We start from the raw sequence: 72,089 nt of genomic DNA, 5'->3' as shown, positions 1-72,089 counted from the left end.
CATATTTGGAACTTGCATAAGTTACACACCATCCCATCCCAAGGTTAGTAGATGTGGGTTGAAAAAATGAAAGGTCTATCGTTAGACGAGGCTCAAAGTGGTTTATCAAAAAAAGGATTATATATTTAAAGGGTGAGAGATAATATGATATGGTTACAAGGGGTGCCTCAAATCATTGGTATACCTTGTGCTTAATTCGACCTTGATTTTTTTTTTTTTTTTTTTTTTTTTTTTTTACAATGCAATGATCATATGCAAGAAATTAAAATGCTCATTTTATTAAAAGGAAAAAAGTAAATGAAAGTCCTACAAAGTAAAAACTAGGAGAAAATGAAAGGTGCTTATGCTAGAAAAAAAAATAGAAAAAAGAGGTCACGAAATCTTGTCGTTGAAGCTCGCCTCTTGTCTTGTGCTTTATCATCACTCGGTCTTCTTGCCGACTGGAGGTATAGGAAGCTTGTTATTGTCAATCAAATATTGGATGGCCTCCTTTAGCTTCCAACAGCTCTCAGTAGTATGACCCCTGCCCTGGTGATACTTGCAATATGCATTGGGATTCCAGCTAGTCGTCCTCCTTTCGACAGGTGGATCCCCAAACGGTCCAATTGGAGTTATAAGACCTTTTGCATGTAAGCGATCAAATGCGGTGTCATAACTTATACCAATAGGTGTGATGTTTCTCATTTGTCCTCGTTTGTTCATGGCAAGGATCTCATCCAAATCAAATGTGCTAACGTTATTTGAATGGGTAGTTTTGGAAGAAGAAGGATTGTCGTTCTTCTTTCCTTTCCAGCCACTGTTATTATTGGTACTATTTTTGGCCGTCCTGTTGCTAAGAGGAGTATGAATGTGATTTGAATTAATGAGGTTTTCCATGGTCCGTTTTTCCCGTGGCTTAGGAGCATTGAATTCTTCGTTGAATCCTTGGTGAGAATTTTGTTCGATAACCATTATCCGACTTGCTAATCCTTCTACCACATTCAAGAGCATGGCAGTGGTCTCTTGTAGTTTTCGAACGTCTTCTTTTAGACTTGACAAATTTTCCTCGATATTATCTAGGAAAGACCCTTTGTCTTCCTCAATCATGGCTACTTCATCAATAGAAGTTATACAAGTCATATCGATCATGGGCTCACCTACAGGTGTGATAAGGAGTGAAGGATTGAAGGATGTTTGATCTTCTGTGATGGCTAGAATCTCGAAAGTTTTATTTTCATCAATCAGGTCCTGAATAGCTTCTTTGAGTTTCCAACACTCCTCAGTGTCGTGACCCCTTCCTTGATGATATTTACAGTGTTTACTAGGATTCCACTTAGGTGGCCTAGCTTCGGGAACTGGGTCTTTGATAGGTCCTATAGGCATGACCAGTCCTTTGTGGTGTAGTTTTTCGAAAGCTGTTTCATAACTCATACCGAGTGGAGTGAACACTCTTTTTGACCTTTGGATTCGCTGCTTAGAGGTGTTCATAGCATGTACTTCATTAATGGGAGAGGAAGAAGAGGGATGGTCGTTCTTCTTTCCTCTTGCACTATTATCTTTCAAAAGGTCATATTCAATGTCAATACCTATATTATACACAGCCTGGAAAGTATTCAAGTTGTGTTGGTATTTTAAGTGCTTTGCATATTTTTCTTGAAGGTTCTTGATGAACATCTTGACAGACTTTTTTTCACTAGGTACTTCAACCATTTTTGCAGTGGTTTCCTTCCATTTATTAAAGAAGGAAGTGAAACTTTCATTCTCTTTTTGCTTTAGAATTTCAAGCTCTCTATGATCAGTTTCAATTTGAACATTGCATTTATATCTTTCAATGAAAGCACTTACAATAGACTCCCAACTAGAGGTCTTTTCTTTATCAAGTGAAAAGTACCACTGTTGACATACAGCTTCTAAAGATAATGAAAATACAGAGTGAAATGCTTTTCTATCTATCCCCTTAATGTTCATTATAGTTTCAAAAGCTCTTAAATGAAAATAAGGGTTATCCATAGCCTTAAATTTAGGGATGTCATTGGAATTGAACTTCTGTGGGAGAAGGTCCTTATCCACCGAGACCCCTTGTGAGCTAATCTCTTGGAATCTAAAGTCATTGGACAGCTTGCCCAAGCTTTCCTGGATTAGGTCCATTTGTTTCTGTTTTTCGGGATTATTTATTTGCAGCGATAAGTTTTGTAACATCTCAGTCAAGTTGGCTACCTGTCCCTTGACCTCATTAAGTTCTTCTTGACTAGACATTGCCTTCTTAGCTTTCCTTTTCCTACCGATTGGTTTGTCAAAAAGTAAAACTTGAACAAAGGTGTTGTCCTTGATTAAACGCCCTTCTCTCCTTGACCAAGTACTGTAGAAAGGGAAATTAGGGATAAGTTTCATACCAATTATTTTGACTCAAGCTTTATTCAACATGCAATATATGGGAAAAGATTATGGAAGAGTGAGAGGTATGATATGCATGGGGAAAGAATGTAGTGAGTGGGAAAATGATGGAGATGGAGAAATATTGAAGAATTAGGAATAGAATGAACCCCCCAATTCAAATGACGGAAAAACGACTCATGCATGAACCTAAGACATGGTCATGGTGACATATACAAAGTGTGTGCTAAGACTAATGAGTTTAGGTGACATGTTAAGACTTGCGTCATGACCATGTGGCTAGACAATGTGACTAGACTTAAGCAAAGACTAAATTAAGACTTCACGTATGTGCATTAAACTGGACAGGCTGTAGTATTTTAGTCATAACTTTTAATCTGTGACTCTGATTGGGACGAAACCAACGCCAAATTAAAGATAAAACTCGGGGCTGCAGATCCATAGGTTATACGACTCGTGGTTCCTCCTAGAACTCCGGCTATAACCAAAACAAGTTGACGCATGTGCAGTATACGGGAATAAAAATCCGGGTTGACTTAAAGGAACTATGACTCGACTTTAGGCTTATTTATTAGTTCAAATTAATTAATTAATTAATTAAACAAAGTCCTTTAGTCATTGGTTAGTTTATTTAGTCTTAACCACAAGTCAAACAAACGGTTAACACATATATAATACATACAAACAAGAGTGCACAAGTAGTTCACATAGTCACAATATGATGAGTTTGCAACCTAACCATGACTCTAGTTCTCTAAAGTTCGAGGATATGGGTTAAGTCAAAAAGGTCCATGGTTAAGAATCCATATACATTGCACACAAGCCTACCGGTAGGGTTGGAGCGAATGGACAGGATTCTGCGAGTGCGAGATGAAATCGGACTCGACTCCATGGTTTGGTGGATTCACAAACATTACACGTACCCAAATCTGAACTTTGCACATGATAGTGGGATATTCCATTGGGCAGGTGAAGCAGGAACCCCCAGAGGGTTATTTCCATATGTAGAACACATATGGGTTCAGAAAAGTGAGAAAATGACTCAATCAATAAGCAAAATCGAGCCAACAACACTAGAAATGGTCAAAGCAAGAAGGCAGACCCCTGGCTCGGTATTGGAAGAACTTGGCGCCAGACTATAGGGACTGTCGCCGCAAAAAAGCTTCTGTCGCCAGGCGACAGAAACTTTTTACGGGCGACAAGCCCTGTTTTCTAGACGCTAGTTCCTACATGCCTTGGCAAGTTTCTGTGTTCTTCGAATTTTCCAAATTTCGCATCATCTTTTCGATTCTAGTCATGAAAGATATTTCTCAAATTTCCTACGTGTAAAATTCCTATGGATTGACTCATGGGGTACTCCCATGAGGACCTTTTAATGCATATGACAATAATGTTAATCAAATCACGCACATGAAATACTTAGAATTTTTCGAGTCTCATCCGCTCATTCTAAATAATTGCCAAAATTAAATAAATTTCAGGAATATAAATAGAAATCCTCCCCAGTGGAGTCGCCAAAAACTGTAGGGAATATTTCAAGCATTACGATAACCCCAAACTTGAACCCCACTGTGATCATACACTAAAGTACGGTGGCGTTCCAAAGGGAAAGACAAAGAGCAAAAAGAGTCGCCAACAAGTTTTAGGAACTTGTAAACCCAAAAGACAATCCAAAAGGACCATCAACTACTCCATAAGGTCTTGAACCAAACAGGGTCCGGGGATGAGGGTACGAATCCAATCTACAAAAGAAAGGACCCGCCCTATAAAATAGGCCTCTACTTTGTTCTGCTCGTATTCATGTGCGCTTTTCGAATAACATACAAACATTATATTAAACCTACCCTGTTTATCTATGTTGGTTGAATATTAATGCACAAATAAAACTATTATTGGCGATCACTTGAGTTAAAATCACATTAGCCTAAACCAAATTGATAATTATCTTATTAAGCGTGATTTCAAGTACAAATTCCCTTTAACAATCATAAAAGGTGTGATCAAGCAATAACAAAATATAATCAAGCAACATAAATAATATATAATAATGATGATAATAGCATGATAAGGCATAATAAAGCTTAAATATAATAGCAAGATTCTAGGCATGATACTAACAAGATTAATAACAAATCCTAGCATGTCACTAAACAATAAAGATCAAAGCTTTAAACCTAACATGGTACTAATATGATATTAGAAAGAGTAAAGGCATCCTAAACATGATTCTAGAAAGCATTAAAAACATCCTAACATGATACTAGAAAGCATTAAAAGCATCCTAACATGATACTAGGAAGCATTAAAAGCATCCTAACATGATACTAGGAATCGTAAACAATAATAAGCATGCAATCTACATTGTGAAAGAAATAGGGAGTAAGCTAATCTACTTACTTTGAAACCTCGTACCTCTTTCTAATAACAAAATACACAAGTTAGTAAACTTCAATGAAAATAAACAATAATTAAAGAATCAAATTGAAATCAAATTAAATAAAGTTTTGACTAGTTTTGGACCAAACCCTCAGAAATTATCAACCTTGCACGTCTAGGGCGAAGGCAACTTCGAACTTGGCTAAGAGACTCAAGATCTTGTGAATGCGGAATATTTTATTTGAAAAAAGGTTGTTTAGAAAGAGAGAGAAAGAAAAGAATTAAGTAATTCTTGATGAGAGAATAGAGAATAGAGAGAATTGAGGATGAGAGTTGACAGAGAGAATTGATTGTGAAAGTTGATTTTTTGATGATTTTGAAAACAGGGATTCGGACGCTATTTATAATGAAAATAATCCGGAAAATCATAGAATTTGATAAGGAATAAAACTCCACGCTGTCGCCAGGAATTAACTCTGTCGCGCGGCGACAGGGTCTGTCGCGCGGCGACAGGGTCTGTCGCGCGGCGACAGGGTCTGTCGTGCGGCGACATACTTGTCGTTTGGCGACAGCCTGTATTAGCGCGTTTTTCTTCACGCGGAATCCGATCTTTAATCAACTTGATCTACGGAATCCGTACAGAAGATAAAATATATTTTTAAGATGATAAAACCATATTTTATTCCAAATAAAAATCTTTTAAAGATAATTAATTATTAAATCTAACAATATTAGAATTAAAAGGAACTTTCTAGAAACTTCTAGAAAACTATAATTAATCCTAATAATTTTAGGAATAATAATTAATATCGGGCCCTCCTCTAGATCATTGGGCCGTATTAAAATAAATAACCGGGCCCAGTTTAGTATTCTGGCCATAACTTCCTCAATATTCATCGAAATCGGGCCTATAATATATCGTTGGAAAGGTCTTTTAAAGCCCCATCCATCTACACCATTATTGGATCCTTATTATGGACCAAAATAAACTAAAATGGACGCTTTCAAATAAATAAGGTCATTTTCAAAAACAGAGAGAAAAGAATTTAATTAAAACTAAACCGCAACACTTGACTTTCGAACCACTTTCACCTAATTTGATAATAACACAACGCGCAAGGCATTCATCACTGGGTTTGGTTTTGGGGAGACATAATTTGGTGTCTACAGTTATATAATTTAATCAATGCCTCTATTGGAATGGGAGACTTCTTCTTACATGCTTTGTGTACCTGTTGACGGTTGACTGTTACATCATACCACTTGAACAAAATCTGATCCTTAAACCTGTTTGATTGAAACACTTATCATAATCTACTACAACACATGAAGGTACACAGATAAGAATTATGGCAAAAGTTGTTACTAACCTAGTGTAGTTTGACTTTCTGTCACAGATCGCCGTGATGCTGCGTTGCTGGTGATCAAAAATCTGGGGCAAGCCCTCATTGTCATCAACGTCGCTCAGGTAATCGCTGTCCCCTTCCACATCTAGCTCATCATCACCCCCGCCTTCCCCACCAACATCTGCATTCTTTTCATTTTGGTCATCATCACCCCCGCCTTCCCCACCGTCATCTTCCACCATTTTATCTCCCTCACCATCATTTCCCCCATGACCAGTCTTTCCAGTATCAGGCCCACCCACATCTCCTTTCCCAGATTTGGGGTTTGTGTCCTCTATATCAGACTCATCATCATCTTCACCATTATTTCCTGGGTGTCCTTCACTCCCATCATCACTGGCAGTTTCTTCATCATCCTCATCATCCTCCATTTTCCTATCCTTCTCCTCATCATCGTCATCATCTTTGTCATCCTCACTGCTGCTCTCACTGCTTAAATCATCCTCACTTGATTCCTTCTTACCTTTTGTCCTTTTCTTTTTTGAGATAACATCCCTTTCTTTTGTTCTGCCACCTTTCCCAGTGGTGCTTGTTTCCCCTTGTTTCAATTGTACATGTGAAACCAATATCATGCATTTATGAATAATAAGATACTGTAATATGTAAAATGATCCTAATAATTATATACTTATAGGCATGAAATGCTACACTTTTTCAAACACAATGTCATAAACTTTATATGCAAGTAATTTACACTTTTATCCCCTTCAACAGGTGTGTTCCTTTGTAGCAACCTGCTTCTTGATCTTGTAACCCGTCCAGGGGTTAAAGCAGGTGGAACTACACGAAGTTCCTGAAAGATATTTACAATAAATAGGAATTAGTCAACATTAATTAACAAACAGAGCAACCAAAGTTAAGACCACAACTTGTACCTGATTCGTTGTCTTTTTTCTGTTACTCCTCTGAGTACGTCCCGAAGTGGCCTCTTCCTCAGGTCCTTTGCTTGTCTTTAAGAAAAGTTGGACTAATCAGTAATCTGGTAAGTAATTTAGTCTATGAACTTAGTCACACTCGGTTTAAAACTACCTCTTCTTCTCCGGAAGAACTAAGGTGTTGAATGTCTTTGTAGTCTTTCAAGTCCCTGACCTGTGCTCTGCATTTCCGTCTCTTTCTTTGCCTTTCCACGACGGTAACTTTAGGATTCACAGGAGGCGGACTCGTCATCCACATAGGAAGGTCCTTCCGGGGACCTATAGGGTATTCTTTCCCATACACGACATCCCTAACCACCTGAAAAAAAATTTAAACAGATCAAAAGCATGTCCCTAACCTCTTGTAGGAAACGCTCAACTTGTATTTGTATACAAAAAAACAATAATTACCTCTGCTGCACCATACGACCCATCAGCAGCAGTGTCTGCACGAATCGTCTCATCAATATCAGCCTGCTGCCACATTCCAAGCCTTGGTCTATCGGTATGCCACCGATGCCCTTTATCGCCTAATTTCAATCTGTCAAGGTATGCAATCTGTACAGGACAACATTAGTACATGACAATCAAATATGACTAGGCTAGTAAAGTAAAAGATGACTTTCCATTAGCACGATGGGGGATCCCTTGACGCTACCCTTCTCTGCATCCAGTTCTCTGTGCTACTTGATCATCCAGTCAAGCACATACTTTGAATAATTCCAATTATGTGCATCTTCCAAGTACCGCGACTTCAAAATCCAGCATAAATGTGGACTAATCCAATTGTTCAGAGTTGTACATATTAAGTTGCCAAATACATACAAAACATAAGACTGCAAGAACCTCTCCCTGTTGTTCAGATTCGCAGTCATATCAGCATGAAGAATGCCATAACCTATACCCCCTCTGTTGGAATAGGAAGTCTTCAGCTTCTTGTACTCTTTGTCCTCTGCATTTTGTGCACACCATTAGAGACAAATCTGTTCAAATTTCACCTTATACGATCTATACAATGGGAGGTTTTATAAAGTGTATTCATTATTTATATTTGTTTCAAAAGCTATAAAATCTTATCCTATTACCTTTAACTCTTTCTTCAATAGTGAATGTATAATCACTGAACGGCAGCCCATATATCCACCCCACCACTTCATCAGTGATCTTGATCTCATAATCATCCCTAATGCGTAGTATCTGGGTTTCAGGATCCCACCGACCCATTAACCACGACAGAAAAAACCGGTCAACTTCTTCAAACTTCACATCCAAAAATGTGGAAAACCCAGCCTCCCTAATCCATTCCTTTTGCACAGTGCCTGCTGGTACCGCGTCAACAACTCTCTCTGGGTAAATCCTCATAACAGGATACTGCATCATATAATATATTGTCATTTTAACGAGTACATTGTAATCAGGTATAGTAATTTATACCATCACCATTGTCAAATTTATATGTAATGTAAGATATAACACGTACAGGTTTGTTTTTTTTTGTGATCGGGAAGGCATGGCCTTCCACACTTTTTCTTCTTTATTGGTTCAGTTTCTTCTTCTTCTTCACCTTCCGTAATGACAATTGGAACGACATTGTCAACTGCTTTTTCTTTTCCAGGACGCCGCTTTCTTTTTCTTCTGCTGCTTTCTGCTGCTTGCGGTGCCTAGTAACGCACAAAGCAACTCAGTCAATTATACTAAATCTTACAAGATCTACATTTTGATAATTGGATCTATTATCAAACAATCAAAGAGAAATTAGGTAACAACTTACCTCTTCCTGTATGTTCTTATCCCCTAACTCATTTCCACCATGCTCTGGGTTCTCATCCCCAACTCCCTGTCCACTTTGAGCATGAGACTTATCCCCACCTTGTGCTCCAGCTTCCTGTCCTACTGGTGAAGCCTATTTACATAAAACAGAATTGTCAGATTCATTCCCAATCTTATACAATACAATAACTTAAATTTCTTGAATCATTTTTGTACTAAGAGAGTCACGGTAAACTTACTGCAGCTGCACTTGATTCCTTTCCCAAAACTGCATCTTCATCCTCATCAGTGGCATTTGTCTCACCCTCTCCACCATTCCCTTCAGCTTGAAGTTATTTGTACACATAATAACAAAATATCCCAAAATTCACATAACATAATTATTTAAATATGTATTATTTTTGTATGAATAGAGTAATGGTGAACGTACTGAATATGCATTTGATTCCTGTCTCACAACAGCATCTTGACACTGAACAGCTGCCTTAGACGCATTGTCTCCACCATTCCCTTCCGTTGGAGGCTTTTCACATCCAAAACAACAAAATAATTAGTGATAATTGTAACATTGACTACAGAGACAAACTTAAAAAGGGACCATATAAACACTTTAAAAGATTAAACGTCTCACTTCTTGATCTGATGTCAAGTTAGGTGTTGCTCTAGTTTGTGTGCTTGACTGGGTAACAAACCAATCAACAGTACTATGATCCATGATAGTTCCCTTCTGTGACCCTGCCTCCCCTGAACCAATTGTCTGCACAAAATGTGACAAAATACAATTACTTACTTCATTAGATCTTCAATATGGGAGATAACACTTATTATTGTTGCTAGAGTGTTACATAAAATGTATCATTTTCTGGTTTATTAGTATCATTTGACTGATTATAATTGCCTCTTATCCAAAAGGAACTAATCAATTTTGCAAAAATTCGAAGTAAATTGTAACTATAGACACGCAGTACTTTGGTGGAACACAGGACTTACATCACTTTGAGGATTAGGGTCAGCACTATGTTCATCTTCTGTAACTCGGCTGTGTTCAGGACCAGCAATATTTGGCGCTTCATTCTGATGTTGTAAAGTAGACAAATTACTGAAATTATTCCAAATAGAACATCGCTTCTAAGGACATTAACATATGAGACGCTATTACTGTTGCTGTAGTAGTGACATCTACCCAATTATTCAACGCAGGATCGTCGTTTAGAACATCCTTTGGATTGCTTCAAACCCACATGAAAGTAACATGAAAACATCTGTTATTTAATATACTAAAAGGGTAGTTTTTTTATAAATTTTCACTGTTAATTAACACAAAATACCAATATAATTAGCGAAGCGTGAAGCATTCATAGTGGACAATCCTGTTAGGGTATTAAGGCAGTTTATGTAATTCACAATTCTAAGTTTTTTCCACACGAACAACAGCAGTCGGAACAACATGAAATAGGAACGCCAATTGCACAAATTGAATTATGTAAATCGCTCATCAATAAACCAATGTAAAATTAACTGCATTCTTAGAAAACCTTTTTAGTTTGCAAATTGAATCATAATTTCAGTTCCACACAAAGCTTGCAATTTCCAGAATCAAAGTTCTACTACAATCGGGGAACAATTTAATTGCATGAAATTATGTGTACAAAACGATTAAGACACTTACGATTCTCTAGACGCATCCATGGTGTGTTGAATCGTTGAAGTAGTCAGTTAGTTTGAAGTTTTAGAATTAAAGAAATAGTTTGAAGTGATTAAAGAGGAGAATTGAGGAGCAAATTTGAAGAAAAGTTTGAATTTTAAGTGAAAATGGAGAAACTGAAAAGTTAGGCGGGCAGAATATCTTTCTTCTTGAATTATGTCTCTAACCGCTTTACATGGTAATTAATATCCATTTTATTTTTAGGACAGTTAATTAATATTAAATCATTAAAATAATCCACCATTTATTCTGATTAGGCATTATTATACATTATTTAATATAATTAGGAAATAGTGTTTTCTTTATAATATAATTGGTTAGTTTTTTTTTTATTGAGTAACGTGTTGTATTAATTAAAGTATATTTTGCTTCTTTCAAAAAAAAAAATTAAAGTATATTTTGCTTTGAAAGAAAACTATTGTTTAGAAAATAAATTAAATACCTCCTTCGTATATCTATATTAAAAGTTGATTTAATAAAATAAAGTGCTAAGTAAGTAAAAACATAATCTCACCTCGCAAAGAACAAAAAAATCAAAAAAAAAAATAGAATTGACTAAAAATTAATGATTAAATAATTAAATAATATATAATTAAGCTAATGACACCAGAAAATCTAGAGAATCTAAAGGTATTAATTGTAAGACGCCTAAATCAACGTGTAAGCATAATTATATTTTAAAAAAAAAAAAAAAAGCAAAGCACAATATATTTTGCATGAAAAACTCTGACTTGTCAAATCAAAAGTATAGGCAGTAGGTGTATAGGGTTGTCGGTTTGTGATTTTTGAGAGCTCCAATTGTTGCATTTTTTTAAATCTTTTAATTTTTACATTAAGCATAGACGTTCTTGATTACTATTTACATGTTATGATACATTCATTTTATTACGTATTTGTACTAATTATTTGACACCATTTTTTTAAGACTCGTAAATTTTTAATTAAAGTTAATGATGGAAGTAAATTAACATTAGTACTAGTAACAATAAAATTCATACATAATTATTGGTAAAAAACTTTGGACCTATAACGTTTATCGACGGAGGTGTATATGAACCGAGCCGACAAATAAACAACTCTAGTTCAATATCGGTTTAAGTTTGTTCATGTTCGTTAATGTAATAAACCACTATGGGTAAAGGTCGGTTAAATGTTGAAAGAATTAATTTTTCCGATATGGCCCTTCTCCATTTTCAAATTCACAATTTCAATTTTTGAAGTCAAAATTACTTTCTTTTTATTCAATTAAAAAAAAAACTGCCAGGTTTCCCCTCCCAACTTAAAATTTTTTTTTTAAAAAAAAAAGAACTCCCAACCTTGTATTATGAAAAACTACCATCATGCCCTCAAAAAAAAAAAAAAAAAAAAAAAAAAAAAAAAAAAAAAAAAAAAAAAAACTACCATCATAATATTAATTTTTTTTTTAAAAAAAAAAAAAAACTAGTAGCCCACTATTTGTTTTTTTATTAATTTAAAATATTATTAACTTGGTGAATGATACAAAAATCCGGTAGCTTGAGATAATACTGATATTGTACAAGCACACATCATTTGCGTCTCTTAGATACTAAACCTAATTGTTCATATTATTTCATGAACAGCTGGTATATCTATGTTCATTACACATATATACCTTAAGCTTGTTCATGAAACGCTCAGTTAACAATCGAGTCGTTCATAAACTACTCGCAAACATATAAGAAATTAAAATAGGTAACCTTGTACAGATGCTTAGGCTTCCTTCAAAGCCCGGAATCGCGTTCGGACTCACCTAATAAGTTGACAAAACTTGAACATGGACAACTTAGTACTAATCTAATTAGTGGGTAGTACTCATATAGGCTCGGTTTAGCTCCAACCCTAATTATGTAAGGTTGTAATGATAGTACTCATCTAAGCTCGGCTTATCTCCAACCCTAATTGTTTAAGGTTAATGGTTTAGTGTTTAAGGCTCGGTTTTGGCTATACGGTAGACTTATCATTTCATCTACATATGCTATTGTAATCTTAAGATCCCGGTAGACACTACTAACACATGGAAATGACTTGCCTAATTATTTATAGATTTATTAGGATATATATTCTACCAAAACGGGTTAAATGACCGTAAGCGTATTCAATTACACTGACGCGGTATAACGCATCATCATTGCCTACCCGTCAACCATGTATTGTTATAATTATTGACAAAGCTAGAATCGAGATAGACGCAAACGGTGTTGAGACTCTATACGCCTAATTTTGTAAGAACTCGCATTTTGAAAGCATCTGAATTCCCGAGACGGTTAAAACCTTCAAACAATTATGTGGTATTGAAAATGTATAATCACAAACTACAAAATAATCGTAGAATCGACACGGCTTGATTCAATACACACTCATATGGCATTGAGATTGTATACTCGCAATTTGTAATCTTTCGTTCAATCGACAGGGCTTAAATGATGTCACGATCATATGGTGGGAAGATTGTATGCTAACGTTGTCTAATTAAAGGTATTATTAACACGACTTAAAACCTAATACCCTCAAACGGTATTGAGATTGTATAATTTTCGGATTCAATCATAATACACTCAACTCATCTCATGTTAATGCGATAAATGATATTCAACTTTTTATCAATCTCGTCCATCCATGATTGACTACCCAATAAACAACACATGTGACTCCATCTCTAGAATCAATTGTATTTAAAAACTTTATAATTTCCTTTTTTTTCAATCCAAAATTTTAATATTACATACATATTGTCATAAGATTTTCAAGACATAAACTCTTTTTTTTTTGTTTTTTTAAAAAGGACAATTATATTTAAATTTTTTTACATAATTTACAAAAAGTTAATCAGTCGAAAAATAAAAAAATAAACCCACTACTCTAAACTCGGAAGTTATTTCATCACTAACTTAAAAAACTACCCACTAATTTCACCCATACGTCTTTACAAAGGAAGTTATAAACCATCATTTTCTATTTCTGAATTCCATTTACCAAAAAAAAAATAGAAACAAAAATAAACTATCAAACCGTAATCCACTCCAACAAAAACTCAAACATTTATTTCCTTCAACATGGTTAAAATCACAGAATTTTCAGATGTAGATGACAAATCCATCGCTGAGGGGGTAAGTTTATGTTTCTTTTAATGTCTTCCCTTAATTCTGTTCATCATGTGTAGATATGGTGGTGCCATATATTGTTAACTTATTTTTGGTGTCCTAAAAATGAATTTAGGCACTTAATCAACAAGAACCAAAGAACAACGGCGACGAAAATGTAATCGAAGAGGTTTAGTGCAATTCTTTGTAATGTGGTTGTTTTTTAGTAAATAGAGTATTATTATGAACAAATATTTTAAACAAAATTCCGAATTTCTCTTATTTATTTTTTGGGTAATTAAGTTGATGTGACCGTTTACTGTTCATCATTTCACTCATACTTGGTGTGGTAGGATGTTGATCGTAAAGGGAAGCGTCCCTTAGAGAGCGATGAAAACGATGGATCATCATCATCTATATCAAAGCGTCAAAAGGTGATTCTTTGTCTTAAGTCTACATAGTGCGAAAATAGAAACAACCTGTGACAAATAATTTCGTTATACTTATATGATTCAAATTTACTGTTTATGTCCTTTATTTTTTTTTACACTTAACTTGTATTTTTTTATTGGAATTGGGTGAATTTTAAAAAAATAAAAGGTTAAATGATTATTTTAATCAGTATTCACTTTACTCACAAAGATATATTATTTAATCAATTTATCCCCTAAATCTATTAATTTATTGTATTCATTTTTTAAATTTTAATAAAATTTCAGAATGACGACATCAATGAGGAGCAAAACGGGACCCAGGCTCTTCTTGAATGGAGGAAATCGGTATAAATATTGATTTCTTTATCTTTTCCCAATATTGACTTTACTTAATGACTTAAAATTGTACTTCTATTAAAACTTTAAAATAGGTCTGGATACTAGAAATTATTTGTTACACTAAATTGTTGTAATTTTGTTCATATCCCCGTAATTAAGTTAAATGTGTGTACTGTGTCTTTCCATTATAGAGCATTTGATTAATTCCCAATTTTCAGACTTGGTACAGGATGGAATTCGAAAGGGAACAATTTAAAAAGGAATTGATGGAAAGTTCATACCCTCATTCTGAAACTACACAATGCTCTTATGTGAAGTGGGTTTTGGAGCTGGCCATTGACCCTAAGTGGAGGAGACAGTTGCCTAGAGGTTTATACTTTCAATTGTGCAATTCTCATGTTATTGAACCTCTTGATCCGGCAGACGTTTGCTTATGGAAGAATCAAGACTTAATAGAAAAAATTTGGGGATTTATGTCTGAGAGAACCCTATCCAAAGTCATGTTGACTTGTAAGGAATGGGGTAGACTTATTCCATTCTTTGTGCACGACACACCCTACAGGGGTAATTGGGAATGGAAGCACATGGATGAACCTAACTTCATATATGAACGAGGACCTCAACGTGGGATTAGGCGTCCATACCCTAATATCTACAAAGAGTACTTCGGACAAATCGGTTTTTATTATAGTTCTAGATGATTTTCGTGCACTAATACAACTTATTTGTGTCCAAAATACGGTATTAGACTATTAGTTTGTTTGTAGTGTTTTATCTATTTACCTTATCATTAATATGCGTTTTTTTATTATGTTTTCGTTATTTTGTGGTACATGTAATATAAATTTATATTAACTATTAAATTAGAAGTGTTTAAAATTTGTATAAATTTGTTCAAGTACTAGCAAACTTCATGCATCATATGATATCAAATATTAGAATAACCTAAACTTGTTCAGTTCCCAATGAGGATAAATTTAAAAAATAGTTTAAAATTTACTTTTCTGAAGGGACTTGCATATATATTTATAACCATGTTACTATAACACCCTAGAGTTTATTACGTTTGAAACATATTTACGTATTCTTACATACAAATGGAGAGTATAGAGTTGGCCAAAGAAGATTCAAATTCATCTACAAAATTTGGGGCTTGGGAGACGATTTTTGAGGCTCATATTTTCCCCCATATGACCAACATATCTGATTTAATGAGAATTCAGATGATCAGCAAATATTGGCAACAACAAGCTGGCTTGCAAATCAAAGCAAATCATAATGTAAATTGGAGTGAATTGGAGAAGATTTATTGTAAGAGCGACAGTTCATGCACTGTAGTCCACAACAACGTTGAGGACTTAATGGATTGTAAAGATTATGCTTGGTTTGGAATATGGAGGAAAAACATGTTTAAGAAGGCAAAGTATTGTTACACTAAACACCATGGTGTGTTGATTCGTCACGATGAGGATAATGCTAGGCCATGGATGAAGATGCTAAACACTAAGCATAACAAGAACACGACTGTAGACCCTCTTACTAAAGTAGATGATAATTAAATGTTAATTTTGTTATGTGACAGTTATAGAAATTTTTATTGAGATTGTTATGGGAATTTTTAATTTTATGCATAAGAATTGATAATTAGAAGCTTGTTTAACTATGTTTTTTTTCTGATTGATTAAACTTGTAGCTCTGGTTCGTGTATCAATCACAAAATTAGTCCTTATGCACAATTAATGTAATGCAATCAAGTTTAAAATACAAAATTATGTAACCAAAAAAAATTACAAAAAATTAATATTTCTTACAAGCAAATGAAAACAATTGGTCAACCAATGTCAGCCTACACTCCCATCAAAAGTCGCACATAATGATGACCTTTATCTCAAGATTGAACAAAATCTTGCAGCCCACTCTATTATGCGAAGTAATTCTTATTCGTACTATAGCAATTTTTCTAATGCAAGATGGCAAATCTTAAAGGGTACCATAATTTGAAATTATATATCATCATGTAATGTTTATCAAACTAAGTTTGTGATAAAAGGTACTATTAAATAATTAGACAGTAAAGTATCTTATAAGGTCGTTATTAATCCTCATGAATGGTTTTTTAAGAAAAACTAAAAAAATATTATATCAGTTAAACACACCACATAATTTTTTAAAGGTCAATATTAATCATATTATCTAAACAACAATTCACATTACATTATGTTATTCTTGAAAAATTGCGATGCACAAACTAACCATTTTATTTGTACATTAAACTTCATCTAAACAGTTGTATTATAGACCTTTATTATAATGTTAATTATTTAACTTTAGTCACATAAGTATATACCTTTTTTTATTTGGAATTACACTTTACCTAAATTTAGTAATTCAAATATATCTAAAAAGTAAAATTATTTAATTGTAAAGTAGATGCATAACCATTGGGGAACCAATGTATGGATATTGTTACCTCGATTATAACATAACTTACTAAGCTTTGTAGTCAGACTTTCTTTCTTTCGTACTATTTATTATATTTTGATTTTTTGCCTTTTTTGGTTTTTTTTTTCTTTTTTAAAATTTTTTTTGAGGAAAGACTTCCTTTACACTTTATTATGACGTATTTTATTTATAGCTCATTAATAAAATGCATTTGTAATATATATTGTCTCAATAATTACAATTACATATCAGACTAAAATTCAACAGCAAATAGATTGAACGTTTATAAGTTATTTAGTGACTATACCCTACACCCTAAACCCTTAACCCTTAACCCTTAACCCTAAACCCTTAACCATAAACCCTAAACCCTAGATCTCTCAAAACTAGATGGACCAATGAATAGGTGTTAGGGGTGTACATTCGTCGATATGGATTTGGTCTAAATCCCATCCATTCCGATTGATGATTCGGTTTTCAATTGAAAATCAGAAGCGATCAAAATTTCTCTCACAATCAAACCCGATCGTATCCTAATTAAATTGTTATTAGTAGGATCCGAAGTTAGCTAGAGTTTATGGAACAAAGAGATACATATTTATTACAAAGTCTCCCAGACGTAAGTTATGGAGTATTGAGTAATTAATTTAAAGTTTGGATCCGACCCGAATACATAATTCAGTTTGGATTGGTTCGGATTTCGTATATAACTGAAATAATAAACACCTGTAATAGGCATTCTAGTCACAACAATACTTATTATTACACAGTACCACATAAACCGTTGTAACGTGAATTAGTTGAGTTTTGTTCATAATAATTGATTTAAATAATGGATGCACGTCTAGAATTAGGTAGACATGTCATGACTTTAAACGTTCACAATTATTGTGGAGCCTACTTAAATCAAAATAAGTTCAATGCTAACTTTAAAATTATGATTGAGATATGATCGAACTCATAGGTAGCCGATGATTCAACTGTTTAGAGCATCTCATTACGATTCCACAAAAATAAACGTCGGTAATCCGAATATCCAAACCGACCCCATTGAATGTTGGAAACTGGTCCGAATAGAGAACTTAGTTTGGAATGGATAGAATTTCTATTCATATCCAAAAGACGGGAACCCTTACCGTTTTTATGTAAACAACTCATTTCAGCTACAATGAGCTATGTTCAATTCATTTCATTTTTAAACATTCAAGTTATAGCCAGTCTAGTTCGTTTACACTCATTTTCATTGTACGTGAATACGCCATATCATATGTTCTCCCTATTTTAATTCTGGACATATCAAATTTTTAAGTATATTTATACACGTTTAACTACAACTGAAGATACGATAACACACACATTATAAATTAATTAAGTAAATACGCCTTCTAAATTTTAAAATAAATCGTAACGCCTTTCCCAAATAAATAAAAGTTATTTGCAAATACCCACTTATACATTTTTATTAACTAATAATTCAAAATTGAATGGGGACAAAATACCACTGTTCTGCACCGTTGGATTGTCCAATCACAAGTGGCCACGAGTACTCTCAAATATATTTTTTTTCCCAAAAAAAAAAATAAAGTTCATGATTCCATAATATCATATTTGATGCTATATAATCGTTTACGACACTTTTTCAATATTAAGTAAGTTTTTGTACCAAAAATCAAGTGAAAAAGACTTTCTAATATAAACAACCCCGCCAAATTAGAATTTATATTACTTACTTGTGGCGGGAATTAAAATCTCTATAAATGCAACATTAGTGTACCAATTATCTATATCGAAAGAGCACTAAACCTCTAATACAACACACTACAACTTGTTACTCCAGATTAATTTTTACATTGTATTTCACGATTACATAAAAATGTCTAAGCGGAATAGATGCACAGGTAACTAATCGATTTATTGTAGTCGAAAATGTTTCTTTAGTTTAATTAACATTGTTGTTCTATTTATATTGATGTTTTCATGAACGTATTGATTTTTGCCAGCACCCACAGAGCTAGAACAAAGTCAGATTCAAAGAGTGAAAGATCAACACAGCTTTTGACTATTCATGCGAAATGTCTTATACCACATAGGACCTTTGGATACGGGGAAGTTAGTAAGTGTTGGTGGGCATGACCCATTTATTGAGAAAATGTTTCAAGAGGAGCGCTTTAACTACATGATTCACAAAGGCGTTGCTGGGGCTATACCAATTAACAACAAAGGGATACAGCTAATCACACTTGCTTATGTTGATGACCGAATTGTGAAGGTTGAACCAGTAGATCTTGATGAAGAGACGTCCCCCAAGCGCATCAAGAGAATTGATTTTATTGATCTGTCTACCGAAGAGTAATTTGTGGGGTGTTTGTATAATTTTTAAATTAGGATTTTATCCATTACTGTACTCCAATTTATGCATCAGAGAGTTGTATCCTGTTATGCACTCTTTTTAGGATATACAATAAGCAACCAATTTGTCGATTATATTGATTCCATAAAAACGAAAATGATCTTAAGAATTACAAAATGATGAAAATAAGTAATTAGTAGACTGAATATCACTACTTAAAATGCATAAAGTCTTTCATCAACATCACATACTGGATTCCAACAAAAAACAACAACAAATACTAGATTCATTACACATATAGCTAAATAAGATAGTTATTTAAATATTTAAGCCGAGAAGATTTCTTCTTCACCTAGTACATCACTTCTTGTGTCCAAACCATTGCTTGTACTCCCTTGCATCATAAATTCTTCTCTTCCTCATGCCACCGTAAGAGTGAACAAGGTAGAAAGAACCCTTCTCAAAAGCTTCTAATCTCCATGGTGCGGTCCATTCGCAGTGCACACAGTGGAACATGCTGTCGATGTTGACATGGCCTCCGCAAGGAGCATCATATATATTTTTACAACAAAGCCTCTCGAGTTGTGACCAATTCACATCCTCGTTGGCATTAATCCTTTGATTCACTGTGTCGTTCCAATCTGAGTTCAGAGGTAGCAAATTCAGTAAGTCAAATATCCCATCAATCTTTGGGAAAATATGCTCAGCAAAGATTGTTTCCCAAGCCCCAAATTCATCATGATCTGGGTAATAGGGTTTCTCTTCCTCTTGAGTTTCCATTTTTTGTTTTTTTGAAGATTCCGGAGTATCCATTTTTGATTAAACAATTCTCAGATTTTTTATTAATTAGAGAAGGAAAGGGAAAGGTTTATTTCTTTTTTTTTTTTTGCATGCAATGAAAAAGTAAATGGTATCATATCTGAAATGGGAAAAATCACCTAAATAAAGGATTTTGATTACATAATATGAACAGTGGTAACGTTGACTAACGGTTCAATTCCAAAGACCCTCTCCCTTAATTTTTTTTTATTATTTAACCTTCAAAGTTAAGATATTTGAGTGGGAAACCTTTTTTTAATTGCATGCATTGGGAATCAGCAAAATTTTTTGGAATAAGATTAGTAGGTTAGGTTTATTTACCCCTATACTAAAGACTACTCACCTCATTATTTTTTTTATTTTTTTTTTTTGAGGGAAACTCACCTCATTATTTAACATAAGTGTAGGGGAAATTAAAGAAGAAATACTTTTAACTCAATATCCAACTTTGAATTTCTAGATTAATACTACAATAAGATTTTAAATCTGTTGTCCTTGGATTTAATTTTTTTTAACATCCTACACAATACCATTTTTTACTTGCAATTTAATTTCACCATACCAACATTTTGTAGACGTATGAATTATGTAAAAGAGCTACTAGTATATTTTGTTGAAAAAAACAAGGGTAACAAGGGTTTTCGAAATTTTAATTAGGAGGTGAGATAATCTTTTTTGTAACTTAATTAATTTTCAACTCGGTATTAGAAACATTGAGCTACCCAAAAGTGGAGTAGCTGCATTGAACAAAGAGCTCAATATTACATAACAACGGGTCTCTAGTTATAATATTGTCTAGGTTTTATGTTATAATCCATCATTAGGAATTAAACACAACTAAGACTGTGTATCGTTTGTTATAATTTTATTGAACAGTTCTTGTAATATTGTATAACCTTTTATGAAGTGTACATGGTCATATAAATCGTTTAGCGTAAATATTTATTTTTCATGATAGATTTTTTTTATATTAAAAAGACCACTGAAACATATCACATAAAATCGATTACGTAACCCCATATATAAATCTTATTTAAGAACCATCGAAAAAATATTTACAATAAGATAGAAACAACTAAATGACTAATGAACGAGTACAAAATATCCAAAGTAATGTACATTTGCTTCGGTAAATAAAATAAGTAAGGGTAATTATGCATCCTTGAAAGTTTAGTGTTTATTTTCCTCTTTCTAGTATATATATTGTTAATAAATCCTTTAATATTTTTTTATAATAGCACTCATTATTTTTCCTAGGGAACACAAGGTATGATATGTAGAAAATCTTTTGTCTGATTCCTTTTTTTTTTGTGTGGCCAGAAATTCGCCCACTCTATCCACATTAATTAACATTTTTTAATTTCATAATCTTATCAACTAAGTATACTCTCCATTTCTGCCATAGCAAAACAAAAACAAAAAACAAAATAAATTAAAAAAATAAAAATAAAAACAAAATCACAAATACACATTTCAAATAGATTTACAAATCACCAACAGATATTCGTGTCACATGGTCCTTATATTACTGTGATTTGCTTAGCCATTTTTATTTTTTTAATGTTTTTCCCCTAAGATATAATATAGTTTGCGTGTTGGTTTTCATGTAATAATTGTTTTTCTTGTTTTATTTTGTTCCTAATTTCAGTTAATTTTTTAGAGGCCATATGCAATGGTATGGTACTATATGTATTACACAGTCACATACAAACTTAACTTCATTACTTACTTATCCCTTTCCTTCCTAATAATCCCCATTATCTTATCATCATGAACAACAATGATCAAACTATAACCGAGCATTACTACCCCGACTATGGTTATGTTATTTTAATTATGAATCTAAGTATTTCGTATGGGTTTTAAATAAATTGCTAGAAATGTTAATTTACACAACTAGGGATTTGTCGATTTGTGTGTAAATATTTATAAAGATCATCAATGAATTACAGAATCATAATAACTTTAAGGTAATCAAACTAAACGTGGGGTTTTGTTCGAGAGATATAATACAACAAACTTAACTTCAATTGTTGTGATTATATGAAAGCATAAAAAGCACATTAGTTTAATTTTGATTTCAAAACAAAGTGCAGCACATAAACGACCTAATACATGAATGGATAGTAGTGCACTTATAGTGCTAGTAGATTGCTACATTAGCATAAATGGTAATGCACTTATAGTGGTGCACCTATAATGGTACTACTTTGCAACATTACATAATCGAATTCCTACATGAATGGATAATCCGCTGGGTCAATGTCTTCCGGTAACTCATCAGTATGCGGGTGATTCCTAAACCTACCCTCCAGGATCAACGCATCCCTCCACTCCCAAGACTCATCGTTTTCTCGAATGTGACCACCGTGAATCTCACTTAAAAACTTAACAGCATTTCGGAAAGTACATTTGCGACATTCAGTTATCCACGAACAATGGCGACAACTCTCGAATTCCAAAAAATTCTTATGCTTAACCATACACCCGAGATGAGGCCTGCTGATGACCGTCTCAAGCTGACCCCAATCAATATCTTCTTTCTTGTTTATCCTTAGCCCTATAACACGTAGCATCCTCTTGTTTACAGACTGGAATTTTAAAAGGTATCCAATTTCTGGTATCTTTGGCAAGATGTGATCCTCAAATATTTCGTCCCATTTGCCAAAGTCATATAATTCTTCTTGTGGAGCTAAAACCCTTTTATGTGAATGGTCCATTGAAAATGTTTGAACTCAGTTGGTTGTAATTAAAATGTTGTACTCATATTAGGTATCACAGGAATATATGTAGAGGAAAAATTTGGAGGGAAATGTGAAAGGTCTTACTGTTTTTTCCCTCCAAAAGAACTTCAGAATGTAATAAACCAATGGGGAACCATTTACCTCGATATGTACAAAAAATAAAGACTATAAACTAGAATAAGATATCCCAAATCTTTTTATTCACGTAGCATTTACAATTACTTATAAGCTACAATCCATGGGAGAATATTATCCAAACCACGACCAGTTCGGTCAACGGGAAGTGATTTTTAGGGGGCATATATATCCGAAAATCAACGAGATTGAATATCTCTTGAAATTTCAGTCGTTAAACAAAGAATGGAAGGAAAACGGGAACAAAAACATCAACTGGAGCCAGTTTGAAAAATATTGCTGTAAGCCAGTTACAAAAGACTCATGTCAACACAACACATTTGAGGAAATGAGCGGGTGTGCTACATGTCAACATCAAGTCAGTTGGAGAAGACGCTGCTATGAACGTGGGAAACGCTATTTAACACAAACTCATGGAGGCATAGGGGCAGGGCTTGGATATTGGTTTGGCATCCATTTGTAGTTCTTTACATGAATTTAGTTCTATTTATTTATGTTGTTTAGAGTCCTTGTAACGTTTTGAATTATAATAAAATTGTAGTTGAAGGGACATTCCTACATACTTCTTTTACTTCTTTTTACTGTATGATTGTTGTTATTACCATTGCTTAAACAAATACATTTTTCATATGTAATTATTCAATTTACCAAATTATAATTGATATGTAACAATTTAACCCCGCAATGTCAGGCTAAATAAAACGCAACCAGCTCATAATTTATTTACAGTATCAAAAAATCATTTAAAATAGCAAAACAGAATAAAAAAATTTAATTCATATAGAACTAATAGAAGACGATTCATTAGAACAACACCAATAAAATTGTTAAGGATAACATCTTCAACATCATTAACACAATTTTTTTAAACAAAAGGATACAAAAAGCCAAAACGGAAAAAACACATACACTTGTAAACCATAAAAGGTCCAGTTTTAATAAAGCGATAAGAAGATTGCATGACTTCATAAACACAATCCAATGAAACCCTAGTCACCCATAATCAAGTCTTCATCCTCCACAGCCTCAATTTGGTTTGGTCCTCGATGTTGTTGCTGCAGCACCAGTGTTTTCCTGTTGATTTTCAGAAGCTTTCCTTGTAATATCTGTTTTTAATTGTTCTATTAGGATTTGCAATTTAACTTGCCTTTTTCTGCCTCCTTCCTTTGATGGCAAGCCTCAACATAACGCCCTTGAAGATATGACAGATAGTGTTGCAAACCGATCAATTGCAACTCATAAGGAGATTTTGATGATGAAGCTCCATCTTTGTTATTCATTTTCGATGATAAGGTAGGTTAGTGGTTTGAATTTGCAATAGAAGGTGAAGGGGTGTTTGGAGAATTGGAGGTTAATGGTTGAACGCTTAGTTGAATAATTTGGGTTCTTTAAATAGACTTTTAGCTTCTGTTGTAGTCATCTACCCTAGTTTTGTTGGGAATAGTGAAAACCAAAGAACCACCGTTTTTAAAAAAATTAATGGAAAAATAATAGAAATTTAAATTTTTAAAACCAATTTATTTTATTTGTTAATTTTTATTTTTTCTATTTGTTAGAAATAACTTTTTGTTAAATTTTTTAATTTTTTTTTAATCAAACAACCAAAAATAGTTTAACAATGGAAGTAAAATATATTTTTACCTTTTGTCTATAAAATAAGTCATGTTTTTTTTAAATAACACCAAATTACATTAAATATCATTAATAATATCCATACGACATCTACTATTGACAATTACCGATGAAGATGATTTTAAAAAAATCGAACAAGAATTAATTAGTGAATGGATAAGAAATCAAATACATAAATATAACAAGTCGGTACTTTATTGGTTCATTGTCTCATACAACTTAATCACAAGATCAGTCGCTACTTCGCATTTTTTTGACAAAAAAAAAAAATCTTGTGTTACTTTCATAACCAGTGCCATGATTAGTAGTAGCCCCACACAATCGCAAACCAAATTTAACCAAAGTAAAACTTTCCCTTCCGAAGGAGTCAGAAAAATATCGCATTTCGTTGGACATCAAAGAAAAGTTGTCCTTCGAAGGAAATAAACCCTATCTTTCAAGGGTGACTTCACTATAACATAAGAGATAAATTTATAAATGAAAAAAATTTAAAGATTGAGGCTTAAAACTGGTGAAAACCGATGGAAGACCCTACACACTTCACATTGGAGGGTAAGGTCATTGAAAGTTTAAATATATTATTAATTAAACAACAATCCCTTTTGTGGTTTTATGAAGGGCCTATTCTCATTGACTGAACTGAACTGAACTGAACTGAATTGAACTCAGCTAAACTGAACTGAACTGAACTAAACTGAACTGAACTGAACTGAACTGAATTTATTATAAGAGAAGGAAATTAGGAGCTATACTGAACTAAACTGAACTGAACTGAATTGAGCTGAACTGAACTGAACTGAACTGAAATGAACTGAACTGAAGTGAATTTCACGTAAGAGAACAGGCCCTAACTAGTGGAACGTAGAGGACAAAATAATTTTCCCACACCGGAAAAAAAACAACAACAATACAATTAATCCAACGTATATTACATAATTACAAAGTAAATTAATGAGGTGCCTCCAAAACACAATCCTCAATTCTCATACACTCTCATTTTCGTTCTCTTTTTTTTTTTCCGAACCGAGTAAGCCTTTATTTAACCAAGTAACCCTTGACAAACTAAGCAACAACTTAACAAATAACTCAGCGACACAGTGTGGCACGCCGAATAATGGAATTTTGTGAAATAATTAAAACGCATCATGTACTCTACCCTACCCAATAATTTCATTATATTTTATACAGTAACCCGACTAGCATTTCACTTTGTGTTGTTTTCTATCGCGTATAATATAATCCGTGCATTAGCTAAGCTTATTGACTTAGTTTTTTACATAATGATCAATTAAATAATGACTAACACAAATAATACTAACAAGGTTACCTGTATAACACTGAATGGATAACCCCTATAAAACTAATACATTTAATCCGATAATACCTAGCCACACGGTGTCACCAAACACCTATCAGAGTTACTTACCATAAATAATTTAACTTCATGTATATGAAACAACTTTTTTTTTTTTACCGTAATACTAATATACTCCATTGTTAGTGCGAGTATTAATATCAATACGTAAAACACATATTAGGGGCATGCACAAGTACACTCTACTTTAAAAATTTAAAAAGACTACAACAATTTCAAATTAACAAACTTCTTTGTTCATAAAATTAAAATATTGACAAAGATTTAAAGTTAAGAATAATCTATTGATTTAAAAAAATTAAAAAAAAAATCACTTAACTCTAACATACTTCATAAAGCCCAATCCTTTATATTGGATAATTTTCAATTGGCTCATAATAGGCAACAACGTATTCGCTCTATCATGTAGGCCCATATATTTGAATACTACAACTGGTTCCATATATTTGAATAATTATATTTAATGCAAATGTTATGGCGTGCTGATACACATGTCCCAGTTGGTGAGTAAGTGTTGATTGAGAAACTTGTACTTCTGGGTCCAGGTTTCGATTCCTATAACCAGTTTCGCTTGAGTTTTTTTTTTTAAAAAAACATAAATTAAAATACAACAACCTTGAATTATTGAAACACTACAAATAATAACAACATATTTTTGCGTTGGATATACACCAATCTAATATGGACTGGCATAAGTCAACAATCCAAACGTAGCACTGGCTAACATCTTCGATTAATATGTTTCTTGTCATCAGATAATAATTTCTGTGAACATAATAAATTAAAAGAAAACACAAGTTAGTTGCTTAATAGACAACAATGTACGATACATCCACTTGATCCTATCCAGTTGATAACAATACTTAATATATTCATCTATACAACAAAGGATTGAATCCGTAATTACTATTAGTACGGTTTGAGCTACTAGGCTGTGATTGGTGGTGCATGGGGTTGAAATCTGAACTTACCTCACCCCTTGCACTACCTTGCACGTTCATGGATGCACCCACTTGACCATAATTAACCGGTCCAGTCTGACTAGATGTATATCCACCAGGGTGAAATGCACCACTAGCACCGGGACCAAAATTAGGGAAATAGTTTCCATTATAAAATTATGGTTGAAAACCGTAATACACTGATGTATCAACATAATTGCCATTCCCATTGACATTGCCACCATCAACCTCTTCTGATCCAATTTCTTCATCGTCATCATAAACCTATAACAATACAAAATTTCAAAAAGTTGGGTTAAAGCAAATTACTTAAAGATATTGTTACAACATACACACTGGAAATAATAGTTATTTTTTTTGATATTAAAAACAAAAAATTTAACACAACAAGAGACTTACGCTTTTCTTCTTTTTACGACTACGTTTTTCGGCTGGATGCTTATTTCTCTTCGTAGGAGCCCTTCCATTGCCTCGTTTGTCAACCGGATTCTTAATTTGACCTTCACCCACAGGCTTTGCCACACTTTCAAGACGCCTTTGATTATTCTCCTTAGGCCTTATCCTACGACGGCCAAATACTCTATTCATGGATGGATGACTCCAATCAAAACCATCCACTTCATTAGTCCTACGAATACCAATAACATCTTCAAGAGCAGTACGAACTTTGTTAGTTGCTTCATAATACATTGAGAGTGTCTCATCATTGTGCATTGCTAACGTTGAAAGGTATTTGTGCCTCCTTTGAATTTCATCTTTCTGAGCAACGTTAGCTGAGTCCTTAGGGTCGTAATAAGACACCTTTATGCCCTCGTAATCCCTAACGAGATCCTTCCTCCATCGATTCAAAATGTACTTCTCTGGGATGCACTCGATATCTTCGGTATGAATCACCTTGATAATGTGCCGGCACAAGATACCCCTAAACTCAAACAGCTTGCAGCTGCAACTAAATTCACCTTTTTCCTTATCAACGGAAACCTTAAACGTCCGCTTTGTTGCTTTCCATACTAGCTTGGGGATCTTCTCGTCTGCATCATACAAATTCATTGACCCTATGTTACCTGTTTTAACTATATTGGTGTGCTTTAGCCCTATCACCTCGTCCCTCACCTCCAAAAACTTCTCATTAGTGTAAGCCTTGCTAAACACCACCTCGGCTACTACAGTGTTGTCATAGAAAAATGGATTACGCTTTGTTTGGTAATTTAGGTCCTTTTCCGTTTCCACTAAGCCACCACAATACGCATTAAATTGATTCATGAATTGCATCAGCCCAGTATTCAAATTAACGTACACTTTTACACCCCGGTTCGTGCTTTCACTACATTGCGTTGATGACATGCCAGCCCAAAAGAGCCCACACCAATAGCCAGGCGCCCACCGATGCCTATTAGCATATGCGTCACTTAACCAAGTGTTCTTTTGTAACTTGTACTTTATAACCATAGCCTTCCATGCATCCTCAAACTCTTCAATGCTAAAATTATCGTGAACAACATGATCCAAATCTGCCTCTATCTCCTTCCATCTCGGTAACTTCCCCAAGTTCCTTGCGGCGTTTTGCTTAATGTGAAATAAACACAGCCTATGCGGCACATCTTGAAACACAGTTTCCACTGCCTTCCCTATAGCCTTACACTGGTCAGTCAATATTCCTTTAGGGGGTTGGCCCATAAATTAAACAAAGTGTCTAAATACCTATTCGAACGACTCGGAATCCTCATGACTGATTAAGGCAGCAGCAAAATGTATATTAGACCCATGATGATTGCAGCCAACAAATGGAGCAAATGGCATTTTGTACCTACAACATTAATTTCGAAGATAAATGATTCATGTTAGACATAAATGATTCTGTAAAATAATAAATGATTCATGCTACAAATATATGATTCTTTAAAATAAATACATGAATAGATAAATGATTCAGGTTAAAAATAAATGATTCTGTAAATAAAATAAAATGTGTTTATGCAACATCATTATACCTGTTACATAGGAAGGTTGTATCAAACGAGACAATATCACCAAAATCTCGGTACATTGCACGACCCCTAGCATCAGCCCAGAAAACATTTAGAAGTTTTCCATCTTGATCTTGTTGAATAGCACTATAAAAATTAGGATCTTCTTCTGTCATCTTTGTAAAATGTTGTTCTACGGCAAGTGCATCCCCTTGAAATAAGATAAGGCGGCGTTGAATGTGCACTGCATTTATCATATCTTGCTTGGTGAACGACAATTTCGAATGTCCTCCTTTCTCAACAACGAACGAATTAAAGCTCTTACCCAAAGAGATCCCAGCAGCATCATTTAGTGCCATTCTCTCATAACTATCATCTTCTATACCTCTATAGCTCACCATACGCCTTGTACAATCCGGCAAAAGAGGATGATTGTGATCCAACACACATTGTGTGATTACAAACCATCCCCCTGACATTCTTCCATCAACATATACCTTACATTCTGTACAAGGTTTCTTTTTTTGCGTTTATGCTCTACATTTTTGCTCCTATCTTTGACACTAAGCTTGCAATCCATTCTAATACGGGACATCATATGGTACTTCGGCTCCTTTTTCCCAACACCTCTACGATTAACATCTGCTACTTTGTACTCCTTCATCAACGTATATGTTCTGACATAAAATTCAAATCCTTTCTCATAAGCGTACTTATGGCAGCATTGGGCAAATTCTTCACCGGATTGAAATAACATCCCAACAGCTGGGACAATGGCAGCAGCAAGATTATTGTCATCGTCTACACTGCTATTAGTTTGGTTAATAGGAACATCATCACCTTTAGATGACGAACTAGCATTTTCCTCTGCCTCTTCATTAAGATTAGGAATTATATTGTCGTCATTCTCAACGCCTTGGTTCATCTCATCCAACACATTGTGTTCATTGTTTACAGCTTCACCAGATGATTGGGCTTCGCTTCCCATTTACTGAAACAGTACCGCAATACAATTACATAATAAACAATTTGATACTAGAAAATTACAAATGACACATACATCAAAAAAGTTATACTGTAAATTTAAAAATGTTATATAATATATTATAACAGGGGATGTGAAATTTTAAGTAATTCTATTACTTTAAACGAACTCCTGAAACAGCCATCACAAGTTGGAATTGAAAGGCAACCATTCTACCAAAATCCCACAAGAATCACGTGCTCGAATGCAAATTACTTAATTGGACATTAAAACATCAAGTCGTTATAAAAGTCTAAAATTACAATGATAATGGAAATATAATCCTTCACAATAAAGGGGAAGTCAAAAATTAATGGGGAAAATATCGGATTCTTCAATTATTAACAATGAAATTAGATTGCAGAAGTGGGGAAGAATTGATATTATACTTACATTAGTATAGATGTTGAATACTCTGTAGAAAATTGTTTGCATGCTAACTTGCTAGCTATGTCAATGACAGCACTAAAATAGAATGAAAGACAACGATGACGAAATTAAGTGGGACCCATAATCACTTTGGCGCTCTCTCACAATATTCCCGCCTAAGAGCTACAAAATACCGCCAATAGCACAGACAAACTGCCACTCAGTTTTCCCTCCCATTATTTTGCCTTCCCTCTTCTTTTGTGTAGGACCAGCTGAGTTGTCAAAAATTATTGGTAGTGTGTAAATTGCTCTTACACACCGAGTGTGAATGTAGAGTTTTCGCGATTTTTTTCTTATACTTGTAATTTTTTTAGAGGTGACTGGTTCGCACAAATTGTCAAACACCACCTCATAGTCTCATACTATACCGATGGCTTGAAAAAGGGGCACGTGTCACAAGGTTGCAACATCTTGACTTAAGGTCAACCGAAGAAACACTCCCAAGTTTAAAAGAGAAAAACAGAGGAAACCAAAAAGAAGCTTGATGATCACGCTTCATTCAGAAAACTCCTCCTATAAAAACCATGCTCACTCCCACTCTCATTCCTCCTTCCTTCCTTCCTTCCTTCCGCTGCTACTCTTTCTCAAAATACCCGATGAATGGAAGCCCCTAAAGCACCGTCGATATTCCCACCGGGTTGCCGATTCTACCCTTCGGAGGAGCAGCTCCTGTCGTACTACCTCCGTCACAAGAATTCGGCTCTACAATCCTCATCTTCGTCTTCGAATGCCGATGCAATTAAGGAGATCAATTTGTATAATTACAACCCCTTTGATCTTCCGGAATTGACTTGCTTTAGATTTGGGTGCGGCGGAAGGAAGCGACATTGGTATTGCTTCACTGAGAGGGTTAATGGTGGAGAAGAGGAGAAAGGAAATAGAAGAGCTGGGATTGGGTATTGGAAGAGGAAAGGTAGGGTTAGGGATGTTATGGGTAATGGGGGTGATGTTATTTTGGGTAGGAGGAAATGCTTCATTTTCTATATGGAGAAATTCAATGGTAAAACTGCTGTTCGGACTGATTGGTTCATGTATGAGTATGCATTAATCGACAGTTTTAAGGTATGTTCTTTGAATTTTTTTGGGTTTTTTTTTGGTTTTGATTGCAAATTAAGTACTTGGGATTTGTTTATTTCAGGTTTAATTTTGTGAAATTCTGCAATTATGTTAGGAATTATGTTTTTGAATTTGAAATGTGTTGTGTTTTTCGTTTTTGATTGTAATTTACTACATGGGATTTGTTTATTTCAGGTTTAATTGTGTTGAATTTGTAAAATTATGCAATTAAATTAGAATTTATGTGTTTGAATTTGAAATGTGTTGTGTTTTTCGGTTTTGATTATAATTTACTACTTGGGATTTGTTAATTTCTGGTTTAATTATGTGAAATTTGTAAAATTATGCAGTTAAATTAGGTTTTATGTGCTGAAATGTGTTATTTTTCTTGTTTTCAATTTGTTCTATTGCTTTATGATTGTTAAAATGATTAAATTGTAGATATGATGGACCTTTGAAGGTCTAACTTAGTGTTACCTAAATTCAGTAAATTGCTAGGCACCTCCAAGAACTACATTCCGAAACAAAGTCAGTGAATTGGGTCTCTACATCTGTTTTGGGTACCAAGGATATTGCAAAAATGGGTTATATTCTTTTGATATCTTAATTTAAAGGGATGCGTGTATTTGTTCCAATCTCAATTCAGAATGTAAAGATGATTTTTATTTGTTATGATAGGACAAAGTAGGTTCAACCGTTCAAGTGACTTGTTTTTTTTTATTATTTTTTTTAGAATGGTGTTACCATAGATGCTATATTTGTCAGCTTAGAGTTGATGTATTCATCATTTTATTGGGTAATCTTGATTAAAAAGTGAAAATCAAGGATATTATGCGAAACAACTTGAGCAATAGTTGCTGCGGCAGGACTGATAAATAGTGAAGACAAAGATGCAGCTTGATGGATAGCTGTAATATATTAAGTATGATAGTCAGAAGTGCTTCCTGTCTAATAATTTTTTTAGTTTTGTTAATATCTTGGTTTACAGAAAGTGAGGGTTTCCAAGTGGATAGGCAATTCTGTTTATGGAGTTAGAAATTCTTGATGTTTTGAGATTGTACCCTTAATGATTGCGCAGTCAGGCAACATACTTAAATATTTCATTATAAATTAGGAATTTTAAGTTATTGAATTCTTTTCAATTGTTCTTAATGAAGGTTAAATTTGCACATTACTACTCTTTTTCAAAGTATCAGTCTAAAGCAAAGTATGAAGATGCAAAGAACAGAAATTCTATGGCGTTCCTAATTATAATATATTTTACCTCATGAAGTCTAAATAAATTAAGAAGGTGCAGAGAACAGAAATTGTATGGTGTTCCTTATTATAATATATTTTACCTCATCAGTGATAGAAATCTATATATGTAATACTTCCTTCATTTCTTAATACATCCATGAATTTGACCGTCACTCAAATCAACTCACAACCTTGATTATTATTTTTATTAGAAAATCTGTTAGAATAGTTGTAAAATTTGAGTACTTTGTATTTATAAAATATACTTTAAGACTAATCTAACAACATTAAACACTATACTATTATTTTTTTAATATATAAATGAGAAATTGGTGTCAAAGCTCATATATAAATTGTGCAAAAAGCTAAAATGAATGTGTTGAGAAAACCAATCCATCGCCTTGTTTCTGTACTAGTTCCCTTTACTTTGTCTCTTTTCGTCCCTCATTAATTGAGTATCTGAACCTATGCTTACCTTCTTCAACATCATGAGCTGCAAAATTCAGCTGCAAGAGCTACACTTTGAGCCCTTTTCTCATGTGATTAATCTCTTCATTATGTAACAGTTGGCCGAGAGTGAGACTTACTGTTCTAATGCTGCTGTTTTATGATTTGGAGAAGCAACTCCCAGACCTTCAGTGTGAGTAACTCCAGTAAATTATGGGATCTGTCCTACATCTTCCTAGCCTTGTTGTAATGTCGTACCAAATATTCTCTATATTCTTCGAATGTTGCTTCAATCTTGCAGCACAAATCTTGTTCAGTCTAGTTTCTCTTCAATCCTTGAGCTGTTCTTAGATTCACCAATTTATATTCATATATATTGTTTTTAAAAAAAAAACCTTATACCAAATCCAAGTTAGTGACCTTACCATTTTATTAAGCCATGGAATCTGCCATGCATTTGTAAGTGTTGACTTGCTCACAACCTTGATATAAATATTGAAAGGGTTTTGAGAGACCTGGTTTCTAGAAGAGCTTCCAATGATAGAAAGTGTTCTTTCTTTGGAATGAATATTATGGCTCTGGTTTTTATTTTACATATATTTATATGCATATTAAACTCATGTTTGAAATGTCCAGAAGAAGAAATAGGGAGCAAAGGAAAAATTGTTTACATTTGATATTTTATGAGCCACTGAGCAGAAGTAAAGAGAGCAAGTTAGTACAATAGCCGAAGAGAGAACATTAAACACTGATTTGAAATACTTGTACATTGCATATTATATATATAATGTTATAAGTTGGTAATAATTGGTGTCAGAATCCTGTAGTTCAAAATTGGAGATAGAATCGGAATATGCCAGATATGATACAGAATTTAGGGTTAAGTCATTGTGATGCTCTAGGTTAAGAGGAATGAACTCAAGCCTCTTAGCCTAAAGTCCAAACACTGTTGAAATAACAGAAACCATGGTAGATTTTCTAGGCATCATCATCGCTAGATTATTCATCTATTTTGTGGTAGATAATAGTCCTTGTAATCACAAGCATATGAATTATTTTAAATAATTAAATTTGTGTAGATTGTATCAATGTGCGTATCCATGGTGGAAAGCTGTTGATTTAGATGTCTTGTACAATTTGCATGATTTTGATGCATTTTTTAAATGCATTTTGAATTTTGGCAATTGATGCAAGAGAATTGAGAGTTATCCTGTGCCCTTAAAATAACTGTTTTGAAGTTGGGATTTTTGTTCAGTGGGCATCAAGATTCAAGAGAGCAAAAGAGAATATGGGAGTGAGATGAAAAAGGGCCTCTTTGGCTGACTATGTCATGGTAGAGTGTGGTAGCAGGAGACTAGGGAGAAGTATGAAGTGAAGTTTCACCTCATTTAGGCTCTATTAAATTTATGAAAAATGGTTTGACTTAAAAACTTGAACTGATAATAATGAATTAAACATAACAAGGGCTGTGTATTGGAATACAATTCTTAGGGTTATTGCACATTTGCATTGCTATTTTCACTGAGCAGTTTCTTAGTAGTTTTCATGTGAATTTTTAAGAGGCCTTCAGGCAAGCAAAGAGGTATCAGTAAACAATTGATGCAGAAAGTGAACATTTTTTTTATTTTCTCTTGGGAGCAATTTGAAATTGTGACGTTAGCCGTTCTAAGTATTAAGCTAAGGCATTTGGGTTTGTATTTTTGCTATGAAATTTTTTGAGAGAAGTCTTTGTTTCAAATTGCAATGTACATTTCTTAATGAGGTAAATAGTATGTGGCTGCATATATTGACTAAGTACTCATTTAAAGACTAAGAGTTTCTTAATGTGTATATATTGCTGGTGGTAATTTGAAGGGATAATCAAGCTATGCATGGAAATGCTATGGTTTAGCTAGAACTCTTGTTTCTTATTTGAGTAAAAAGGCATTGGTGAAATTGTGAAATTTGAGGTTTTGCCAAGGGATAATAGAATCTGCACTATAGATATTTGGTCAAGTCACTTTAATTTAGTATGATCCAAAGAAAATATCTTAAAGAAGTTATTTTATTTTTTAAAATACCTGGGTGTTGGTAGCTTCACCAAATTGTATTAGTTATATTATATTATTCCCCGAGCTTGTAAAAGTTGACTTTCTTCTTTTTGATAACCCATGCTGTATTTTGAATTTATTTGTTTATGAGTGATTTCCCACAATAATGTAAAAAAGAAAACTAATTCCTTTTATACATCATTTTGAAAATAAATTCCCCAAATACCGTCCACGTAGGATTGGGGTGGGTTTTATTTTGGTTCACCATAAACCACTAATAAGAACGGTTTTTGTTTTAAAACCGCTATTCGTATAAGCGGTTATAAAAAGAGATCGCCTTTTATTAGTAACAGGTCTCTTTCCCCCCTTAAATGCATTGAACACTTTATATGTGCAAAAAGAGACCACATTTTGAAATAACAGGTTTATATTCCTTTTGAGAAAAAACAAAAACAGACTGACAAACCCGCTTTACTGGTGTAGGTGTCCTTTTCATAATAATAAGAACGAAGAGACCTGCTTTTTGTAACAATGGGTCTCTTTGTAATTTTTTAAAAAAATAAAAGTCTAATAAAACCGGTAACGACATTAGTGGTTTTAAGCTGAACCAAGCACCGATCCTACTTGGACGGTACCTTGGGAATTAATTTTTAAACCAATGTATAATGGGAATTAATTTTTGATCCAACTATATTGAGGGAAATCACTCATTTGTTTATACTTTGCTTTTCATTTATACTTGTAATATTCTCCTTTGAATTGCACGTTCATGATGGGATTAGGGAAGTATGATGGGATTAGGGAAGGTAAATAGACAACTTAATTACGTAAAACAGTTTAAGAAATGGAACATGATATTACAAGCTAGCAAACCTGCCCTCTTACTGGTGTGAGATTGAACTGTTTAACTTTTGGTTATTTAATCCTATTGCATGTTTTGCAGGCCTCGTTTGTTGTGTGCCGAGTGTTTGTCAAATCACGTGGTCGAAACAACATTTCAGAGCATGCTTTAAGTTCGTGTGCTGAAGAGAGCATTGCAACTGTACGTCATATTGGTATTCAGCACGATTCAAGCACTGTTTCTGTCTTGGATGAAGATAAAGCACATGGCATCTACTATGTAAATGGTAAGATTGCGGGTCAGCAAACAAAATTGACGGAAGAGACAGAACCCAACATTCTGGTGAACTTTCTTTCCTTGAGTGCAATTTCTCAACATTTTTATCAATTTGATAAGTTATATATTTGGGCTGTGTTAAACAATTTGATGTTTTCTTTTCATGTAAGGTTTCTAGTGTGTGTTTTGCAAAATGAAATGCTTTTTTAATGTAGTTTGAGCAAAAATATTTATGACTATTACTTTGTTTCAAAAAGTGTGCTTTGGGCGTGCCTAGGTGCCAAGCAAGTCAAGGTTCAGGTCAAAATGCCTCGACCTTGCTGGGTAAAATTCATTCTAAAAGGCGGCAAAAGAATTTGCCTTAGGCTGCCTCGACCAAGGCCAGTGTCTGTGTTGCTTCATGTATAAATGTGAGAGAGTTGACTGTCTTTTTAAAGCTAATTTGAGCAAAGGCTCTCAATTAATTGCATAATTTCTTCAATTTAATTCTCCATTAAATAGCCCAAATTACTGAAAACCTATTTTGCACCTTTCACGAGTGGTGAATCAATTGAGAAATCTATGGTTTCCGGTTATGAAAATTTTTGTCGGTGAGCAGTTTCTGGCACCAGGGTGCACTAGATCTGCTGGCATGGCATTCATTGCTGGCCAAGCTTTCTGGCTCAGTATTCTCCTCTATTGATTATCTCTTCTCCTCTTCTATCACAATTCTCATTCTTCTCTTTTTGTTTCGGTCTGGAACCTTTTCTAGTCATTTTTTTTCCTTCCATTGGACCTGCAATGTGGGTGTTCTTACCTTTCTTTGCAGTTATTTTAGACAAGTGCTAAGATTTTCTATTTTACCGCTCACGTGATATCCCTCCCCTTATTGATTATTTGTTTTAACAAAATCTTATTGTAAGGCTTTTTATTAAACTAATATATGGGCCATTTTGACTAAATTTTATGTAAACACTGAGTTAAAAAAAAAAGTTGTGTTGTGCTTTCTAAAGGCACACACTTTTCGCGTAGGCTCTAGGGGTTGTTTATGGTTTGGTGTGCCTTGCGGCCCTTTAAACTAAGGACCATTGGTGTCGTTTCATTAGAAATACTTGTTGCTAGTTTATTTATTTCTTTTTATTACCATACAATCAAATGAATAAAGTGGGTTAAAATTTTTAACCTATCAAATAGGCATTCAATTGAGGTCAAGATACACCTCCAATGTCCTTCAAGAGTACAAATATAAAGAAAAAGGTAACGTTTTCCAATCCAATTTAAGAAGTATGAATTTCAATCGATTATATTATTCTCTTTATATTTTTTTACTTAATTTTTGGAGCGATGAAGTTTGTGGTAGGGTGAATTTGAGGAGGAACTTGTGCTAAAACATAAAACTTACAAACAAATTGATCCTCTGAGTTTTAGATATCACTTTTGGTTCATGTAGCCGACCCCACTTATGGGATTAAGGCTTTGATTGATTGATTGATTGATTGAATGGAGAAATAAGGGCATACATGAAGGATGAATTTACAAGTATTGACTTGATAATTTAAACCTCTAATTGGTCAATATAGTAGTTGAAATTTGAATGTTTCCTATGGCAGAGGAGGATGAAGTGAGAGATACATGATGATTGACATGCCTCTGTTGATGCTGCTTAGATCTAGGGATGTCAATAGGGCAGGGCGGGGCGGATGTTGGCCTTCCCATCCCTATCCCCACCTAAAATTTTCATCCCCATCCCCATCTCCGGAGCGGGTCCAAATTTCATCCCCATCCCCGCCCAATCGGGTATAATTTCAAAACCATTCCTGCCCACCCCCACTTCGATATCTATCCCCACTTTGATATCCATCCCCACTCAATCTTCACCTAAGACCCGCCTAATCCCCATCTCCCAATACACAATCCAACGTAATTAATATAGGTTAAAAAAAGTATTGTTAATATTACACACTTTTTTAGTTATAATATAGTGTATTACAAATTATTATATCTACTATTTTATTTTACATAATTTTATTTATTTATTTATTTATTTTTATATAATAGTATAAAAGCATATAATTTTGTTTTTGAAAAATATATAGATGAGGCAGGTACGAAGTGGGACAGGTGGAGCGGGCAGGGATGGGGCGAGTACAATGTAAAATCCACCCCCGCCCCATCACCCATGGTGGGTATGATTTTTATCCCCATCCCTGCCCACCACCCACCAAACCAAGACCCATCCCCGCTCCATGGGACGGTTCTCCTACTTGACACCCCCCCCCAACTGACATCCGTACTTAGATCCTACGAATGACATTTTAAATTTAATCATTTATGAGGCAAGGGTAGTTTTAACATAGAGGAGGAAAATGCTACTCTAGTATTAATGGCAATATTGTGAATCAGCACTATGAGAAGTTAAGATATTGATGTTATGCGGATGAAGCTTTGAGTGTGGATATATAGACCTCTTTAATTTCTTATCTATGTCCAACTAATGTTTCCATTATAAATCTAGTTAACTTAGGCGCAAAAGTTCTTTTGGGGGGCATGAAGCGCAATGCTAAGGGTGCTTCTTGTGTATATACATGTGTTGTGAGCCTTTTGTAAGTCTTTGTGACTCTATTAGCCAAGGCACTAGCTCGTCCTTTGTTGTGCCTAAGGATATCTTTTGAAATCTATGTTTGGCCTGAGATATGGGATCCACACCTAAAAACATTAATTACGTGGAAAACTTGTGATGTAGTGATAAGTGGATGTTTGAACTTTGTTGACAAGAATTACTCATAACTTGTAGTATAGGAAGTCGAAGATGGGGAAGAGTTGAGATCTTAGCCACATCATTGTAGTATAAAGGGTTTTGAACTTGCATAAACTTTATTTTAACTAATGCCTTCGTTTCCTTATAGTTGCGACACATCATTTTGGCACACGGTTTAAGAAATTCACTAGCCTTGGTAAATGGATAAAATAATTTAATCATCAACAAGAAAAAGTGCTACTTTTGAATGGTTTATACTTCTTAGAATTCGTCTGTTTACGTTCTCTTATCCCTTCCTCAATTAACGTGCGGAGAAGGTTTATGGAGGAAGATATATTACGGTATTAGCTGTTATGGCATTTGTAAGACTCGAACAAGCTACTTTGTATTGGAAATGGATATATCAGGTTATAGTTTGAGTGTAGGTTTTTTTTTGCGTCCAACACCCTATTCGTTTTTAGTCACACATTGGATTAAGGGCAAAATTCAAATTGATGTATGAGTGGTTCATGGCGATTGCTCTTGTGGTACAATAATGCGGCCTTATTTGCACGACAAGAGGTAAATCCTCATCCACAATGATGTAAATGATGCTTAACGTTCTCTCATGGAATAATGAGAGGGGCGATTGGATTGTCAATAATGGGATAGCTAGGTTAAGATTTGAATATAGATTGGCATTTAGTTCGACCAAGGGATATTTAATAAAGTTGTAGATGCTTTATCGAGAAATCTACAATAGCTATGTAGTTAGTATTCATCTTGAATCCATTTGAGCATATTCAAGTTTTATTTCCAGGATATCTTTGCACAATATAACAGGAAAAATCGAAACAAGTTTTTCACGCGACAAGGCAACTTAGAAAACCGAATTCTCCCCAACCTCGAATTCGGATTTTCGAAGGACACGACCCCCAACTCACGGGGGGAGTGGAGCATAAACACAGCGGAGGAGCGAAGCTACGACTTGTGAGTGAGAAACTTGTTTCGAACGACGGCTGCTATACCCTTAGAGCCGTGTGAAGGCTCTCGCCCGGGAGACTGTGTTCAAGATAAAGAATAGTACGTTCGTACATTCACTGTTTTTGAAGCTATAAATTCAAGGAATGAAAAGAAACTTTTAACAAAACCTTGAATTTAAAGAAACCTTCCTTATCAAAGGAGGCAGGAAAGGAATGCCCTCATCCCATTTCCTACGGATAGCAACATTAACCACATTAGCTACATTAAAAAGGAACGCGACCCCCCAACTCCACGGGGGAGAAGTTTACAAAAAATCTATTTAGTAGACTTCATTTCAAAAAGACAGGAGATTCTAGTCTTTTTAGTCTTTTTGAAATCATTGTAAAACATTCACAACACCAGGTCATAGACTTATAAGTGTGAATGAATGACTCAAAATGACAAGACGACAATGGTTGTGTACCCAATGATTTACTGGCCCTTTCAGAACCAACTCACGAATCAACTAAAAGCCCCTCCGAGAATCGCTACCTATTGCAAAGCGGGGGCTTTAGCTTAGGGATTGGGGTAATTCGAAGGCTACACGTGAAAGGATTCTTTAGATGTATGTTGCCCTCCTTGGACATCTAAGAAGGTATACTACCTTACGTAGCAGGACGCGAGGCAAGGCTTATCTGCTCGGGGACAACTTTTTACCCTTGCGCCCTGTGAAAAAGGTTTATGCCCTGAAAAAGACAAGCGTGTAAACGCGTTGATCCGGGGTGATAAAAGGTCCAACTAGCTGTAACCAAACCGGACGGAAGCCGTAAAACCTAGCTCTAAACGCCAAAGCCCCAAAAGGGCCCTTACGAGCCTTAGCCATTTAGGAAAGGGCTCGTTTTGGGGAGATACTACGGATGAAGAAGGGGAGACCTTACTTTCACACGCATGAAAGCGAATGACGCGACAGGGGTAACCAAATATAGCTGCTGCCAGTCCCTTATTTTCCTTAAAAAACAGGAAAAAAAGGACAGTTTGAAACAAGTTTCTCACGCAACAAGGCAACTGAGAAAAACGAATTCACCCCAACCTCGAATTCGGATTTTCGAAGGACGGGGGGGGGGGGGGGGGCACAGACACAACGGAGGAGCGAAGCTACGACTTGTGAGTGAGAAACTTGTTTATGATCATATAGAATGTGGAAGAAAGGGCATTGGCATCATGATTCGCTTGTGTAGGAAGAGTTGTTTTATGAAGGGTTTAGTCACCAAGTAACTATTGAGCTAGTAATATGACTCTTCTCTCTAGGAAGTTAAAGACATTTCAACGTTTAGTTTGTGAATAGTTTTGGGTCTATATGGATTTATGGAAAGAAGTGGCACAGCAAATTTAAACTTGTTTAACCTGCTACCCTTCTTTAGCCCTTGCCCCCCCCCCCTCCCAGCCCACATATAAGATGAAATCACGCTGGATTTTGTCAAAGGGTTACTACTAATTTTACAAGGAATTGATGCCATATTTGTGGTGTATAAACCAAATTTGCGCACTTCATTAAAATAAATCACCATTTTACTGCTATGGTGGCTGCATAATCATGAAGGACAGAAGGAGTTAGTGTATCCATATGGGCCCAAGTTCCATCTTCACTGACAGGACCGGCAATAGATACATGTATGCAAGAAGGGAAGGGATAGGTATAAAGGATAGTACACAATAATGAGGTTGGCAATCCTTATGATGTCAGAAGGTGAGGAAGAGCATCAAAAAGGAGGAACACTCATGAATTAGTGAGGGAGAGAGAACAATGTAATGGGGAGAGAGTATTATAAATAAATAAAGGGGAGGGTTTGTTAAGTCCGTGTGAATAATTTTGGGCACTTGAAAGTATTACTTTTAGGTACTGGAAATTTCCTATATAGTGTCAATTTTTTATTTTTTCTATTTCCATTGGTGTCAGGGAGGAATTATTGAAACTATTGCTTGTCCAGTTTAGCTATGAGCTTATGAGTGTTTTGACTCCCCTCTTCAGCAACCTTTGCAGAGTGAGGTGTGGTTTGCTTATCTATTCTCATAGCCCTGTTTATACTTAATACCACCACTCCACCTAATTTAAAACCTGAATAGCCTGATTACCTGCCTCTCATAGTAGCAATACAATTGGCTGCAAAATCTATTAATATTGGTGTTTCTTCACTTGTTTCTATGGTACACAGAAGCTTTCATAGGCTGGTTGGTTTTTATTTACTGTCAGAAAATTAATTGTAAAATTATGTTGGGATTTTACATGTTGGATGATTACTGTTCTCGTCTCTTTAGGTATAATTTTTGTTAAGGCATTAAAAAAACTTTTGGGTGAATGCATTTATGCATGTGGGTGGAGATTATCTCTGTCTTGTGATAATGGTGCACTTGCTTAGCTCCTTAAAGTACAACTATGTGGGAGTTGCCAAGTGTGCATCCACAGATACACTTTGACCGTAGATACCTTCTATCCACATACGACAAAGTTGTTGAATGCGATTATATCATGCAATTCCTTTGACACCTTTTACTTCAGCCGTTATGTTCTGAAGTTTAGGTGAAATTAGTAAGAAGACTATAATCGAATCTAGTTAGACTTCATGATGCAAATTAAGAAAAAGCCTTCTGACCAATGTTTATTAGATGTAATTGCTTTGATTTGAACTCCTTGATTCAGGTTCCCCACTTGATAAAAACTCTAATGTGCAAATTGTGCATGTTAAGTCAAATTGGAGGACGTCCATCCATTAATACATCAAAATGCAATTCAATGCCAGTGAAGCGTTGATCAATTGCTTGGTTCCTGTTCTGTCCATACAACGCTATAAAGGAAACTAGCAAACTGCATACCTCTAGCAGATTCCTTCGATTCTGAAATCAGGACTAGTTGACTTACCTATGAATGCTTAGTTTATGTAGACCATATCAAGGAGTTATTTAAAGATGCAAGGGATGTGTTTTTCTGTGATTTTAAGAATCTGTTAAGCATGAAATAGGTAATGCAGATGGGAGGAACTTGGGCGGGCTGTGAAGGATGAATGATGAAACGGTCTTTGACTCAAATTAATTCTGGAAGTAAAATATTGAAGGCATGTGGGAAAAAGGGATGACTTGGAGAGAGGATGTTTTAGATAAAGAAGGTAGTGGTAGGTAGGGGAAAGTTTGAGTAAAAAGAGTTGGTTTAATGAAAACCTCAAAAGTGAAAATGGGTGTACTGGATGAGTGTCCATTGTTGTAGTGACAAAACAAGGTTTGATACAAAGGGTTTCGCTTTTACAGTAGTAGTTTGAATTCTGAAATACTTGTAATTCTGGCAATGGGGCAACATGGAATTTTTGGGAAATCATGGAAATCTTCCACCGGCCTTAAGTCTTTAGGTATCCTTGTTTTTTAGGGTACATGTTCCTATAAAAGGATATGGAGACTTCCAAGAGAAACTATTTAAAATTTGCATTTCTTTTAAAATGGTGGACATGGTTTCAATGAATGGCACAAACATCCTTTATTCTTTGTCTCTCGAGAACCTGTGTGAAGATTTAAGTTTTGCCGGTTGTTTAAACAGAAGGTTAAAAGACTAGATTTAAGTCATTTAACTTGTTTAATCTATAACAAGTATAATTATGAACCTTTTTAAAGGCTTTTGAGGATTGCAATGTGAACCACCTATATTTGGTGTTTGCTTGCTTTGAAATCTGAACTACCCTACTTTTCAATTGCCATGGCCACCATTATGCTTCTCTTATGTGAAAACTTAATTCCCTTGGAAGTTCACCTTGATTGGGACATTTTAACTTTGATTTAATATTTCCTTTTCCTTTTTCCTTTTTCCTTTTCAAATCATAATTTATATTTAGTTTCATTATAGTCTTACATTTCATGTATGTTTTAATAGGTGAAATCACCAGGGCATATTGGCAGCACTGACTTGGTCAATTCTTCGAGTCCTCGGCATTTAGTTTCCATTCTAGAAGGAGATTTTATAGAGTTGGATGATCTTCTCTGACAAACCTGCAATAATCATTTATACAAGATGGAACCTGTTATTACCATCTTCATTGAAGTTATGTTGAAGGAGACTGGAACTGTTGCTTTTCAACAGTTCACATTTTGCTGCTACTACAACTTTGTACATCTGAAATTGGTATTCCACCAAAATCTGCATTGATGAACCTCATCATGGTATGGCTGAACTAGATGCTCATTAAGTACTGGTTCTATATATAGATTCTGCACCCCTGTAAACAACACTAGAGTTGGTTTTATATCAAAATTTTGTAGGGAACATTATTATCAGAAGCCAAGTTTGACAATGCTGTCTCAGGACGCGTCTTCCTGTTAAAGGTTAGTCTATATCTGATTTGTCACTTTCCAGTTCCAGTTAACACTTGCACTTGCAACTCATTCCCATGCTGATTGTGCAGATTTTCACCATTTCCTTTGACAGGCAAGCTTGGTGCATACTGATTGGGGTATTATTCCCAATTGCGGAGAATCTGTCCTTGACGAAGCTCTCCTTCGCAAATGTTCGCCGTTCTCTGTATTTAAATCTTTGCTAGGTCCAGGTGGAAATGCTTATGAAGTGAGATCCGAATAGTGCTTTGATGGAATTCTCTTGTAAATATTTCAGCTATCTTAGTTGGATGTGAGTAATTGAGTATATTGTTTGAAGTGCTGATTTCGTTTGTAAGGCTTATTTGCATGTTGGGAATTTAAAGTAAGGCAGTAGCTTTTCTATGAAATTATCATGAATGCATTGCGAAGTAAATGATTTTCTTGCTATTTGTTTGGGAGCATTTCAAAGTTCAGCTTGTGAGCTGATGAACAAAGTTACTTGCTAATTTTTTGTCTTTTAAGTCCACCCGATTTCCTCTTTTTAGGAACTTATCTGTTGGTTCAATAATCAGAAAGGAATGGAATCAAGGAAGATTAACGAAAGGTAAGAAACTCAGAGTCCACAAATTTCCTAGTATGCTTGGTTCAATTTGGCAAGGAAATGCAATATGGTATTTACGGAGTAAGTTAGGTTGAGGAGTTTAAATTTGAGCCAATGTGGTATTGTGAGCCAGATTTTAACACCCTTATCTTAAACTCTCGGGATACAGAAAAACTCTTCCTTGGCTACCTCATTTTCTTCCTGGGCGGCTGGGCCAAAGTTTTCTATGGTGACCTAATGGCTAGGGTTAAGGGCATTCAAATCAAATTGGAATCCCAACCCCAAAATCAATTTCTTTGGAACCTTGAAGAGTCTCTCTCCTAGGAACTAGCTTCAATCCTTGATAAGAAAGAGCTTAAATGACTAACTAGAGCCAGGGAAAGTTGGCTCCAAGGAGGGAATAGAAATACCTTATTTTCCATCTCTCTACTTTTCTAAGAAGATCTAGGAACATATTTCTTTCCCTTAAGGATTTTGTTAGGAATACCATCTCTAATCCTTCAGATCTTCTAAATCATATAGTAAGCTACTTTTCCACTCTCTTCACCTCTTCTAAGACTGTGATGCAGTGGTACAAACCTGAGAGCAACATTTCTCTTGCCCATCCTCCTATGGAGGATTTGAAATTTGCAGTCTTCAAGATTGGAGCCTTTAAAGCTCTTGGATGGGATGGCTTGCATACCCTTTTTTTTTTTTTCGAAAAGCATTGGGAGATCATAAAAGAAAATCTTTCACCAAATCCTTCAGATCTTCCCATCTAGTGGGGTCTCTAGTGATCTCAATAAGACTGTTATCAACCTTATTCCAAAGACTGACTATCCACAAATAAACTATCAAACAAATATGACAACCTAAAAGATTGTCACCAAAATCTTAGATCACAGGCTTAGGCCCATGTTGAACTTTACACTACTACAAAACGAGCAAAGAGACCCGTCCAAATCTACCTTATCAGAGACCACTCTTGAACGGGTCTGTTTGATAAAGAGACCTGTCTAAATGAGGTGGTCTTAGGGCTTTTCATCGGTCCAAGACTTGACCGGATCGAACTAGACCGAAAATTAGAATTTCAAGAATCGAAGACCGGAACGATTAAGCTCGGACCGAATTCAGACCGGACCGAAAAAATCGGTCCAAAACCTAGACTGGGTCGCTTTAGACCGATTTTGAAGTATCAAATAATTCAACCAAAGAAATTCAATTAAGAAATTCCAAATTCCTAGAATGGCAAGAGAGAGAAATTAAAACATAGAATAAGGTATCAGTGCAAAAACATAGAATAAGGTATTAGAGAAATTATACTTCGTAAGTGAAAACCCACGAATTAAAAATACGAATTCTTTTAGCAAAAATCATCAAACCTTAAATCTTCTCAAACCAAAATCATCTATAAAATTCAATTAAGAACCTTCAATTTTGTAGAGTAATTTTGAGAATTTAGACAAATTCATGTTAAATTATTGGTTTACTAAGGTAATGGTGTTGTGAATTAATTAATCAAGATTATAAGAGCAATAACCTTGGTAAAAAGGACATAAGAACAATGGTGTAGGAAGAATAGCTTACGGTTTAGAGAAGCTTGATTGGCAGCCCTCCGTATGCCCGGTCTGGATGGTGCTAGCCCGTTCGGACGCGCAAGGGTGGTTCTGAAATACTTCTCGGCCGCCCGATCGGGTAGCCACCGCTCGATAGCCACGAGAATGAAGTTGCAAATTACTAGGTTTCTTGCCCGATCGGGTTACCACCGCCTAATAGGGCGCGAGAGGGTGCTGATTTCGTCACTCAGGTCCGCCTGGTCGGGCGGTGGCGGCCCGATCGGGCACGTGTCTGGGCTGTTCGAGTTTGTGACGGTTTTCCTTTTGATTGTTGGCAGTTATTTTCATAGTTGTCGATTTCTTTTGCTTTAACATATATATGTATTGTATACGTATGTTGGAAGTTATTTTTTTTAGAAGAGAAATAGCCAATTTCCTTATTTTCTTCTTGGAACCTTTATTGCAAACTCAACTGTCATCATCATAAATTCTAATTTTTGTTTACATTTGACCACAAATATACTACACACTATTGTGGTTGTGTTCGTTGTATCTTTTAGTAATTTTTTATACCCGGTGTGTTTAATCAGGGTTGAAATATTACTTTGGGAAACCGATTTTGTTCAGGCCTCGAAGTGAAATTTGTTTAAATTCGTTGTCATATTTTGTGACCTGGTAATCATTTTCTCCAACAATCGAAAGTAATAATTTCTGCAAAAATGGCAACGGTGAAAGAATTGATGTCAAACATTCAGAAGTTGGATAAATTTGAAGGAGTTGATTTCGAAGATGGCAGAAGAAGATGTGTTTCTTATTGACATCGATTGGGGTGGCATATGTTCTCGCAGCTCCGAAGCCTACGGAGGAGGAGAATGAATCATTGGATAAAACTAGGAAACACAACAATTGGAAGAATACAATTACATTTGTTGTGGCCACATTGTCAATTGTATGTTTAATGAACTCTTTGATGTTATCAGTTTAATGATTCTACTAAGTCTCTTTAGGATGAATTAGAGGCTAAATATATGGCTGAAGATGCTTCTAGCAAGAAATTTCTTGTAAGTAAATTTAACAATTACAAGTTTGTTGATAATAGGCCCATTATATATGGAACAGTTTCATGAGGTTCAAAGAATATTAGGAAGTCTTAGGCAACATGACATAATTCTTGATGAGACCTTTATAGTGTCATCTATAATAGACAAATTGCCTTCCTCTTGGAAAGGATGATGTAAGGCTTCTCACATTCGGATTGAGGAAGAAATCCAGGTGCAAGAGGGAAATAAGGATGCAAATCCTAGTTCCACTACCGTAAATGTGGTGGAGGATGCCAAACCAAGTGAGAGGAAGAGAGGTAATGACTCATACAAAAATAAGGGCAAGAAGCCTAAGTTAAGTGGTGATGGTGCAAAATCAGGTGCTTGTTGGGTTTGTGGAAATCCCGAACATTTTAAGAAGGATTGCACAATCTGGAAGAAAAAATTGAGCGAGGAAAAGACTCAAGGTGGGAATGGCAATGCTAGCCAATCCCAAGAAAAACAAGGTAACTCTTGTGCACAAATTTCATTTAATTCATTTATGGATTATGTGTGTATGATTTCTTAAATCAAATGTGCACAAGATGATTGTTCGTGGTATATCGATTCGGGCGCATCGAGGCATGTGTGCAAGGATAGATCGTTGTTCAAGACCTTCTTGGAGGTTGATGATGAAGAAATTCTCTTTATGGGCAATGACTCTACAGCTAAGGTGCTTGGCAAGGGACAAGTACGTGGAGCTAGTCTGTAGTTCGGGAAAGTCTCTTATTTTAAGAGATGTGTTGTTTGCTTCCATACTTTCCTTTAATTCATGCTTGAATCACTACATCAATGAGTCTTACGTTCTCATCTATGTATGAAGCGAAAAGATACGTTGGTTGTCAAATATTGACAATTTGAGTTTGCAGCTCAATACTTCATGTTTATCAAAACTACCTAGTATTTTGAATACATGATGTCCAACCGTCCTTTCGGACTTAGTTATAAAAGTCATTTATGAGAATTGTATTTTAGAAATGATTTTCCTTTCTTTGAGAACCACCCTCAAAGATTTCCTTTACCAATCATGAAAACAATATAATTTGATTTAGAATACTACAATAATAAGTGCAAAGTATAACCATTTATCAAGAACATAATAAGTTTGAAATTTTAAAAGCATTCATGCATACTTACAAACTTATTTAACGTCTTATTCACACATATTAAAATTGTCCCTATTTTGTGAAAATAAGGCGATTCTAAGATCGAAGGAATCAACAAGTAATTAGGCATGCTTTGACTTGTCCTAACACTTGATACCCCAACATAAGCAACTCTTTGCTAATGGCTCCAAGCCATTCTTGGTTAGATAATCGTCGCATCTAATGCCTTTTTAACGATTTATCTTTTTTTCTATGATATGTGAGGACTCCTCACTCATACCGATCTGTTCAACCAAAACCAACATGCACACCCGGTGTGCCTTACTTTCCTTGGAGAGATGGTGATGCCTCGCTTTGGCGTGGCCCATCACCACCCTTGTTCGGTCGGTAAGTGTTGTTTTGGAAAGGCAAGTTTTACTCAATATTCTTAGGGACCTAGCGTTTCTATGTTGGTTTATTTAAGTGAAGTTAATTAATCATCGCAACATAATGAAATCATAAACATACATCTAACATATCATTCATATATATAAGCACAAGCATAAATGTATAAAACATAAGTAAATGATGCATTTGACAACTAGCATGACCCCTTGAGTCTTCAAGTCTTCAAGGGTCTTCTTTTGAAACTTCATGATTTTGTCTTCCAAGAACCTCCGCCTTCAAGACTTAACCAAAATTATGCAACTACTAGTATATATTACTAGGACTAATCTAAATATTAAGGTACAAAAATACTCAACGGTTCGAAGACCGTATTTAGATTTACAAAAATACATCACGGAACGTAGTCCGTATTTTCTATCCTAATCAGACCCCACTAGTTGTCATTTCATAAAAACCTGTGAGAGAATATACATTCCATTCATCTGATTCACACGCCTAATTAATGAATTTTACAATGATAAACAAGTAACAATGCATAAACACGCGTCAACTAGCAACTAATTTAGGTGGTTAATCTGATTAACACGCCTAATTAAAACTAGTCAAAGTTGTCGATAATGTAATTTAAAGCAATTAATAATTGAAGCTCCCACTAAATTCCCCATCCATCTTAATTAATCCAATTAATTAAGCCAGTAAACCCAAAATTTTGCCAAAATAAAATTTTGCCAATGTCGCTCAAAACCGAGGCCTAGCCTCCAAAATTTTAATTAAAATAATTAAAACCAAATATAATTAAATTAATTAGAATAATTAAAACAGCAAAATCCGCAAAATGTCATTGCCTTAAAACCCGGGGCTAAAGTGCCAAGTATAGGGTTGTGCGCATCGTGCCGCAAGCACGTAGCACACCCCACACGCACTCCCTGCAATAGCACCAAGTGTTTTGGGTGTTTTTGTCCTTCGGGAGAGTTACAACTCGAAGACTGGTCTGGTGCGGCCGGTACCTGCAAAACAAACGGAGACACCGGTTGTGTGGTGCTCCGCCTCCAACGATCGAGTTAGTAACTTGAAGGGAGAGAAAAAGGTGCGGAAATTTAGGTGGGTATTTGCTCGGATTCCAAGCTCAGATGTCTCTATCAAAGGGACAGTTTGTAATAAATGGTAAAACATGCCCTCCAAAAGAGGGGAATCTCCCTATTTATAGGGTCATTGGGATTTGTGCCCCTGATTGGGTTAGTGAACCCTAATCATTGGTGGGCTGCGCCGCATTTGCGGCTTTCTTGGGATTTAGGCCTGAAGGCCGCCATTTCCCCATGTTTCTGGAATGACACATGTCAAGCAGGGATTGGTCCACTTTGTACCATCCCGGGGCTGACACGTGTTATCCTCTGATTGGACAACGTGGCGGGGTAAATTACCCTAAACATTTGCCTTCACAGATGTGACGTGGCACGCCACGTGGCATCTGTGACACGCGTCACGCTCCGGTTGGTGGTAATTTTACCGCCAAAAGTAAATAATCACCTTCTGAGTAAATTACGGGGATGCCCCCGAATTTACCTTCTATATATAGCCGTTTACCCTTATAATTTTGTACGTTTACAAAAATTTTCGAGAGAAAAAACTTTGAGAGAGAGCAGAAGTCATCCGTCTGAGTCAAGCGCAAGTAAGAAAACTCATTCTCGTCAACCCAGCCGGACCCGTCTACCTCCATATATCAAATCTAAAGGTACCGTCTCTATCTCTCTCAGCTCTTTTTCATTTTTCACCGCTTGTACATATTTCTTGCAATAAATGGATGCATCACCAACACACACGGCACAACCTAGGTTAGAATCTAGCCGGTCACCAGGGACGGCTGAGTCTAGAACTGGGAGTGCCGTCTCGGGGTGTTGGGACCACCTTTTTCTTGGATTCCGACCATTTACGTGTCTGTGCAGGACATAATGGCTCGGACTATGCAGACGGCCCCCGATCCAGATTATAGAAGCGAGGGCTCAGGCGGCGAAACGCCTGAGGGAGAAGCGTCTGGTCAGGGAAACCAGACGGCTCTGGAGAGATCCCCTCCGCGTGCCCCTTCAACTCTCGTAGATTCCTTTTTGGAAGAATGCTACCAAGGCGGCGAAGAAGCCGTCTCATCTCCCTTCTCACAAAATGAGAAGGAGACGGGGAGCGACAGCTCCTACTCCACTTCTAAGAGCAGTGACAACTTGTCACCGCTTGTAGATAGTGAGGAGGAAGAGAGGAAGAAGTGGAATGAGAAGGACGACCCCTTCAAATTCCACGTCTCAGCCAAAGATAGGTGTAGGGAATATTTCAAGCATTATGACCCCAAACTTGAACCCCACTGTGATCATACACTAAAGTATGGTGGCGTTCCAAAGGGAAAGAAAAGAGAGCAAAAGAGTCGCCAACAAGTTTTAGGAACTTGTAAACCCAAAAGACAATCTAAAAGGACCATCAACTCCATAAGGTCTTGAACCAAACAGGGTTCGGGGATGAGGGTACGAATCCAATCTACAAAAGAAAGGACCCGCCCTATAAAATAGGCCTCTACTTTGTTCTGCTCGTATTCATGTGCGCTTTTCGAATAACATACAAACATTATATTAAACCTACCCTGTTTATCTATGTTGGTTGAATATTAATGCACAAATAAAACTATTATTGGCGATCACTTGAGTTAAAATCACATTAGCCTAAACCAAATTAATAATTATCTTATTAAGCGTGATTTCAAGTACGAATTCCCTTTAACAAGCATAAAAGGCGTGATCAAGCAATAACAATAAATAAATCAAGCAACATAATAACAAAGCAATAATAATAATCATAATAATAATAAATATAATCATAATCATGATAAGGTATAATAAAGCTTAAAATAATAGCAAGATCCTAGGCATGATACTAACAAGATTAATAACAAATCCTAGCATGTCACTAAGCATAAAGATCAAAGCTTTAAACCTAACATGGTACTAACATGATAACATGATATTAGAAATAATAAGAGGCAACCTAAACATGACACTAGAAAACATTAAAAACATCCTAACATGATACTAGAAAGCATTAAAAGCATCCTAACATGATACTAGGAATATTAAACAATAATAAGCATGCTTTCTACATTGTTAATAAAATAAGGAGTAAGCTAATCTACTTACTTTGAAGCCTCGTACCTCTTTCTAATAACAAAATACACAAGTTAGTTAACTTCAATGAAAATAATAAAGAACAATTAAACAATCAAATTAAATAAAGTTTTGACTAGTTTTGGACCAAACCCTCAGAAATTATCAAACCTTGCACGTCTAGGGCGAAGGCAACTTCGAACTTGGATAAGAGATTCTAAGTCTTGTGAATGCGGAATATTGTATTTTGTAAAAAGGTTGGTTTAGAAAGAGAGAGAGAGATTAAGAATTAAGTAATTCTTGAGAGAGAGTTGATGGTAATTGATGAATAAAAACGGAGGTTTGAGACCCTATTTATAAGGAAAATAGTCCGGAAAATCATAGAATTTGATAAGGAATAAAACTACACGCTGTCGCCAGGAATTTACTCTGTCGCGACGCGACAGGGTCTGTCGCGAGGCGACAGCCTTGTCGTTTGGCGACAACCTGGTTTAAGCGCGTTTTTCCACGCGGAATCCGATCTTTAATCAACTTGATCTACGGAATCCGTACAGAAGATAAAAAACGTATTTTACAGATAATAATAATAATAATATTAAAATAATAATATTTTATTCCAAATAAAAGTCCATTTTAAAATAAATAATTATTAAATCTAATAATATTAGAATAAAAAAGAACCTTCTAGAAACTTCTAGAAAATTATAATTAATCCTAATAATTTTAGGAATAATAATTAACATTGGGCCCTCCTTTAGATCACTGGGCCGTATGTAAATAGTTTACCGGGCCCAGTTTAGTATTTTGGCCATAACTTCCTCAATATTCATCGGAATTGGGCTTATAATATATCGTTGGAAAGATCTCTTCGAGCCCCTTAATTACGGACCAAACTAATCTGGTTTGGCTATTTTTAAATAAACAGAGTTATTTTCGAAAACAGAGAGAAGAGAATTTTTAATAAAACTAAACCGCAACACTTGACTTTCAAACACTTTCACCTCATTCGATTATGGTTCGAAGTGAAAGGCATTCATCACGGGGTTTGGTTTTGAGGAGACACAAATGGGCGTCTACAGAAGCCCCCACTTTGACTGAGTTTGGAGAAACTTAGGTTTCGAAAATAAAAGTCAAAGTATCGATAGGGAAGGAGAATGATTCAAAACGTTCTGCGATTCCAAATCATTCTTACAACGCCGATACCTGTAAAACAATGTTAGTTAAACAGATAAAAGAGTTAAGAAACGCGTATCTTGCACCGTCGAGCACACGTCTCTGAAAGTAACCATCTTGCTGCTTTTGTTGTTTGTGACAACCTCCACAGTACTTCGTGAATGCCATCATTGAAGGTAACCATATGTCGTCATCTTCAATACTCTTGGTGACAATCCTCCGCAGTATTTCGGGAATATCGTCGAAAATAACTGTATTTCGTCATCTCCAGGGTTGTGGTAGTACGTCGCCACGGCAGTGCATCGCCGCTATGGAAAATCTCCTCTTTACCTTGAGGGACCGTCGAAGGTGACCTTACTTCGCCATCTCCAAAACTTGTGACATTACCTCGCCACGGCTGTATTTCGCCACTAGACAACTCCTCTCTATGTTGGGATATCGCCAAAGAATCATTCTGTGTATTTAACATATCGTTATTTTTATTCCAATGCTTCGGTGCTTTACTTTAATGAACCATTATATCGGTGCCTTGTTATGAGCCAATACTTAGGCGCTTTAAGCTAAGTGAGACGATATCTCATCAAGTCGATCACTTAATGCAACTGCAATCAAGTTGACTAAATCATGTCAATTTTGCTTAAAGGGGCTAAATGGCGTACCAAGGAACCCAAACTGCTAAAATAGGCCCACAAAGTCATAATGTGGGGCCCAGCATCTTGTCGCCGCTCCAGCGCTAGCCAGAGACAACTGTCGCCAGCAATCGCGTCTGTTGCCTCGCGACAATCCTGTCGTTTGGCGACAGAATCGGGGTTTTAAAACCCGTCTTCTTCTTCTTTCTCATTTCGCTGCTCTGCTTGTGCGTTTTTCACAAAAACTTCAAATCGCTCGTTCTCACTCATTTCTCAACCAAATTCGCTCAAACTTGCTGCAAATCGAAGCTTAATTCATCTATTTTCCCGATCTATGTAAGTTTTGCTCAAACTCTACTCGGTTTTTGATAAATTGCACGTTCTTGTTCGCGAATTTTCGAAAAATTCGAAAATGTTCTTGCTTAATTTGCATTGTTTGTTGAATTTTATGCCTTGAATTTGTTTAATTATGCTTGTATATTGCTTTGGGAGTATTTTGAGACTTGTTTGACTCAATTTGGTGAAGAAACGGGCAATTCACCATTGTTGGACCTCTTGAGGTCGTGAAGAACAATGTGAGTCGTTCTTCGCATTTTTACTGCTTTTGCTTGTACAATTTGTCACAATATTCATCATATGTTTGTGAGAAATTGTTTGTTTGCTTGAAAAATGCTTACATGCTTAGTTGAATTTTTGCTGTGTTTTAGTACTACGTACTCTGTTTTGCGAACATAGTATCATGCGGCCTAGGCGAACCTTAGATACTGTAGAGCCTTAAAATTAATTACTTTTATATACTTTAGCATGGCTAGACGACGTGGTTCTGGCTCTCGATCGAGAGACTCGCGTCGAGAGGACGAGCCTACTAGCGAGGGCGAGGACGTGCCTTCTACTTCCAGGTTGGGTCTCATGCCAGATTGGGACGAGCGCACCCTGTTCCATGCACCAGTTCACCACCTGTCGGAGCGAGTTCGACGTGGTCTTGCGAGCGGGAGGACCCGTAGCCATGGCTCGGGTAACTCCACCATCGGTTCTCTCTACGACAACTTCATCAGTCGTGATGAGGGTCTTCGTCGTCTTTGGGAGTCATGTGGGTTGACTCATCTTCTTCTGGCCGCCCGGGCCATGTTTTCATACGATGGCGGTAACCTCGTCGTTCGATCTTTGGTGGAGTTCTTTTGGGACACCACCAACACTTTCCACTTTCCTTGGGGTGAGATGACGGTCACTCCAGCTGACTTCAGCCTCATCACGGGGTTAGAGTTACAGTCTATTCCTCTGCCGTTCGACACCGACATCACTGTCCACTCGCCGGAGGTTCAGTAGTTGTTGGGGCCGATTGCTGTTCGGGACCAGGCTGAGGCTCAGTCGGGACAGATGAGTTCCCGATGCATTCGTCGCTGCACATTGGCTGCAGCTTTTGAGGATGATGCCACCACCCGAGAGCAGCGGGTGCGCATCTTCGTGTTGATCTTGCTGTCAGGGACGTTTTCCCCTGATCGAGGTAGTAGAGTACTTCTTTACTACCTGTCCGCCGTTCGCGACCTTCACCTGGTCGGGACATATGACTGGGCTAGCATGGCCTATGCGGACTTTCTACTGGGCCTGCGGCGTTCTTGTCGTCACAGGGCCTTGTCTGGAGAGGTGGCCCTTTCCAACTTTTGGAGGGTCGTAGAGGTATGTCTCTTTTGTTTTTGAGATTTGACTCTAGGTTAGAAGCATAATCTTTACTGACTTTTGCCTTTCATATAGATCTAGTTCTACGAGTATTTCCCCTCACTTGCGCCTGCGAGGCCTTCTCCTCGCGTGCTCCCCGTTGCTGCTAGTTGGGGAGGCCGCAGAGGTCCACCGGAGGTGGTACGCCTTCGAGAGATGATCCTCTCGGTAGGTTTCTATAACTATTACTTTTTTCTTTTATCGCCTTTTGGTATTGGTTCCTTACATAGTGATTTTGCAGGAGCCCAGCCCGGTCTATCGACCCTGGGCTGCTTTTCCTATTCCTGCGCTGGCGGCGCAGTATACTGCTGAGCGTCATTACTTTCTGGGGACGTACGACGCGGTGGTCTACCTAGAGGAGAGGGTAGCCATTCAGAACTCCTCAGACGTCTTTGTAGTTCCTGCTCCTCCACCTCGGCATATGTTTCACGATGCCTTGCAGCGGGATCGAGCCAGTGGATCTTCTCGGGGTACTCCTTGGAGATCCTACGTTCTCCTCGAGCAGAGTTACGAGGAGGACCTGCTACTGTTGCTAGCGCCGGCTCCTGTCCTTTCAGAGGAGGCTGCGGTATACTTTTATTTATTTTGTCTTGTCTTTCTTTAGGTAGCCTCCAAGCATTTTCCTAACCTTTTATTCTTACCAGGCCGGTCCTAGGGAGTTCATTCCCCCGAGGATGTCCATACGCTACCAGGGCATGTACGGGCCGATCGAGGAGCTCATTCCACCAGCTCTAGAGGGGGAGCAGTTTGTGGAGCGTTCTATTCCTCGTCACCAGACTCGGGTAAGTAACTTCACCTATCTTGTCTTTACATTTGCTTTATAGTTATTACTGACTTAGTTACTTTGGCAGTTTTCTCGCGAGGTGGTGACAGCTATGGCTAGGTGCATAAACGCCTTTCGCAGCCAGCTCGTGAGGTTGCGGAACCGTGCTACCTGTCGTAGCAACGACGCTGAGGAGGTATTATTCCTTACATTTAGCATCTTTATCTTGCCTTTTACTTGCATTTGCTAACTTTGATTTACTTTTGCAGGGACAGCCTATTCCTTCTCCACGCACTCGGTCGAGACCCGAGCCTAGGAGAGAGACTACTAGGTTTGACTCGAGGCGTCGTCGGACTACCTCAGGTGGTCGGGGTGGTCATTCTGAGGCCGCCGCTGTAGAGGACTCAGCATCATCTCCTGAGGATGCTCCGACTGGGCCGACCAGCCGAGGTGGGATAGGTGGTGGGACGTACGAGGTTGGCTCGTCGTCGCAGCAGCCTTTGCAGCCCCAGCCTCTTTCCGTCGGGTACCAGGGTGAGGTTAGGTGGCCTAGCCCTGAGTTACAGTTTGCGCCGACTGGTGGTTCGGGGGATGGTGATGGACATACTCCACGGAGTAGGACTTTCTTTGACACTTTTGGTGTCCCTCACCATTTGCGACCTCCTGCACCGTAGTTGTACCTGTATTTTTATTTATTTTGACTTTATAGGACTTTGTCTATTTTTATTTACATGGCTCATGTATTAGACACTTTGTATATATGCACTTATTATGTATTAAATATTTTATCTCTTATTTTATTTTTTATTGTGCGTGTGAGTGTGTGAGAAAGTGTAATTTTTGCGCAAAATTTCCGTCATTTTTAATATTAGTGGAGGGTACCGACTCTCTCCCCAAAAAAGAAAAATGAAAAAATAAAATGAAGGAACAAAAGTATAATTATTAAGAATAAGCCTAAAATTAATTAAGCTTAATAAAATAAAATAATAATAATAATAAGGGTAAAAAGTGTGTGGATAAAAAAGGAAAATAATAAGGATAAGTCAAGTCAAAGTTGAATTCGAGCAAGTAAAACACGGTTTTCAACGCGTAACAGCTGTCGCTGCTGAAAAAATACTGGCGCCACGTAATTAAACCTGTCGCCACGCGACAGCTTTTGTCGCCACGCGATAGACTTGTCGCTTGGCGACAAAGTTAATTTTCCTAATTCTCATAGGAGTTGAATTCTGCCGTGAAAAAAGCTTATAAATAGCCCCCAGAACCTACGTTTTCTGCATAATTTAACCAGTTTATTAATTAAGTAAATTAACTAGTAATCATGCCTTTAGCTAAAAGAACTTTTTGTGGATATATTAATGAGTGGTGTCGTCTTTTAACTTCCAAAGAGAAAAAAGAATTAGACTTTTTCCATATGGGGGGTATGTATGGTGTAAAGGGGGTGAATCTTGATATAGACTTTATCTATTCTGCCGTAGAATATTGGGATATTAATACTCACTGTTTTAGATTTTTCCATGATGAAATATGCCCTTTACCGGAAGAATTTGGAGCCATTATAGGCTTTTATTCCACGGATCTTGCGGTAATGCCTAGAGTAAGTGAATATTATTACAAAGATTTCGAGCGTTTCTTTGATCTAAGGGGTATGGACTTAAAAAATATAGTGCATGGCAATGTAGTTGATTTGAAAGAATTGGCACGTTATTATTTTGACAAACCTAATTCTGGATTTCATGTCTATAAAAGAAGAGCTTTCTTCTTTTGCATGTTTAGCCAACTTCTTTTAATTAGTGATAAAGATAATGAAGGCCAAGCAATAATCATATCTGTTATAGAACAAGTTGAATCCGGGAGAAACCCAATGCCACTAATTGTTTGAGAGACCATATTGTGGCTAGATGCATTGAGAAGGAATCCAAAAGCACCTTTTCGAGGTTCTCCAATTTTATTACAGGTATAAAATAATGCTATTCTTAATTACACGGAATTAAAAATATTTTTACACTACAATGCTAATCAAATGTATGTTTACAGATATGGCTCATGGAGAGGCTAAAATTTATTAATCCTCCTGATGATATGGAAAAATACACTCCCAATTGCGTGGTTCGGCGAAAGAAACGATTTTTGAGGATAGGTCGCCGTGAGTGGAGCAAGGTGTTTGCTGCTGGTGATTTTACTCTGAACTGGGTCATCCCTTGGTGGAAGATTGAGAAGATGGTTGGTTGTAATAGCCAAGCATACTGCCGTCTCCCGAGCTTATCAAAATTGACTTTATATTTCCCTTGTAGAGTTAAGAGACAATATGGTCTTGCACAAACCATCCCTACAAGAGATCTCCGCCGTCCTTATGAATTTCCTGTGTCGTAAGAAGTTGAGCGTTTTGACAAATATTGGAGTGGTAGGCCCTTATAGGAGGTGATTACCTACAGGGTTCCACCTTGTTTGTCAAACAGTGTAAAGCAATGGCTTGATGGAAAACTTCAGAAATCCCATGTCAAGGTTGAGAAGACCGATGTGAAGAATCGTCTGGGTGACAAAAAGGTCCCTGCTAAAGAACGCCTAGGAGAAAGAAGTGAATTTAAAACTCCTATTATGCCAAAAAAGAAAAGTTCTAAGAAAGACAAAGGAAAAAGGAAAGTTGATTCTACCGAAAAGAAGGCTTGGGTGGAGAAGAAACACGGGGTCTTAGCGGAGGGGGAAACTATCTATACTAAAATAGAGTGTAGATCTTCTAATGGATGTCTCCTAGCAAAGGTTATGGATGAAGAGGAAGAGAATGCGAACAAAAATTGGAAAAGAATTAAGAAGGAGAAGAAAGATTAGAGCATTGTTTTTCCTTTGATTTATTAGACAATGTTAATTTGTTTTAGTTAATTTTTAAGCTTTTATTTCATCAATAATGTAATTTCTTTATTACTTAATAAAATTTTCAGCTTTTATTTAAATTAACTTTACATTTAAAGCAATGAAAACAATTACAACATTTATTTTTCGGAGAATTTATTCGAGTACGAAAGTCGAACAAATTTCCAGAATATACAAAATTTGCCCAGACACTTGCAGAAACTTAGCACTGTTACCCAAATGGTTGTCGCTGACGAATTGCCTCTGTCACCTAGCGACAAAGCTGTCGTCTGGCGACAGAGTCCTTTTTCTGGCGCCAGTCTTGCAATTTTGCAGACATGTATTTTTTAGCTCTGGGATGCGAAATTTTGAAAAATTAAAGTGGCCGCACCCTGTTGGGGTTGCCTACGTATCCTTTGTTTTAAGGAATTAGGCCAAACGTAGCTCTCTTGAGTGTTTTACTTAAGTAATTATGGGTAGTATTTCTTAGGTTGGTCGAGATTTGTCATGTTTGAAAACTAGTTACCATCCATGTCAGTTAACTTAGCCGCGCCTCCTGACAGGATTGTTTTGACAATGTATGGTCCGGACCAATTAGGCCTAAATTTGCCTCTTGGGTCCAAAACATTTTTTCTTAATGCTTTTAATACCAAGTCCCCAACCTTGATATTTCTAGTCTTGACCTTCTTATTGAAATGTCTAGCCATACGGGTTTGATAGCATTGGGTATGATGTAGAGCCTCTAGCCGTATCGACAAATTATGTTTCTTTCGATAAAGAGTGCTACATGTTTGGCGGTGAGTTTAGCATATGATTGTGATTGTGCTTCTACCCACTTTGTGAAGTAATCTATTGCGACTAGGATGTATTCATGACCTCCTGTTCCGGGAGGTGTAATTTTTCCAATTATGTTTATTCCCCATGTAGAGAAAGGCCATGGTGAAGTGCATGTGTAGAGGAGAGATGGTGGAATATGTTGCAAATTCGCATAAATTTGGCATTTGGGGCATCTTTTTACATATTGATGACAATCCCTATTCATGGTAGTCCAATAATACCCTTCTCGCATTATCTTTTGGACTAGCATTTTGCCATTAACATGTGTTCCACATATCCCTTCGTGGACTACTCTCATAGCTCTTTGAGCATCTTTTTTGCCTACACATAATAAAGCTCGACCTTTAGGTACCCTTTTGTGTAATTCATCTCCTATGAGTACAAACTGGGAAGCTAAAAGCCTTAGTGCTCTTTTTTCTCTTTTGTCAGCATGAGGAGGATATTCTCCTTTGGTGACATAATTTAGTATGTTTGTAAACCATGGTTCTTCTTCATGTTCCTCCTCTTGAATCACTTCATCGTCTTCTATAGCTTGAATGTATGCTGGTTTGTGCCTTTTTTCTATGGTCAAAGGCATTTGCTCAATTTCCTTAGGAATCCTAACCATTAAGGCTAGTCTTGCCAAGGCATCAGCAAATTGGTTTTCCTCTCTAGGTAGATAAGTGTATTCCACCTTTTCCAACTGATCAGTGAGGGTTTCCAAATATGTTTGGTAGGGAGCTAAGCTTTCACTCCTAACCTTCCATCTTTTCGAGATTTGATTAATAATCAATGAAGAATCTCCAAATATCCGGAGTTTCTTTACTCCTAAGGCTAAAGCAGTTTCGAGGCCCACCACGCATGCTTCATATTCGGCTGCGTTGTTGGTAACGTCGAAATCTAACTTAATGGATATAGGAACATGTTCCTCTTTAGGTGATACTAGTAAGACTCCTACGCCGCATCCCTTTTGGTTTGAGGCTCCATCAAAATATAAAGTCCATGTATCATCCTCTGTCATCATTAAACTTTCATCTGGAAATTCGTTTTCTTTCAAGGGTGTCGAATCTTCTATTGGGAAATCTGCTAGAAAATCCGATACCACTGATCCTTTGATTGCCTTTTGAGGCATGAATCTTATATCAAATTGGGTCAAGTTTACTATCCACCTTGAGATACGCCCATTAAGTGTAGATCTTTCGAATAGATATTTGAGAGGATCCATTCGTGATACTACGTAAACGGTATGTACAAGCATGTAATGTCTTAATTTAGTTGTGGCCCACACCAATGCGAGGCACAACTTCTCTAGTGGTGTATAGCGTGTCTCGTACTCGAGCATTTTCTTACTTAGGCAGTAAATAGCATTTTCTTTATTTTCTACCTCTTGCGCAAGCATGGCTCCCATTGTTTCTTTTGTGACGGTTAAGTATAACCTTAGGGGTATTCCAGGGAGCACTGGAGCTAATACAAGAGGATTCGAGAAATAGGCTTTGATCTTTTCAAAGGCTTTTTGACACTCGTCGTCCCATATAATTGGTACGTTCTTCTTAAGCTTCTTGAATATTGGTTCACATATTGTGGTTAACTTGGATATGAACCTACTTATGTATTGCAACCGGCCAATGAATCCCCGAATTTGTTTTTCGGTTTTGGGCGGTGGCATGGACATGATCGCCTTGATTTTGGTGGGGTCTATCTCTATTCCTCTAGAGCTTATGACGTATCCCAAGAGCTTTCCTGAGGTTACTCCGAAAGCACATTTGGAAGGGTTTAACCTCATGTTATATTTTCTTAGCCTTTCAAAGAACTTTTTTAAGGCTATTGGGTGTCCTGTGCAGTCTTTGGATTTTACGATCATATCATCTACATAAACCTCCACTTCTTTATGCATCATGTCATGGAGTAGGGCAGTCGCTGCTCGTTGGTAAGTGGCACCCGCGTTTTTCAACCCGAATGGCATTACTGTGTAACAGTAAGTACCCCAAGGTGTTATGAATGTTGTCTTTTCCATGTCTTCTTCAGCCATAAGAATTTGGTTGTATCCTGCGTATCCATCCATAAATGAGAGAAGCGCATGATTTGCTGTATTATCTACCAAAATATCGATGTGTGGTAAAGGGAAGTCATCCTTTGGACTTGCCTTATTTAGATCTCGATAGTCGACACACATTCGAACTCTACCATCTTTTTTCGGAACTGGGACAACATTGGCGACCCATTCGGGGTATTTAGATACCCTAATAAAACCTGCAGTTATTTGTTTTTGTACTTCTTCTTTTATTTTAAGAGCTACGTCGGGTTTCATTCGACGTAACTTTTGTTTTACAGGTTTCATTCCTGGAATTAATGGTATTGTGTGTTGAGCTATCTCTCTATTAATGCCTGGCATATCTTCGTATGACCAAGCGAATACATCAATAAATTCTTTGAGTAGATTAATTAAATCGGTTCTTTCATCTTTACTTAGTGTTAGTCCGATTTTAACTTCTCTTTTAATGGTTGGATCTTTTGAGATGTCAACCGTTTCTGTATCCTCAATTATTGGCGTTTTATTTTCAAGTGTTTCCATTGCTTTAATTATTTCTTTGTCATTTTCATCATTAGTTAAGCAATGCTCGTCACCTTTAGATAAAGAAAAGCAAGAGGAATAAGGGGAAGAAGACATATTATTGAATTCTGAAATCATTACATCGAATAGAGAAATGTCCGTTGGGACTTGATTGCTAACTATCCTAGGAGTAGAAATAGAAGGTGGGGGTGCTACAACTAAGGATTTGGAAGACTCGATAGGGGAAGACTCTGACTCGGACTCTGACTCAGACGATTCTTCGAACATTGGCCCTTGTCCTGTAGTTACTGAAATCTTTCTTCCATTTGTAGTGGTCACCTTCACTGTTTTGCGCCATCCTCGTTCTTGATCTTCTATTGGAGTGATGAATTTCGAGGGATCAAAGTTTTCACTTTGAAGGACCATTTGAATGAGCGAAGAGTTGTCTTCTACATATCTTGGCTCATTCTTTTCTCTTCCCAAGAGGAGTCCCATGACGTTAAAGTCAAAGCAAGGGGGTGCTTTCTCCTTATAAATTGGAGTTGGGATTTCGTCTAGGAAGTGACAATCCAAAAAGACCTCGAATCCTGGTTGTCTTATGCCATTTACAACGAAAGGTTCAGGAAGTTCATGACAAGGATAATCCTCTCCTTCTCTTATAAATTGTCCATTTAGAGTGAGAGGATATTGATCCATGGGTATTTCCCTCTTTTGTGCACAAGCATTCTTTCGTGCTCTCGACTTTTCCTGGGCCCGCTTAAGATCTTCGTGAGTTGGTTCAAAACCAAGTCCGAAAGTATCCAACTTAGGGAGGCCAGGTAATCCCATATGCTTGGCTATTCCTTTCTTCTTTCCTAGAGCCATTCCAGGAAAGTGTCCTTGTTTTCTTAGAATAGCATTAGTTACCATGTTTGACTGGAGATCGTAATAAAGAGGGGTCCCTTCATCTTCTTCTATTAAGGAGACCTCTTCGCTAAAGCCCCACAAGTCTTCGTCATTTTCATCGTGCTCTACATTGATTAGTGGATTTTCCACCGTTTTGATCCTCATAGATGAAGCATCGATGGTGATTGGAATTCCTCCAACTATGGCTTTCACTTGTTGGTGAAGAGATGAAGGGACAACCTTTAGATCATGAAGCCAAGGGCGTCCCAATAACAAGTTGAAAGATGCTTTAATGTCCACTACTTGGAACGTAGTGGCATGTTCAATTGCACCCGCTGTTATGTTCATGGTGACTGTTCCTAATGCTTGACGGCGTGAATTATCATAAGCCCTTATTCCTTGAGTTGATGGGGACAAATCCTCATCTCTTATTCCTAGCATTCTCGCGGTTCTAAGTGGGCAAACATTGATTGCCGAACCATTATCCACAAGAGTCATAGGAACGTTCATCCTCTTACATATTACTGTGAGGTTTAGAGCTTTGTTGTGTTTGTCACCTTCCGGTGGTAAATCCTTATCCGAAAAAGTAACCAAGTTGATTGGACTTGGGAGATCACTCGTGAGGAAGTTAGCTAGTCCCTCAGAAGTGGTGTCCGAATCTATGCCTACTTTAGCCAAAGCATCCATGACTGCAACTCTATGCTCTCGGGATGTGGCTAAGAGCTTCCATACGTTCATTTCAACCTTAGTCTTTTTTAGTTGTTTGACAACATCGTTGTCTTCTATGATTGGTATGGGAATTTGCTGGATAGTGGGCATAGGTTGTGTTAAAATGGGAGGTTGCATTCTCCCGGACCTGGTGAGGACATCTATGGGCGAATCTTCCTCGTCCCAAATGTCACTTACTGGGTATATTGTTGATAGAGGAGTCTCTTTGAGGTAGACATCCTCATCATCACTGTCCCACACTCCATTGATTGTAGCATCTTGTGGGAGTTGAACCAGTTTCTTATCATCAATCAATCGTTGGACCAAATCTTTGAACTTAAAGAAATTCTCTATTGTATGTCCTCCCGATTGATGGTATGAAAAATAATATTTGTCCATCCTTTTTAGTGATTCAAATGGTCTCGGTTCGAGAGGTTGAATTTTACCATTCTCGGAGAGCATTTTGAACATATTAGCATATGACGTCCCAATTGGAGTATAACGTTTGTTATTTTTCTTGGGAGTGTCAATTACTTGGAGAGAAAAGGGTTTCTTCTCCTTGGGTGGAGGTCTACTCTTGAGCAACTCATTTTTTTCTCTTAAAGCCTCATAGGTTTGGAACAACAACTTGTACATTTCCGACAATACCAGTGTTAACACATAGACGTCTTGCTTAGTTGCAGGTTCTTGGTCATGAGATTCAACAGCATCTTCGAAGATTTGTTCTTCAATAGTCTCGATAGGTTCTATGAGACTAGATGGGTCCACTTGATTTTCTTCGTCAGAAATAGCTAAGGAATCCGACAGTGGTGCGGTGTTGATGCTTGGCTTCTTGCTTGCAGGGGGCAATGGAAGCTTGTTACTATCAATCAAGTCTTGAATGGCTTCCTTTAGCCTCCAACAATTTTCCGTAGGATGGCCCCTGCTCTGGTGATATTTACAATGTGCATTTGGGTTCCAGCTACTCGTTCTTCTTTCGACAGGTGGGTCCCCAAATGGTCCAATAGGAGTTATAAGACCTTTTACGTGTAAACGGTCAAATGCGGTGTCATAACTCATACCAATAGGAGTATAGTTCTTCCTAAATGGTTTCTTTTGTCCTTGATTGTTGTTCATTGCTAGGACTTCATTTAAATTAAAGGTGCTAACATTGTTTGAGTGGGTGGATTTAGATGAAGAAGGATTGTCGTTCTTCTTACCCTTCCAGCCACTGTTGGAATTATTGTTAGTAGCTTTTTGTTTAGCTAGGTCATCTTCAATATTAATACCAATATCATAGACGGCCTTAAAGGTATGCAGATTGCTTTGGTACCTAAGATGCTTAGAATATTTTTCTTGGAGGTTCTTAATGAACATCCTAATAGATTCTTTTTCACTAGGTACTTCAACCATTTTTGCAGTGGTTTCCTTCCATTTATTAAAGAAGGAAGTGAAACCTTCATTTTCTTTCTGCTTTAGAATTTCAAGCTCTCTATGATCAGTTTCAATTTGAATATTGCATTTATATCTTTCAATGAAAGCACTTACAATAGACTCCCAACTAGAGGTCTTTTCTTTATCAAGTGAAAAGTACCACTGTTGACATACAACTTCTAAAGACAAAGAAAATACAGAATGAAATGCTTTCTTATCTATCCCCTTAATATTCATTATAGTTTCAAATGCTCTTAAATGAAAGTAAGGGTTATCCATAGCCTTAAATTTAGGGATGTCATTGGGATTGAACTTCTGCGGGAGAAGGTCCTTATCCACCGAGACCCCTTGTGAGCTAATCCCTTGGAATCTAAAGTCGTTGGACAGCTTGCCCAAGCTTTCCTGGATTAGGTCCATTTGTTTATGTCTCGCAGGGTCACTTATTTGCAGAGTTAAGTTTTGCAATGTCTTAGCCAAGTTGGCTACCTGTCCCTTGACTTCATTAAGCTCTTCTTGACTAGCCATTGTCTTCTTAGCTTTCCTTTTCCTACTAACCGGTTTGTCAAAAGTAAGATTTGCACGAAGGTGTTGTCCTTGATTAAACGCCCTTCCTTTCTTGTCCACGCGTTGTAAGTTAAACCATATTTGTTTTAATACTCAACTCTAATTGACTTGACTTTATGGTCTAAAATTAAAAAGAAAAGGCAAAAATAGGGTATATATTTTAAGGGAAGATTTAATGAAGTTTTAAATTGGAAGATTAATATCCGACTTACCCCCCTAAAAAAAATGACGGAAAACACGCATGCAAGACTCTCTAGACATGGTCATAATGTGAAAAACATGTTATGTGTGTGCTTTATGAATGTGTGTGAATGACATGCTTTGACTCTTAGTGTATGACCATTGGACTTTAAGTGCCTAGACTCAATTAAAGACTTGAACGTAGTTTGAACCATTAAAATTGGTAAACTAATTAGTAGACTGTTTAATTAGACTCGTCGTGATGACTCGAGCAAGAAAACTGGACTGTCGCTAAAATGACAGGACTGTCGCCACCGTTTAAAGCCTGTCGCCAGACGACAGAACTGTTGCCAGGCGACAGACATTAAACAGCGGCGCCACAGCCCAAATTTGTGTGCCATTGCTGGAACATCAATCTGGACTGTTTCCAGTAATTTTACTCTAAGTGGACATACCTAAAGTCGTACTAAGTCAAGTTGATCGATTTATTAGCCTTTAATTAATTCAAGATTATTTAATTATTAGACAAAGTCCTTTTAGTCATTAGTCAGTTTATTTAGTCTTAATCACAAGTCAAACAAACGGTTAACACATATATAGTATGCACAAACAAGGATGCACAAGTAGTTCACATAGTCACAATATGATGCAATGAGTTTGCAACCTAACCATGGCTCTAGTTCTCTAAAGTTCAAGGATATAGGTTAAGTCAAAAAAGGTCCATGGTTATGAATCCGTATGCATTGCACACAAGCCTACCGTGAGGGTTGGTGCGAATGGACAGGACCCCGCGAGTTCGTGATGAAATCGAACTCGACTCCATGGTTTGGTGGATTCACAAACTTTGCACGTACCTGTTGTTGCACATATAGTGGATATTCAATTGGGCAGGTGAATCAGGAACCCCCAGAGGGTTATGTCCATATGTAGAACACATATGGGTTCAGAAAAGTGAGAAAAGGACTCAATCAATAAGTAAAATCGAGCTAACAGTGCTAGAAATGGTCAAAGCAAGAAGGCAGACCCCTGGCTCGGTATTGGAAGAACTTGGCGCCAGACTACAGGGACTGTCGCCGCAAAAGAACCTCTGTCGCCAAGCGACAAAACTGTCGCCAGGCGACATAAGCTCTTTACGGGCGACAAGCCTTGTTTTCTAGACGCTAGTTCCTACATGCCTCGGCAAGTTTCTGTGTTCTTAGAATTTTCCAGATTTCGCATCATTTTTTCGATTCTAGTCATGAAAGATATTTCTCAAATTTCCTACGTGTAAAAATCCTATGTCGTTGACTCATTGGTCTATCAAATGAGAACCTTTTTATGCATATGACAATAATGTTAATCAAATCACGAACATGAAATACTTAGAATTTTTCGAGTCTCATCCGCTCATTCTAAATAATTGCCAAAATAAATTTCAGGAATATAAATAGAAATCCTCCCCAGTGGAGTCGCCAAAAACTGTAGGGAATATTTCAAGCATTATGACCCCAAACTTGAACCCCACTGTGATCATACACTAAAGTATGGTGGCGTTCCAAAGGCAAAGAAAGGAGAGCAAAAGAGTCGCCAACAAGTTTTAGGAACTTGTAAACCCAAAAGACAATCCAAAAGGACCATCAACTCCATAAGGTCTTGAACCAAACAGGGTTCGGGGATGAGGGTACGAATCCAATCTACAAAAGAAAGGACCCGCCCTATAAAATAGGCCTCTACTTTGTTCTGCTCGTATTCATGTGCGCTTTTCGAATAACATACAAACATTATATTAAACCTACCCTGTTTATCTATGTTGGTTGAATATTAATGCACAAATAAAACTATTATTGGCGATCACTTGAGTTAAAATCACATTAGCCTAAACCAAATTAATAATTATCTTATTAAGCGTGATTTCAAGTACGAATTCCCTTTAACAAGCATAAAAGGCGTGATCAAGCAATAACAATAAATAAATCAAGCAACATAATAACAAAGCAATAATAATAATCATAATAATAATAATAAATACAATCATAATCATGATAAGGTATAATAATTAAAATAATAGCAAGATCCTAGGCATGATACTAACAAGATTAATAACAAATCCTAGCATGTCACTAAGCATAAAGATCAAAGCTTTAAACCTAACATGGTACTAACATGATAACATGATATTAGAAATAATAAGAGGCAACCTAAACATGACACTAGAAAACATTAAAAACATCCTAACATGATACTAGAAAGCATTAAAAGCATCCTAACATGATACTAGGAATATTAAACAATAATAAGCATGCTTTCTACATTGTTAATAAAATAAGGAGTAAGCTAATCTACTTACTTTGAAGCCTTGTACCTCTTTCTAATAACAAAATACACAAGTTAGTAAACTTCAATGAAAATAATAAAGAACAATTAAACAATCAAATTAAATAAAGTTTTGACTAGTTTTGGACCAAACCCTCAGAAATTATCAAACCTTGCACGTCTAGGGCGAAGGCAACTTCGAACTTGGATAAGAGATTCTAAGTCTTGTGAATGCGGAATATTGTATTTTGTAAAAAGGTTGGTTTAGAAAGAGAGAGAGATTAAGAATTAAGTAATTCTTGAGAGAGAGTTGATGGTAATTGATGAATAAAAACGGAGGTTTGAGACCCTATTTATAAGGAAAATAGTTCGGAAAATCATAGAATTTGATAAGGAATAAAACTACACGCTGTCGCCAGGAATTTACTCTGTCGCGACGCGACAGGGTCTGTCGCGAGGCGACAGCCTTGTCGTTTGGCGACAACCTAGTTTAAGCGCGTTTTTCCACGCGGAATCCGATCTTTAATCAACTTGATCTACGGAATCCGTACAGAAGATAAAAAACGTATTTTACAGATAATAATAATAATAATATTAAAATAATAATATTTTATTCCAAATAAAAGTCCATTTTAAAATAAATAATTATTAAATCTAATAATATTAGAATAAAAAAGAACCTTCTAAAAACTTCTAGAAAATTATAATTAATCCTAATAATTTTAGGAATAATAATTAACATTGGGCCCTCCTCTAGATCATTGGGCCGTATGTAAATAGTTAACCGGGCCCAGTTTAGTATTTTGGCCATAACTTCCTCAATATTCATCGGAATTGGGCTTATAATATATCGTTGGAAAGATCTCTTCGAGCCCCATCCAACTACACTATTATTGGACCTTAATTACGGACCAAACTAAACTGGTTTGGCTATTTTTAAATAAACAGAGTTATTTTCGAAAATAGAGAGAAGATAATTTTTAATAAAACTAAACCGCAACACTTGACTTTCAAACACTTTCACCTCATTCAATTATGGTTCGACGTGAAAGGCATTCATCACGGGGTTTGGTTTTGGGGAGACACAAATGGGCGTCTACAGAAGCCCCCACTTTGATCAACAGAACGCCAACGACTACTTCGACTGTTATGAGGCGGCGTTCAAGGCAGGTCTTCGCTTTCCCCTTCACCAGGCGGTGAAGGCAATCTTGAGAGGCTACGGCCTCGGAGTCTGGCAACTTACCCCCAATTCTTGGGCAAACATCTTAGGGTACGTTGCCGCCTGCAAATTTCAGGGGCTCCATCTCGGCTGGGAAGCTTTTGCTAAGATGCATTATCTTAGCCGCAACCTAGGCGGCTGGAGGGCGTGGTAAACTTTAACCACGTATCCCCAATACATGATGACCTTAGACAAGGTCTCTAAATTTGACGGCTGGAAGCACAGGTTCAACCTGTTGACGGCTCCCAGCAGGCGGGAGAACTATGAGCTCCGCCAATACAATAAGAAGCCCGAGCTGATGGGCCGGAAGTGCTGTCTTCCCCGGATCCCGGATGAGGACTTCGATAAAATAATTGAGGCAGACTTTTTTGGCCTCATAGACGCGACCTTGTCAACCGGGGAAACAATAAAAGTCCCCAAAAACTGGACCCCTAAGAGCGCCTGGCTCAGGGATGAGTGTTTTTTAGCCGCCTGCGGGCTAGGAAACATGTTTACCAAACGTATGCGCATGTGTTCACATTCTTCTGTAGTGCTTTTGTATCAAAATTGTTTGATGATGTACTGATTAACTTTTTTCTTTTTGCAGAAGAAGCTTTGAACATGTTGCCAGACGAGAAGACCCCCAGGCGGTCCTCTGCAATAATCCGCAAGGAGCTTGCGGAAAAACAGGCGGCCGAGCTCAGGGCCAAGGTAAAAAACGCCCGACTCTTTATTAGGTTGACTTCAAAATTTACTTTCCCCGAATGCTAACTTTAACTTGCTATTTCGCAGGGAGGCGAAGTGGGCAAGACGTTTGAGAAGAAACTCAAACGGGCAAGGGAAGAGTCCGCCTCCACCCCCAGCAAGACCAAAAAATCCAGCTCTACCATGACTCCTGGCGCCCCAGCCGGGAAACATAAGATGCAGATAGGGGGGCGAAATGAGAGGGTAGGCGGCAGTCTGGGCCTCGACCTCGCCAACCCCCTATCAGCAACCGGGGGGTTCACCACGCCTGCAAGCGGCTCTCGCTTGGCCGGCTCTAAAGGTAAGAACCCATTTGAATCCCAGACTGAGCTGGGGTGGCCTTTGCGAGTGAAATCCCACTCCCAACAGGCGTCATCCTAAGACGGTCGGCAACAGATAGGTGCCGCCTTAATTTTGCACTCATCACCTGTTTATTATGGTGTAGATCAATCTCCTCGCTGGCCAGACGTCCAGAGGCATGCTAGGGCCATGCTGGAGGCAGTGAGCAAGAAGGACAAGGACGCTATCCCTGGGATAGAGACGTTCAATCAGGAATGTATCATGTCCCTTCTGGCTGAGGTAAGATACTTGAACGATTTTTCTTAGTGCTTTACTCCGCCTGCAATACTAACTTAATTTGCTTTAGCAGGCTCTGCTGCGGGTAGACGGGCTCAAGCGTCCTTACACCCGCAAACGGGAAGAGGTAAAAAGGGCCAAGAAGTCCGCCACAGATGCTGATAATGTTGCTTTATACTCCACTATCATAAATAACCTTGAAACTAAAGCAACCACCATAACATAGGCGTCGAGAATCCAGAAGCTGGAGGCGAATCTGAAGACGACCAACCAGTGGGTGAGTGACGCGGAGGCGGCTCAGAAGAAGGCGGAGGAGGACCTCAAGAAGGCTGAAGAGGCGCTCAAGAAGGCCTAGGCGGACCTTGGCAAACTCTAGGGTGTTTCTGAAGAGAACACCGATTTAAAGGCCAAGGTTCAAAATCTTGAAGATGAGGCGGTCAAGGCTCAGACGAACTTCTTGGCAACCCTAGAGGCGGAGCAAAACCGCCCTGTTGCTGAAAGTGATGCTGACAACGACGCCCGGATGAGAATCGGTTGGGCTGCCTTGTACCCAGACAAGGATTATGGTGTCTGGGCACTGGCTCACAAGTACGCTAAAGAAGTGGTGTACTTGAGAGAGAAAGGCGAGCCAGAGCCCGAGTCCTTCGCCGTCTGGGCCAACACGGAGCTTCCCGAGCCTAAGCAACCCAGTCCTGGTCAAGCGCATGTGATTCCCTGAGATGATGAGGAAGAAAGGGAGAAGGACCAGGAAGGGCCGCCTGTGGCCTAATGTTTTCAGCGGCAGTATGCCAACTCTTTTTATTTTTTTTTATCTGCGGCAGTATGCCAACTCTTGCTTTTCCGGCCTGTGTGCCGAGTATCTTTGTATTTACCGGCTGAGGAGCCGGGTTTATCAACAATTTCTTTCTCTTCTCCCGGACGGGGTCCGGTTAACATTTGCCCCACCACAACCGTTTGGTTGGGTGAAT

The 72,089-nt window shown here is 36.9% G+C and overlaps 3 protein-coding genes across 4 annotated transcripts; 1 reads left to right on the top strand and 2 right to left on the bottom strand.

The window, feature by feature from the left end:
- Positions 1-26,721: 26,721 nt before the first annotated feature.
- Positions 26,722-28,554, bottom strand: LOC145613855 (protein FAR1-RELATED SEQUENCE 5-like). Its single transcript, XM_081668898.1, has 4 exons — positions 27,277-28,554; positions 27,056-27,141; positions 26,887-26,989; positions 26,722-26,757 (listed from the first exon to the last, which is right to left on the bottom strand). Exons 1-4 carry the CDS (start codon positions 28,552-28,554, stop codon positions 26,722-26,724), a joined length of 1,503 nt encoding a protein of 500 aa, XP_081525024.1.
- Positions 28,555-28,578: 24 nt separating this feature from the next.
- On the bottom strand, positions 28,579-29,832 carry LOC145613854 (protein FAR1-RELATED SEQUENCE 3-like). Its single transcript, XM_081668897.1, has 3 exons — positions 29,342-29,832; positions 28,869-29,249; positions 28,579-28,684 (listed from the first exon to the last, which is right to left on the bottom strand). The coding sequence occupies exons 1-3, from the start codon at positions 29,830-29,832 to the stop codon at positions 28,579-28,581; spliced, it is 978 nt and encodes a 325-aa protein (XP_081525023.1).
- A 956-nt stretch (positions 29,833-30,788) lies between these two features.
- On the top strand, positions 30,789-44,677 carry LOC145614600 (NAC domain-containing protein 71-like). Of its 2 annotated transcripts, none has more exons than XM_081669661.1 (4): positions 30,789-31,359; positions 36,013-36,252; positions 43,779-44,227; positions 44,331-44,677. In XM_081669661.1, exons 1-3 carry the CDS (start codon positions 30,898-30,900, stop codon positions 43,887-43,889), a joined length of 813 nt encoding a protein of 270 aa, XP_081525787.1. In that variant the 5' UTR covers positions 30,789-30,897; the 3' UTR covers positions 43,890-44,227; positions 44,331-44,677. The 2 variants fall into 2 exon arrangements, with proteins under 2 accessions (XP_081525787.1, XP_081525786.1); XM_081669660.1 differs by having other exon boundaries at positions 44,308-44,677.
- Positions 44,678-72,089: the final 27,412 nt, after the last annotated feature.

This window comes from Chenopodium album, chromosome 25 (genome assembly GCF_948465745.1).
Source record: "Chenopodium album chromosome 25, dcCheAlbu1.1, whole genome shotgun sequence".
NCBI lineage: Eukaryota > Viridiplantae > Streptophyta > Magnoliopsida > Caryophyllales > Amaranthaceae > Chenopodium > Chenopodium album.
The sequence above is the reverse complement of the archived record's forward strand: the minus strand, read 5'-3'. Positions and strand labels throughout refer to the sequence as shown.

What these genes read in the sequence shown, in the direction of transcription:
- LOC145613855 (XM_081668898.1), bottom strand. Translation starts at nt 28,554, where the DNA reads ATGGGCCAACCCCCTAAAGGAATATTGACTGACCAGTGTAAGGCTATA. An exon ending in AATTATGTTGATACATCAGT is followed by an intron (nt 26,990 to 27,055) that starts GTATTACGGTTT and finishes TCCCGGTGCTAG; the next exon opens with TGGTGCATTTCACCCTGGTG. An exon ending in AAGGTAGTGCAAGGGGTGAG is followed by an intron (nt 26,758 to 26,886) that starts GTAAGTTCAGAT and finishes TCAACTGGATAG; the next exon opens with GATCAAGTGGATGTATCGTA.
- LOC145613854 (XM_081668897.1), bottom strand. Translation starts at nt 29,832, where the DNA reads ATGGGAAGCGAAGCCCAATCATCTGGTGAAGCTGTAAACAATGAACAC. An exon ending in AACCTTGTACAGAATGTAAG is followed by an intron (nt 29,250 to 29,341) that starts GTATATGTTGAT and finishes GGATTGTACAAG; the next exon opens with GCGTATGGTGAGCTATAGAG. An exon ending in ACAACCTTCCTATGTAACAG is followed by an intron (nt 28,685 to 28,868) that starts GTATAATGATGT and finishes TTAATGTTGTAG; the next exon opens with GTACAAAATGCCATTTGCTC.
- LOC145614600 (XM_081669661.1), top strand. Translation starts at nt 30,898, where the DNA reads ATGGAAGCCCCTAAAGCACCGTCGATATTCCCACCGGGTTGCCGATTC. An exon ending in CATTAATCGACAGTTTTAAG is followed by an intron (nt 31,360 to 36,012) that starts GTATGTTCTTTG and finishes CATGTTTTGCAG; the next exon opens with GCCTCGTTTGTTGTGTGCCG. An exon ending in AGACAGAACCCAACATTCTG is followed by an intron (nt 36,253 to 43,778) that starts GTGAACTTTCTT and finishes ATGTTTTAATAG; the next exon opens with GTGAAATCACCAGGGCATAT.